We start from the raw sequence: 71,890 nt of genomic DNA on the forward strand, positions 1-71,890 counted from the left end.
CCTGTCACGGAAAGGCCCGGCGCCCTCCTCCTTCCCACGATGGGGAGGGGCCAAAGAACAGGAAGAAGAAGGGGGCGCCCTCCCCCTTCCTGCGGCCGCCGACGGTCACAACCCGCCCCCCTCCCGCGTCCGCCACGGCCCGGCGCTGTCGGCCTCGCGGGAGGAGAGCATTTCCCAGGTGGCCAGCCGCGGCCGCCGAGACTGCCGCGGGCACTGCCGGCCACGGCCCGGCCCCGTCCCACGGCCGCCAGCGGCCCCGGCCCGGCCCCCTCCCGCGGCCGCAGCAGCCTGGCCCTCTTCCAGCGCCGCCGGCTGCGCGGGAGGAGAAGAAAGGAGAACGGGGGAGAGGAAGGAAGGAGAAGAAGAGAAGAAAAAAAGAAAAGAAAAGGAAAAAGAAAAAAAAGAAGAAAGGGAAAGGAAAAAAGAGAAGAAAAGATAATTTTAAAAATAAAAAATAAATAAATAAATATTTATATAAATGAATGAATGAATGAATAAATAAGATAATAAATAAATATATTTCAATATTATTAATTATTTACACTAATAATTATAATATTTTATACCTTTATTATTGTATTATACTATAAATATTATATTATATTACATTACATTATAATACATTATTATGTTATTTTAAATAATTTAATATTATGTTATATTATGAGAAATTAATTTATACTAATAATTATAATATTTTATACCTTTATTATTGTATTATACTATAAATATAATATATATTACATTATATCATAATACATTAATATGTTATGTTAAATAATTTAATATTATGTTATATTACCAAATATTAATTTACTCTAATAATTATATTACTATTATGCTATATTATAATAATATTATTTTATATTACAAAAATATTATATTATATTGTATATTTATGTATTAATATATGTTATGTTTTATTACGTTTTGTTGTATAATACTATGCAATGTCCTTTATGGTAATTTTGTCAAACAAAAGTACTTTCTCAGTTTGTTTACCAAACACAAAACAAAGTACCACAGCACTTTACGAATGTAGTTACCAAACAGCAAACAGCTTTTTATAACAGCTCTACTTCAGACAGCTCTACTTCCAACAGCTCTACTTCCAACAACTCTACTGCCAACAGCTCGGGGAGCTTTTGGGTACTTTCTGGCCCTCCAAAAGTACTTTTAGATGAAAAACTGTGTTTGGTAAATTTTTCAAAAAGCTGTTTCAGCTTTTGCGGGAAGCTGAAAACAGCTTTTGGGAGGAAGCTCCAATTTGGAGCTTTTAGGAGGAAGCTGTTTCAGCTTTTTCGGAAAGCTGTATTTTTGACAAAAATGTCCATATTAAAATAACATAATTACATAGTTTATCTCTGTATAAACCTAAAAATCTGCTGGAGCCAAGAACCCAAGCCGTCAGACTCCCTTCCGTAAGAAAATGTATTTTTCTTTTCAATTTTTGTATGCATCTCTTGAACCACATTTTAGAAGAAAAAAATTTTATTCCTTTTCCATACCTTTCAAAATCAATCTATTGTTTTTTTTTTATCATCAACCTCGCGGCCCACGCTGAGGTCCTTCTCGAGCGTGGACCACAAAGAAGAGCCCCTGGACCGCGGAAAATTATTTTATGGAAAATTATGAGAAATTATTATGGAAAATTATTTTATACTAATAATTATAATATTTTATACCTTTATTTTTGTATTATACTATAATATCATATTATATTATATCATAATACATTAATATGTTATGTTAAATAATTTAATATTATGTTATATTATGACAAATTTAATTTATACTAATAATTATAATATTTTATGCCTTTATTTTTGTATTATACTATAAATATAATATCATATCATATTATATCATAATACATTAATATGTTATGTTAAATAATTTAATATTATGTTATATTATGGAAAATTAATTTATACTAATAATTATAATATTTTATACCTTTATTATTGTATTATACTATAAATATTATATTATATTACATTACATTATAATACATTAATATGTTATTTTAAATAATTTAATATTATGTTATATTATGAAAAATTAATTTATAATAATAATTATAATATTTTATACTTTTATTATTGTATTATACTATAAATATAATATATATTACATATATCATAATACATTAAAATGTTATGTTAAATAATTTAATATTATGTTATATTACCAAATATTAATTTACTCTAATAATTATATTACTATTATGCTATATTAACATAATATTATTTTATATTACAATAATATTATACTATATCGTATATTTATGTATTAATTTATGTTATGTTTTATTATGTTCTGTTGTATAATACTATGCAATGTCCTTTATGGTAATTTTGTCATATAAAAGTACTTTCTCAGTTTATTTACCCAACACAAAATAAAGTACCACAGCACTTTACGAATGTAGTTACCAAACAGCAAACAGCTTTTTATAACAGCTCTACTTCAGACAGCTCTGCTTCCAACAGCTCTACTTCCAACAGCTCTACTGCCAACAGCTCCCCCAAACAGGGCCTAAGTAGAGGACCACCCTAGTTGCGGATTTGTCAGCCGGAAGGAGCCCACTTAATATGGGCCGTGCCATGCTTGGCTTGCTAGAAACTCAACTGCACGGGGCCGGGTTTGGATCACGAAAACGGGCCCGATAACCGAACCCACGTGTGCCACACCCAAAGCACGGGTTTACACCAAGTTTGGTGACATTTTCGGGGAAACGTAGTCGGCTGGACCAGGGCTCCCGACCTCCCTCCCTCCGTCTTCTCCGTATGCGGCTGTAGCTCGTGGGCACGGGTCGTATCTTTCGCGCTTCCTTCGCTCGAATCCACCGTTGGATAACCTACCGTTCGATTTGAAAGCCGTGCAGCGGATGATTGACGGAGATCGCCGCGCTTTGAGAGCTGTGTGAGGAATGATCCAACGGTCGGTTCGTGAAGGAAGGTGAATCCTTCTTTTGGGCGAAAGATACAACCTTGTGTTGACCGTTCGTTACCGTGTCCTTCTCCCATCACGATTTGAAGAAACAGAGGTCCCTTCAAGAGGGCTTCTTCTCCGTGTTCTCCTCTACTAGGGTTTCCTCCGCAAATTCTTCTTCTCCGTCTTCGTAGAGGGATTGAGAGATGGTGGGGCACGCACATGAGATCCCGCTGGAGGTGGTGGGGACGATGATCGAGATGGCGGACGTCGCGTGGAGCGCCCTTGAGTACCGCCGCGAGCGCAAGGCTGAGGCGGCGGAGGAGGACGAGATCTCCCACCTCAAGGCCGAGAACCTCCGCCTCCGAACCGTGCTCGCCGACAATCTTGCCGTCCTCCAGGGCCTCTATAAATCCCCCTCTGTCTCCAACGATTGCCCTCCCGACGTGAGCCCCTCTCCTCCTCCTCCTCTATCCTTTTCTTTCCTTCAAATTATTGAAGTTAAACCTTTATAAGGCTAGAAAATAAGGGATCTTGATAGCTACGAGCTTAATGTCCCCCCTCAAAAAGGTTCTTGTATTTCCTCCGTTCCCTTTGCCTTCAATTACATATTTTTCAAAGAATTTGAGAGGATATATGCAGTATATTGATAGCTACGAGCTTATTTTCTCAAAAGATTTTTTTCCCCTTTTCCTTTTGCCCGCAATTATGATTTGGGTGAGAATTTGACATAAGAGAAAAAGAACAGAAAGAAAATGTTAAAAGAAGAAATTTGATAGTTACGAACATAACATGCTCAAGAATTATGAAGAGAGGTCCGGAAATTATGAGGAGGCCGGGGAAAGTTTTGACTCTGCAATATATTTTCCCGGACCTAAAAATGATGTTATAAATTGGTAGCATATCTCTCTGTTGCAGATATGGAAAATATGAAATTTCGCAGCACACAATTGAAAAAAATCAAATTCTATAGGTAATTGTGAAGATACTGACGTACATGTTTTAGAAACTCTTGCCCTCAAGGTGACAATTGATTTAAGTGAATGTGGAGATGAATTGTTAATGTGTTTATGATTCTGGGTTATACATAGTGAATCCGGGCATATTCCTTTTGATGTCATGATTTTTGGATCTGAGCTGCTTCAATCTGAAAAGGGTTGAGATCTCTATGTCAGCTGCACCATTACTTTGCTCACACTAACACCTGCTTTCTAGTGATTCCAGCTGACTGTTCAATCAAATAGTTACTGTTTCAATTTCAGAATATTGCATATATATAATCCACCCCCGAAAAGTGAATTTTGTTAGTTCATAATATCTGCTATTACAGTTTATTCAAATGCTATTATGTACTTAAGCTTTTCTTGAAAGTCTCTTTTTTTCCCACTCTTGCACCTGAATTTGCTCCTGCACCTTCCTTTTGGATTCAGTGACAGTATGCTATAAACTTCATGTGCTTAATGTTTGAGTTTTGTTATGGACAATTGTATCTAAAAGCTCATAATCTGTACCTATGAGATAAAGGTGGTTGTTTAGTGTCTTCTTGACCTCCCACTTGGGAAAAAAGAAATAAGTTTTGTATCTGACATGCAAAGCTAACCCCTTAGAGCTGGGATATAAAACTAGTTGATCGTGGTTATATCAATTTGAAGCTAAGTAATCTTATTTTGTCAATTTGCAGTTGTATACGCGCCTTGTTGCTGCGGTGGACAGCTCAAGCTTCCTGACCAAACTTGAATCACTTCATCAGGAGTCAACAGATTTACCAAATGACAAACTCCCATCCAGTGAACCCATAGGTTAGTCCCAGCGAACTCATGTCCTAAGTGGTTCAATTTGTGTCCCTGTTTCCAGTTCATCGTTAATTTGAATTTTTTGAATTAGGGGCAAATTTAAATGGTGTGGAAATTATGGTAGATGAAATTGTCCCAGATTGCTTGGAGGAAGTCAGTGGAATTGATAATGAAAGTTATGTCATCATTAGTGAAGAGAATGTGGTTGAAGGCATTGCCCACTTCATAGCCAGCTGCATCCTTGAAAACCCAAAATCTAAGGTATGAGTTATGAGACTTTTAGCATTATCTTCTGTTTGCTTTGCATAATCTAATAGCTTACTACCATGAAATATCAGGTTTTGACACCGGAGGAACTACAGAGAAGTAAGTTTGTACCAACCTTATTCTAAACTATAAAATGATACTGGTTCAGGAATCTCCCTCTAATCTGCCACATTGTCTTGATAATAGTTATTTATTGAGTTTATTTTTAATCATGAGTATATTTTTCTTATTTAAACAATTTGGATAGCTAATACAATTTTTATCAGCTGATATGAGATATTTTGTTCTATATGAACAGAGAGCATAATAGTAAATATGTTTATATTAATGCAATTACACTTTATGCTCCGTTACTTGTTAGGTTCTTAAAAGATCACTAATTTTCATGTTCAATGATACATGGTAAATAATAGTAATAATAATTAGACATAATAATATTAATGATAGTAACAATAATAGCAATAATAATAGCAATAATGATAGTAATAATAGTAATAGTAATAATAATAGTTATTACTACTAAAATAGTCATAGTAACAACAACAGTAATGGTAATCCTTGTAGCAGCAGCAGCAGCAGTGTATTTGTTTTGTAGACTTCATATTTTTACTGCCTTTGGGATTTTTTTGGGATCATAGAATGCTGATTGTAGATTTGGATCTCTTTATGCATAAGAGATTATTTTTATAACAAGTTTCTGTGTTGTAAAACCTATAAGTTTTCTCCTTTCGGAAGATTTTTTGGGTTCATATTGAACCAATAAGTTTTTTGGGATTATTAAACGAGGTGATCTTTTTCTCCTAACCTTTACCTGTTATCTTAATAACCATTTGTATAGTATATGCTTTTGTTTGTCTATAAGAATTCTTGATGGCTTGCTACACAGGGTAGCTATTCCCTTGTATCTTTCTTTAATTTTGTACTTTTATCCTTGGTAGCTGGAAGATTGCACTTAAGGTGCCGTATCTGCTTCAAGAACTCTTTCCTACACCCTCCTTTTAAGGATTTCCTTGTTCTATTTTTTTTAATGAGAGATCTGCTTCCCTATACCTCCATCAGGAACAGCCCCTACACAAGGTTCATTTACAGTTTTACCTGAAACAATATGGTCAGATGGAAAATTTTAAGTTGATGCCAGCTTGTAACTTTTTAATTCCTAATGCCCACGTTTGATACCAATGGAGGGAAGAGGGCTTTACGCAATCAGCTAAAGTGGTAGTGGAGGGCAATGTATTAAAAATGCCTTAATATATATATAATGTGTGATTTGTTCTTCTCTCACTTGTTCACTACTAAATGACCTTTCATTCTTTTAGGGAGAGACTGTAGGATAATTTCTTAGGCAATGTGTTACATCATTTTTTCCTCTATGTTCTGTAATGCTTCTTAATATTTTAACTTCTTATCATGTTTTCTGTACTAGAAGCATTTAGGATATAACATCCCACAATCCTGTTCAGCAATGGTTTCTTTTGGATATCTGGCGCATGCCATTCGGTTTTTAGGACTTGATCTTTTGTGTTAGGATTAGCCTATTTCACAAATAGGCAGATTTATATACACCTAAATTGGCATATGAGCTTGCAGCTGTGACAAGGGCTTTGGGTGGCATTAAAGATAGGAGTAAGTGGAGAAACGTTTGGGAGGCTGGAAGAATCATTTACACCTTATCAACCTGGGGTATTGCTCTGGCAGGGTAAGCCTTCGCATATTTTCTTCTCAATACTGTCTGGTGATCATGCTTCTCTATATTCCTGTAAAACACATTATTAAACAACAACGATTGTAAGACAATTATTAGGTTCATTCTGACAATTTTTATCTTTGTTACTTGCATAATCATATTTTGTGTCAGATCTAAATCTATAGTGATCATTGCACTTGTAATGCCATATTACAGGCTTTTGTATGGCTCATGTCAAGGCTTTTGTGTTGGATCTAAATCTGTAGTGATCATTTGTCCATGTATTCCTATACATGGACAAATGAAAAGGTTCAGTGGGGTGGTACTGTTAATGATTGATCTGCCACCCACATACAAATGTCTACTCCATCATGTGAAAACTTTGAGCCCCATGCATCTATTTGCCTGCTTTGTCACTGCTTGCTGCTTGTGCGCAATTCGGTGACCTGTTGTATGGCTTAGTTTGTCACGATTGGAGAATCTTTGCCAACTGAAATTCAACCTGTTCTTCTGCTATTTCCACTCTTTTTTAGTGTAATCCTTTAAGGGTAGGGACTTGATGAATAGGTGGCTCCTGAATCATTTGAGTTATTACTGACATTGAAACTATATTAGTTCAGTGGTTTGGTGTTGTATTTTTTGTTTCATCACTTCTTTCTCAAAGTAAAATTCCATGATGAATTCAAATGATTGATGGAACTTTAATTATTTGTATGTGCAGAGGTTTTAAGACCATAGTCAGCACGTCTTTACTGAGGTTGCACCATATAATTATGTCCAGTTTAAAAGAACTGGTTCAGCCATGCATCCCTGGCCATTATAATAGTATGAGCTGTGCATAAGGAAAGGTGTCAATACCGCTTAATGCATTAGTTGGTCACAACTTTTAGGGTATTAGAATTTCATATTTTTGTTACCTCCTACTAAATCACTTAATGTTGACAAGAACTGTGTATGAGTTGAGATAGTGCCACACATATGTGCAATGTTTTAAAAAGAGGCTGACTAGGCACTTAGGTGCCTGACTAGGTGCATGATATCCCCAAAGTGCCTAAGTGACGACAGCTTAGATCCTGCTAAGATGGGATACTTGTTAGGTATGATATACTTGCCCAGAAAGGAAGATTTTACACTGGAGGGTTTGGGGTTTCTCCTCCTTCTAAGATGGGATACATGTTAGTTACGGTATACTTCCTCAAGAAGGAAGATTTTACACATGGGAGTTTAGAGTTTGTTCTTCCCCCCACCCCCCTCCCCTTAAAAAGGAAACAAAAAAGGAAAAGGTAAGCAACAATTGAGCCTTGTTGTTCTTCTGTTCCCCTGTTTTCGATCTCCAGCAGTCCGGCCGCTTCTTCTAGTCAATTTTTTGTTGGTGTTTGTTAGTTTTAAATCTACATGTCTATATTACTATTAGCATTCTAGACATGTTTTGTCAATATGTTTAATGGTTTATTAATGTTTACTTCCCATGAAATGTGGTGATTTGTGGACTTATCTTTTTATGAAATATGTTTGATGATGGATAGAGAGAGAGAGAGAGAGATAAAATTTTCTCCTTTGAGAGGAGGGTGTCTACTCTTCTTAATTCGAAAATCAACAGTGGGGCATGCAAAATGAAAATCCACGTCCTTGATCATTATATATATATATATATATCACTAAAAATATCTAAAGATCAAAAATCATGTGTTCTGGGTCTCTAACCTATGCTTGAAGTAAGTATGGTAATTTATGGTTAAAATTATATGAGGCCATATTTTGCCATGATCTAAGCAATAAAATCTATTAATTTTCAATCTATACATATTTTAAGATGTGCTTATCATGATCAATTAAGTGGATTCTCAATTTACATGCTTTATCATGTATTTTAGCACTCTAGCACGATAGGTACGGTCCATTTTGTATCTACTTGATGCAGAGGTTAGAGACCATCAAAACACATGATTTTTGGTTCTAAAGCATTTTTAGTAGTATATATCATAATCAACCGTGTGAATTTGAGTGCTTATTGTTGATTTTGGACTTGAGAAGCATAGATATCCCCTCCTCTTGAGAAGAATGTAATTCATCCCACATATGTATCTGAGACATGCATGTGTGGATTATTAGAGTTTTTTTTTCTCATTCGTAGGTGTTTGTAGGTGGCTGCCTAATCGCCTAGGCCATCCCTAGCTCTGTCTAGTCCTTTTCATATATGTGTTAAAAAAGCAAATGAATTTGGCAAGAAGTTCTCTCATGTACTTTTGCAATCGATAGAACTCGAGTATTAATTTTGCCCTTACTCTCAACATTTATCTTTTAGCATAATATATGAAATTACCACTTGTTTTGCTACATTGATTCCTTCTATTGGAACAAATGTGAAAAATAGGAAGCTATAAAGTTTAAGGTTTAAAGTTGGCTTGAATACTTTTAGAGTCCAAAGTTCAAAGTACTTCCATTTAACTGGCTACATGGTGAAGATGCAACAAGATGCTTGCTACCCGGATGTAAAACTAGGCGCAATGAAGTTCACTGTGGAAATCGTAGCCAAAAATGAGGCACAAACAAGATGAAATCTGAGCTGGAATTTGAAGAGGGAGCTCAGCTCAGGAGACTGGGGTTATCAGTTGATCTGAGTGTCTTGAGCTTGATCGAGCTTGAATCAGTCATTGAGCTTGAACTAGGTTCATAGGTTTGAAAATTTCAAGCCGGTCAAGAAATCTTGGTCAGGCTCAGCTCAATATAGCTTGAAATGTATGAGATATATTAGAATGTATAGCATATTGTATAAAATAATCAACTTACTTTGTATCTAATCCAGTGGCTGGCCTCTTCAATGTTGGTTTGTTAAAGGAATAAAATAAGGAACTGGTGAGATTAATTGATTGGAACTGGTTTAAATTGCTTGAATTGGTTAAATTTGGACTCTAGTTTTAACCAAACTTCCCTCAAACCTGAATGAGACTGGTTTAACTTGATTCAAGCTTGAATTGATTTCATCTTGATTTGAAGTTATCAAGCTGATCAAAATAGGCTTTTGTCTAGCTCAGTTCAAAAATAAGCTCCGATACGTCTTGACCTAGGTTAGTCGAACCAGTACTGGAACCCATACTAGTCGGTTATCGATTTGGTACAGTATTGATTTGGTATGGGGTGAATTGGGTGGTTCATCCTGGTTCAGCAGACCATAAATTCAAGCCTTTTGGAAAGAGGGGGAGGTGGGCGAACCGGTTCAAACTGGGGTGAACCGAACAGTTCGGAGCGATTCACGGCATTGTTTGAAAATACCGGCCGAACTATATTGGTTTGGTTTGGTTCGGTACCGGGTGAACTGGGCGGTTCGGCTCGGTTTGGTAGATCATGGTCTTGACCAAATAATGAATGAGACAAGCTTGAATCTCAATCTGCAGGCTTGAAAATAATTTCAAACCAAGCTTGGTCAGATGTAGGAGAGATCCAGGTCGGCTCTTATACCCTTAGTGGAGACCAATGGCTCTAGAGCCAGTGCTTGTGATGATGCTATTCTGATTTCAAGTCAAGGCTTCACTTTTTTATAAGAAAAGGCAGTGACCAACTCGTCTTGCGTAACATTGAACCAAGTTTAAATAAGGGGTGAAATAGGCACCTGGATTTATTTACCAGGTAAAGTACTTCCAGCAAGATTTTTCTTTTGATTTGCTTTTGTTGAGTAGATGGTGCTTCAGAAATTCCTACTCCAGTAGTGTTTTTTTCTTCTTTTTTTATATGGCTAATAATTTGGGTCAAGGAATGTACATGGTACTATCCTATGGATATTTAAATTGGAAGACAGGTTTATTTTAAGGAAAATAAATTGATTGCTAACAATTGGCCAGCAATAGAAAATTGATTCTGGTTTTACGTAAGTTGCTAGCTAGACGAACATCGATAGTTTGTGGTTATTTCTTGCTATGATGAATCCCAAATAATACGAGGCAATTGAGCCAATCTACAGAATAATAAGGTTAGTTTTATCTTGCAGAAAGTAGTTACATTCTTTCTTTATGAAACAATAAAGGGCATCATGGAGCTCTCGGTTTAGGAAAATATGCTTCCATGGATAAGGAATTAGTTGGATGAAGAAAATCTTAACCGTTGTAATTATGTAAGATGGATGAATGAATGGTGGTTTTTGGGTTCTTATTACTGTTGATGGATTGCAGGATATATAGGCACCGGGCCATCTTGAAAGCTGCGGCAAAGGGCGTTAGTGCGTCCGCCAACCTTGCCCTGAAGGCTCTCTAAAAGTGCAACATTAAATCCATCCATGTAGACTTCATCATGGAGTAAGTCATTTCGTTTACAAAAATATTGCTTCTGTAGTTAAGAAATCAGTTGTGGGCAGAAAATCATACTGTTGTAGTTATATACAGAGGGATGCAATGATAAACTTTGGTTTTTCAGTACTTTATTTGCATCGCAGGTTATATGAGCACCTGGCCATCTTGAAAGCTGCTGCGAAGGAGTGTTCATGCATCCACCATTCTTGTCTGGAAAGACTCCCAATGATGCAGCACTAAAAAAATCGTGTTACGCTAAATCCATCATGTAATCATCAACTTCCTCATTCTTTGCTTCAAATTGTCATGCCTTCTGTACAGCCGCATGAATGTTCATTGTTACATTTGCAAGGTATTTCCTGTATATTATCCATTAACATAAAGCATAGTTTGGAACCCCCCTCTCTGGAGATGAAGGGATGGTAAAGATATCAAGCAGACCATTCTTTTATGCTTGCCTTATATGTGGAACATACATTTAGTTGATCTGTGGGGCACTTGATCTCTGTGATGCTTGCCTTCAAATTGTACGGCGAGCTTGTTGGAATTCTCAGGCTAAAGAATAAGACCTGTATACATCTAACATCGCATGTAGGTTAGGTATTAATTAGAATGCTTTCGATTAACAGGCTATAAGATAAGGATCTGGAGCATATATAATGACGAGAATATGTATCCATCTCTTTTCCTATGAAGGGATACTTACCAGTTTTAAGAAATAAAATATTCACCTGGGAAATTAGAAACGCTAAGGGGGCGTTTGGCAACTCCAACAGGATCACCACGGTGATCTAAGATCTTCGGTGATTCGGTTGTTGGGTAATTTGATTTCTAGTGATTTAAGATCAATGTGTTTGATAGATCATAGTTTAGTGATTAAAAATTTTCGGATATTTATGAGTAACTTGTTTGGTATGGTACGGGGATCCAAGATCATCGACCAGATAATACCACAAATATTTTTGATATATTTTAGATGGATTTTTTATGTGTTTTTAATTCTCATGAATAAAAAATGTAAGTCAATAAACTAATTTCTATAATAGCTCAATAATTTTATTGCATATTCTATTTTTAGTAGCCCTTATCATATATTTATTAATCATATAAAATATATTATAATAAAATATCAATATATTTATCAATATATTAATTATTATATATATTCTATAAAAATATATTTATTACTTCTATAAATTATTAATCTTATAAAAATATGTTATTTTTCATTATATAATTAATATTTTTATTTATACTTATAATAGATTTTTTAATACTAATAATTATTTTGATTAGAAAAATAAGGTAAATAGGAGTAATATGTTAAATATTTTTATTATATAAATATAAAATATAATAATATATTTCGACTATAATTTAAAATTATCCTTCGATAATAATAGGATAATATTATAATTAGTAATATATTATAATATTATATATATACATAATATCATTAATATAATATATAATATCAACATAATATTATATATATATATAATATATTGATGGATATTGATATATCAATTTTTCTGCTAAATTGAGGGTATTTTTGTCTTTAATTTTCAACCCAGGATCACTAATCTGGGATGATCTTGGATTTCCGATCTCAAGGGCAGGTATTCCATCACCGAGTTGGACGGTGATTTGAGGAGTGGAGGTGATTTAGGATCACCGCCACGTAGAATCACCGTGGTGCAACCAAATGCGGTGATCTCATCACTTCCATCCACATCATTCTTGATTCTGGGATGATCACCCCATACCAAACGCCTCGTAAAGGTGTGCATCTTATAGAGAAAATTAAAAGCCCCCATCACTATGCAAAGCTGAAGTCTCGATAGGACCGGTGCTTCCGCAAGAAAGGTGTAATTGATCTGTCTTCTATCAAGATAATGCATAAAATGAAAACAAAGAGATAACTGGATCAAATATATCAACTTGCATTCCTTGAAGATCTTGTCTACTTCATAAAAAGGTTATATTTATATAACTGCCTCCTCTTTCAGAAGAAACTCTTTGTCAACCAAAGAAATTTAGTTGCATGCGAAGAAAAGATGGTAGAATAATGCATGTAGAAGCATAGATTAACAAGGCGATTATATTTCGTATATTAGCAAACCTATGAAGAATCACTATAAAATATCATTTGATTATAAAATAAAAGATATTCTTGTGGGTCAGCAAATCATTCGAAATATGTCAAATCATTAATTATCAAACAAAAATATTATTATATTGATTTGTTATTGTATAAAAATATTATTATAATGATTGAATTTATACCAAATGATGATATAACTGCCGTAATCCCTTTTTTAAGATAGTGACTCTGCCATAATTCCTTCAATCCCTGAGCCTGTAAAACAAAATTTTGAACATGAGCACACGGAGAGCATGAATAACATTAACAATTTTAGCTTAAAAAAGATACAGTATCAACTTTCTCACATTTTATTCCTTCTTGCTCAACTGATCGCCACATCTAAACATTGAAAAATGTTCTTATCTTCGTCAATACTTATTGTAACAACATCTATTGGGATTTCAGATCCATCTGCTTAAATGCTTAGAAACAATACCGGTCGTAATGTCTCAAAGTCATATACTCCTATACTTTTCTCATCTCGTCTTTCTAAAAATATATTATCTCCGCCCATAACATTCGAATAAAAATATTAAATTGATATATTTTTTTCGTAAGAAAGGAATTAGGTTTAAATTGACATATTTGTGCCTACTAAAGTAATTTTTTTATATATATTTGCATCATGCCAGCCAACAATCAACACAGCATCCTCATCAAAAATTGGGAACATCAAGCCTCCTTGATCATTAAAGTCAATAAATTTCAAGTCCAGATGATTAATAAGTTATTATTTTTTGCATTGTATATACCAATCAATTTCATTGTGTTGATATATATCCTGATGTTTTACATTGAATATTTCCAAGTCATACTAAACATAAATATGTACCATCATCATTTGGATTAAACGTGAGGGAGAATAGGTGATAATGAAAGAAGAGAAGAAAAAATAAACATAAATAAACATTGAAGAGCAAAGACAAGGAAAGAACAAAGCATGAGAGCTGGATATGAGTAAGGATACAAAGAACAGAAGTAGTAAAAGTTATTTAAAACTAAAGAGAACGCCACTATTTTTTGGATGTAAGAAAAATTAGAGAAATCATAGAAGAAACAGAATATGGATAAAACATAAAAAAGAAGGAAAGCAAATGAAGCCTCATCAAAGAAAAAAGGGGACGACGATAAAGAGGAAGAGACTAAAAACTACTAGATACTAGTGTCTTGTCTAAAGAGACTTTCATAGGTCTATTATTGCAACTCTCGTATCATCCATCGTTCCAAGTGAACGAAAACAATCATAAAAAACCCTAAACTAAAGCATGATCAATACCATGTTTATGGAAATACAGGGAAAACAATAACAAAAGTGACACAAGGCCTACAAATAATAGATTTTTTGCTTGAATCATATTCACAAGCAACTTTGAGGCACAACGTTATGGTCACTACACCATTAGGATATGTCCCATGCCATCCGTACCTAGTAAAAGAATTATCAAGCTGCTCTAGTTTTCTATGCTACGATGATCACTTAAATTTGTAAGAAGGTGACTAGAGCAACTCAATCTTATCCCACCATTAGGTAGGATGGCATGAGACGCACCCTAAGGGTATTGAGAACGTAGGTTGATGCCATGGGCTAGGTGGTCACCATGGGAGCTAATATCACCAATACTACCCTTTTATAGGCACTTTGGATATCTTTAAACAGCTGATAATATTATACCAAAATCTTCTATAAAATACACAGAAGATATCCAAGAGCATTCTCATGCATGCATGGTTGCAAAATAGATTTGCTTTAGATATGCCTATTAAGTGACTGTATCTCGAGCATATATATTGTAATAGAAATGGAACCAAATATAGGTCTAAGGGCTAAAATCTTAGTGCATGAATCAGGATAAACTCACATTAGCATTTAATTGAAGATATGGAAGATGGTACAGAGCATGTTCATGCATTTGAAGGTAGAAGTTTCTAGATTCTTATAGATATATGTCAATTAAATAACTTTATCCCAAGTATGTAAACTAACTAGCAACAGAAACCAATTTTTCAGCAGGTATAGTGGCCATAATCCTAGTGAATGCATCGATCTATGTAAAAAATTTGCATCTCTACAAAACAGTAACAAATTTGTGCAATATTATAACCTAACCATATGGAAATGCAAAGCCATATAATAAGGGGATTACTTTTTCCTTCTTGTTTCAAGAAATGTAATCATATATTGACCTGCAGCAGGTGCTCCTATCAAAATTTACAGTATTTTGTAGCCATTTCTTGTCTAAATTTCTGTTAAGTACTGTCGGATAATGAAAAGAAAAATGGCAGTGGCAATACCAACTCCACAAAAATAAAGTAATTAGTAAATATATCAAAATTAGAGAATAATATGAGTGCTACCAACAAATAGTTGTATTATTAACGTGCTAGTATTATTTTCAATTTAGATATGGTGCAAACAAAATTTAAAAGGAAAAAAAGATTTGTTTATACTTTTAGAGAGAATATAAGGAGTGAGCAGCATGGGTGCATGCAATCTTTATATTTAGTTCTTGCATTTTTTGAAAGAAATATCTATATAATTCGAATAGAAGCAAGAATATCAAATTCTACAATTACCAAGAATATCTAACTTGGAAAGCGAAGAAGATTATTTACTCTTCCTAAAATTAATTTGATAATCAAAATATCAACTTATCATATTTTAGGATCTAGATTTTTTTTCTTTCAATTTTGCCCTTTTGAACAATTTCTTTTATTGCATTTTTTTCCTTAAGAAAGATGGGTAACAAAGTTTTTTCAGAGAAGGAGACAATACCGAAAAATATTGAGGGTACTAGAGGCCTAATTAATGCCCACTAACTTATCTAAAAGTTTATATGAAACTATCTTTATTGATTATCTTGCATATTTGCATTGGTACAATTTTAACACATCAAGTGTTATAATAATAACACATATAATATGTTAATAGCTATAAATCAAATTCTATTTCAAAATATGAATTGATATGAGGTCAATTGTCCTTACAAGGCCAGAGGTTAGGTATTGAATTTCAATATTAAGGAAAACATGATTACCAAAAAGAAAAAGAAAGGAAAAAATTAAAGGGCAAGTATAAGTAATAAGGGGTTTTTCTTAAAAAGGTAATCTAGATGAAAATTATTTAGTTTAAAAAAGGTTTTCTAAATCCTTAAATATGCTTTGTACATGCATCATGAATGCAATCTATAAATCCATTATCAAACATACCCACTTGATGTAACTATAATTCTATTACATTGATCAACTATTCTATTATGATTGGGTTTATGTAGTGACTTACCAAGTGTAAGGCCTTTGCTTGCACCAAGAATACTATCTTGTGAGATTTATCAGTTAAGATCCCATCTTGGATCCAAGAGGAGATTATGGTTGTTGGGGAAACCAAGGACATTGGTTGCTACTAGCATGGGGGTGTTCTGTCCGGGCTTTCCTACGGTATCTAATAACCTTACTTCTGCTCACCGCTGAATGACCATGGATTAAGTTCAAATTGAGACCAAATCTGATTACTGTCAAAACTAAAGTATATGTTGGCAGTGCAAACTTTGCCCTTACCGAGAAGAAGAATGGAGAGAGCAAAGGATTGTTGCAAGATTAAAAGAGTCCAATCCGATGTGATAATAGTAGTACAGCCAATTTGAGACAGTGACCTGGCCAGATGAAGAAGATCGCATAAGGTTCAATGACACCGTGGTCAACTAAGTTCATTTGGTAGTGGTGGCACAACTAATTATTTTCAATTGGAGGTCCGATCAATGATGGTTATAAGTCCTAATATAATATAATTTAATTAGAATAAAGGATAGAAATAGAAGAGGAATGTGGTAGATCTATGTTGATAGTAGCATGGTCAGCGAAATTCAATTGATAGCAATAACATGGGTATTGACTCAATTAGAGATTCCATCGATGGCAGTATTAATACAAGAGGCAGTAGGGTAGATCTGAATGAAATGGATGGAGAGAAAGAGAGAAAGGATGGATGAGATCGATATGAAAACTCAAGTTATTTTCATGGTTTATTTCTACTTGTATAAAATAAACTCATGGGGTTGGAGGAAGGATAGGTGACCCCACCTCTATTTATACTCGACACTTACTTTCCATAGTTGTCGTTTCTTACACTTATTTTTTTCCTCTATTTATACTCCGTCCTCAATTTCTATCCCACTCATGCTTTCCATAGTAGTCATTTCTTGCATGCAGTGCCTTATTTTTTTTACCAAATGGCATTGGAAATCTTAGTAGATCCTAATATTCTTCTCATTTACATCGCAGTAGGATAATTAATTAATTTTAGAGACAAGCGTAGATAATTTTCAATAATTCGTTAAAAATTGGTGATAGTTTTAAGACCCATACAATAATAGTTATTTTTTTGCTAAGTTTTTGTTTTTAAAAATAATGATTAAGACAATGAAGGGAGTTCTGATTAATTTATATTCCTCTTAAAAAATATCATTGGTTTAATTGATTATGGTTAGTTGGTCAATCAAGACTAATGACTGCAATTATTAATTATAATTAATTAGATATGATGAATAAGTCATGATTAATTTGATTAATTATTTTATTTATTTTGAGATTGTGACTGTCTATCAAATGCTAATTGCTCTTAAAAGCTAACATCCATTGCCCTCATGGAATAATAGTTGTTATAATTTTTGAACGTTCTTAACACTTAACACCCATAGTTGAGCTAGTTGATCCATGCTTGTATAATACTAATCCATGCATTGCACTGCATCTTTACTATCAAATCAAATTTTTTACTTATAGGTAGAATCTTTGTCCATATTTCATCTATAACATTGATGACAATGCAGAAGCTATATGAATTTTCATACCTAAAAGATCTCATTGCTAGGAAATCATCTTTTTTGTGCCATGCATTGTAGTTTACACCATGTAATGAGGTTTTAGTCTATTTAGGGCACAGAATTGCTACAAACTCCACATATATCAAGTATAAGGGTCAAATGAATTTCTTTTTTTGTTGGAAAGAGGCCATATGAATTTCATGCTATCACTCTTTTAGAAAATTAACATATTTGGGCGAAAATCAAGATTACCTTGCATTAGCAATGTGCAAAGTGTGGAGGCTGATGGAACATTCTAGGTTAAGGTTTAGTGTAAAAATTTTAGAATTTTACACCACAAATAAGCTGATTTTGATTGTATTAGGTGTTGAGAAAAGGATACTGCTCTAATATAAGCCTTGGCTGATATCCAACCTTGCACAACATGCAAGAGTTCCAACCTATGATTGTGCATCAATCTTAAACTAATTATATATTAAATTAAAGCTTTATATGCATCTTGCATGCCAAATACTGTGATACTAACCGATAAGTTCTACCAAGGGATGGGTAGTTGTTTTGAGTCTGTCTAGTTAGATTTTGAGGCTAAAAGCCATAAGACTCTGGTAGCAAATATTAATAATTATGTTGATCTCGATAGTCTTCAATTCCACATATAAGAGCGGGAAAGAGAAAGAGAGTGATTACCATATAATTATCATAATTTTATCATAAAAATTTAGTGTATATAATCTTATAATATTTGTAAACCTTTTTTAGAGCTCGTCATTGATAGTTCCTATATGGTACTTTGATTAAACAATCTTGATAAAACTCAAAATAGTAAAATATTTTAAAAGTTTCTTCTTTTTTTTCTTTCTTTTTGCCTTTAGCCTACAAGAAATTTTACAAGCCAACACAAAATCGTTGTATTAAGGATGTAACCATAAAAATCAAACTGTGTATTTAAAAAGGATATTTTTCATGTTTTATATAGGGATCATGAAGAGATTATGTTGTTGTTGTGTAGAAATACAAATTTTGGTTTTAATATAGTACGAACTATAGAGGATCTCATTAACTTTTACTTTTCTGCCTAATTCAATGAGCATAGAATGGCCCTATGGCCATTGTGCAGAATTGTAAAATTTGGAAATTAATTAGCCACAGAAGGACATACTATAAAAAAATAGGTTTTGTGATCACTATATTGAAATACAAAATTTATTGCTGTTATAATTAAAGGTTCTCATCGTTAAGTTTCATTTTCCATTTTTTGTACATTGATTATAGAATTATTTTGTGGTTACTATCAGAAAATTTTCACTTATCCTTAAATTGAATATTCCATGTTTCATATAGTGACCATATAATAATTTTGTGGTTACTATATGGAAATGTAAATTATAATATAAGAAATGAACTTTTGAGAAACTTATTAAATTTTATTAGTTAAATTGAATATTCCATGTTTCACATGGTGACCAAATAATAATCTTGTGGTTACTATATGGAAATGTGAACTATAATATAAGAAATGAACTTTTAATGAACTTATTAAATTTTGATTTTTTAGTACTTCATATAGTATAAAATTCGATCCTTATTATGATGAAATAAATCATTGAGCAACCTATTATCAAATTTTCATTTTATGCAATTCAAAATAGTGATTAAAGAATAGTGTTGTGGCCAATGAATATTAATCAGAATAAGGATCTTAATATGGAAATGGAAATTTGAATCTTAATATAGCCGATAAATCATGGAGGGGTTTGTCTCATGTCTCATATAGTTACCATAGAACTAAAGTATACGGAAATACAAAATTATGATTTTATTATTAACAAGGTACTTGTCATTAAATTTTTCTTTTTATGTTCCATATGGTGGCAATAAAACTATTATGTAGTCACTATATGCAAATGCTTTAAATATTAACCAATTTGATGACATGGATTACAATAAATTATAATTTTTGATAATATTTCTTCCTTCATGCACGAGCACATGCATTTTTCTTTCTACTTTATATAAATTTTACGGCGCATAATATATTACCTTTGAAGGATCCAAAATTGTAAGGTAAAAATCATACCTTATCTGAACCATCTTTAGAAAAAACTAAGACCTAGATCTTACTCAATTCGCACTGCACCAAGAAGCTAAAACTTGAATTTGGACTAGACCAAAATTCTTTTAAGTGTGCGGATTACACTGCAGAGTGCTGTGCAGTACTTGATGGACGCTATTAAGAGATGGGCAGCCATCAAGTGATGAGTAGCCATCACCCATCAGCAATGATGCAGCTATATATAGCATGTAAGGTTGTTTCATTTGATAACCATCGATCTCTTGATGGTGGCCATCAAGCACTATATTGCATTATAGGGTGTAATCAGTGCCACGGAGGATCCATGCTCTTCGGACTAGGTTAACTGGCTCCACAACCCGACCCAATGGAGCTTGTAAGCGACCGAACCTATCCGCGTTTTGAACCTGGGAACGGGTCTGGTCCAATTCAGCCGCGCTTTCACATCTCACAAGTTGTACGACCCACGACCACCTTCTGGAGTCCACCGCACCTCTTCGTTCTCTTTTTAGCCCCACGATCTCCACTCTCCAGGCTTCAGCCGCTGTCAGGAGCGAGAGGGAAGCGATGGAGGGAGAGGAGGAAGCGAAGAAGACGAAGGAGGAGGTGGAGGCGGAGATATCGCGGGCGATGCGCGCTCGCGTGAGGGATTTCAAGGAGCAGGCCGAGTGAGTATCCAAACCCTTCCTTACTTTCTTCCCCCTCTTCTTTTCTTCGGGCTATTTTTATCATCTCTCTTTTAGGGTTTTTGGAGAATAGCAAGGGTTTAGGAGATCTTCATTTTATCTATTTTTTGGGTTTTTTTTTATGGTGGAGAAGGATTGGGGTCTAATTCGCACTCCACAAGAGGGGAAGACGAGGAAAGATCGGGGTTTTCTTGCAATTTTTGGTATGTATCTTAAGGATTTAGGGTTTTTTTCCGGTATCTTGTGGGTAGGATGTATTGATTGGCTGAGAGGGTCTGCCTGGTGCCACTTTGGAAATTTCCGGGTTTACTATGTGAGATGAATAATGCCAAGGAAGTTGGCGATAGTAGGTTTGTTCTTTTGTGCTATGTCAGCTTATTGTTGAGATTTATGTTTTTTTTTGCCGTTTCTTTTATTTAAATATTTATACAAATCTTTCTCTGCATAAGAATTAGGGAAGGAATTTATTTACTACCGCTGTTAGATGGAATGTAATTACCATCAGAAACAGTTGCAACTGATAAATATTCGACAAAACAAATTGAATTGTGCAGCGGAAATATTGATCTTAAGGTCTTTAAGCTGCGGTCATTGTCCTTGAGTTCTGACAGATTCAGCTTAGTTTATTAGGCTCAAAAAGGATTACTTTCTTTATAAGTTTTACTGGGTTGGACAATGCCATATTGTTAGGCTTGTTTTTTAATGCAATCCTCAAGTTCATTTGTTAAAAAAGAATTGTTCTCTTCTAAAAGGTCTTAAAATGAACGAATTCTAGTCAATTTTCTGAATTTCACAAAAAACAAAATATCTCCTTTTTTTTTAAAAAAAAGGTCAACGTACATCCTGATAACAAGGGGATTTATTTCATATTTTAAGAGTCTTGAAGTCAACGAGAGATAAAAGAGGTTTTCTTATGGAAGGAAATGCTATAGGATTGGAATACTTTTGCAGGAGTCTTGAAGTGTGCATTAGCAGGAGGATGAATGCAGCATTCCATGGCGTAAGTCAACTAGGTGAATACAGCAAGGTATCTTCGAATTTTAGGAGGAAGCAGGAAATAGTGATACAGAATTAGAAACATATATGGTTCAATCTCAAGGCATCATGGAGGTGAAATTTAGCATGCAACAACAGAAGGTTGATTACTTTATTAGGAAAAATTCATGAGGAATCAGTACATGAAAACAACTGTTGCATTAGAGGAGTCATCAAAATAGCTTAATTATTTTAAAAGCATAGGGATCTGCATGTAAAAGTTTGATGGTCAATTTACTGAGAAGCAATTCTGCAGGAAAACAAGTTCCTCTTGAGTTATAAGGTTAGGGGCAGGATGGTGGTAGGAGAAGATAGCCAGAGATTTGTTGACTCATTGAGTAATAGCTGCCAAAGCTAAGGGTTATGACTCTGGATTTCACTTCCATTGTCTGAAGAGAATCATGACAAGTCATGTTCAAATTCTAATGATAATGTGCCACTTGAAGACTAAATTTGTTAAGAGTGGGGGCCAGGTTGCCACAGTGGTAGATGTGACTGATTAAGATGTCTATTATTAGGTGCATTGTTATTAGTTTATTTTATTGATGAATCTTCATGCTGTTAGCATCATCTTTGATACCATTCTAGGGAAAACTTCAAGAATTATTTGACTACAAATTTTCAGATTAACTGAAGTTTAGATCGTCTGTATCTGTAATTTTCAGCAATCCAACAATTATCCATATGGTTGGCTGTTTTATGTCACATTGGTCATGCCTTGTGTCTCCAATATGGTGTTCCTGAACTATTTGATTCTCGATTTTAATGGTCTGTAATATTATCCGCAAGTCCTTGATGGATTACATTGAGCGGGGCTTGACAGTGAGGGAATAGTTATTTACACAGATATTTACTTTACAAAGATTGTTTTACCAATACAGTGGGCTTACAACAAAATAAAAAAAAAATAGTTTTAATCTCTGATGCCACTGTTGCTATTATTTCTATTTCTGTTGTTAATAGGCAATCACCTACATGTTTTTCTTATTAATATTAATATCCTTGAATTATTTGGTTTATATGTCAATCTATTCTTTGGAATTCCACATACTCCATACACTCATATTTGCAGCTCAAATTGATCATGAAGTTCACTGTTTTTTTCCTTACCTTATGGTGTACACGTAGATGTTTAACACACAGTGTATAGAGGCTGTAAGGTTTGTAATACTTTTCTTGTTGTAGCTCCTTGACTCTTGAAGGTGTTAGACGAGCACTGGAGAAGGATTTAAGGATGAAGACATTATCACTGGATGTCCATAAGAGGTTTATAAAACAATGTTTGGAAGAGGTACTGCCATCACTCAAAAAACCTCGACTTAACCATACAGTAGGGTTTCAATCAGCTCTTCTTGTATTGGGGTACATTCATTAGTTTGCTTCCATTGTTACTTTATATGATTGGATTTCTCTCTTGGCTCTGTTTAGTGACTTCTAAGATGGCTTGCTTGTTGTTTCTGTATTTGTTAAACAATTGCTTTATATGCGATCATTTAACTTTTATCAGTACTCGTGTAGCAACCAACTCCTACAAAGCGAATCTATAGTAATTTTTAAAGTTGAACTATGTTAAAGTTGTACTCGTATAGCAACCAACTCTTGGCTCTTTTTTTAAACTATCTTATTATTAGTTTTCTTCACTCAATATCAAATCAATGCTTAGCAATCTCCCTTTTAATATATTTATTTTGACACATCAATTTTATTTACTGTTGAACTTGCTATTGGATTTCATTTTTTCTCATCATTCCGTGTTCCATACAACCCATCTATTTCAGAAATTTATTTTGCAACCTCCACATGTGTAGGCACAATGCAATTTACTAGTCGAATCAAAGAATACTAAGTTCTTTCGTATAACAATAGTTTGTAGAACAAGAACTTGTCTAAAATCTAAATAAAGAGATTGGATTGGATTCTGTTTTTTAGAAAGCGAAGTGATTTACAACTAAATGCTTCACAAGAGTCTTTTCATGAAAAAAGAAAAGAAGATCAAAGCACAGTGACTTGGAAGAAGAGGTTCAAGATGCAATTTATGCTTGGAAGAAAGATGCCCTCGATCTTGATGGATTCCCCTTGCTTTTTTTGTCAAATATACAAGAACAATATTAGTAGGGGGTTTTCCAGAAAGTCTTTTGAACTTTAATGAAAACCTATAAGGGATACAGATTTAATTTTTATTTTGGAGTGATGTAATGATTCTAAAGGATTTTAGATCTAGCAATCTATTGGATAACATGAAGAAAATATGAATAAAGCTTTGTCTTATGGGAGAAAGTAAATGCTGAGAAGTTTAAGATGGGTAGGCAGGCATAAGGGATCGCATAGTTCTATTTTGATGGATGATAGCTTTGTATGGAATGTCACTCTTCTGAACTTAAAAAAAATTCTCTTCTCACTATTCTGTTTTGAATATGTATTTATATTTGGTTTAGAAGTCAAGGTTCAGAGCACATTGATCGGGATTGATGAATGAGAACCAAGTTTGTTTAGGAGCTTATCATTAGGTATGACGAGAAAGAGTTGCCAGTTTGATATATAGGCCTCTAAAACATCAGTAGTATTAGGTCATATGATGGGATACTCTGTGAGGAGACTTATGTGTTGGAACCATGGAAGGTCATTACTTGTATTGTTGGTCAGACTACATTGTCTTTTGTTGGTTGGATTAGATTGGATCAGGTGATTCTGATTTTATTTGGGTTGCCTTGTCCCATCATCTCAGTGAACAAGTAGAGGCGACGAAGAAGAGGGAGAAGAGAAAGAAGTGGAAAAGTGTCTCGTAGGCCCCTCCTCTCAAATCTGGTCAACATTGCCTTTCCTTTGCAGATTTGATGACAAGAGATCTGGTGAACAATGCCCACGTGCTCCCCTAATATGGCAATGGGGCATCTCTTCCTTTGCGGATTTGGCTGGGCTTACCCTTTTCTTGCAGATTTGGTTGGTATCCTGCTCCTCCTAGATTCAAAGAAGGTGAAGAAGAAGAGCAAGCTCCTATTTCTTTCTTTCCAAATATAGCTATGGCTTCCTTGGATAACAAAAACACCCTGGGAAGGTAAGGCATGAGAGAGGAGAGAGCCAAATAGGATTCCGTCGGGTTTATAACAGTGTTTTTTTCCCTTTCTGATTTGGCCAGGTTGAAGAGCCATGATTTGGATGATTCAAATGGTCAAAATACATAGGTCAGTGTAAATCTGGACTTTAATTGGATCAAATTTATAATAACTAACAATTGACAGGTCGGACGAGTCAACTTGGACTAGTTGATTGGGTTTGAAAGTATCAGTCACACTATGCCTTGATTGTCATTAGGCCCGTAGTTTTCACCATTGACTATTCCTTGATAGTGAGTGCTTCATCATGCCTTGTCGATTATAGGACCAAGTATGAACTTCAATTTTTTAAGAGATGTGTCGCACTATCGTGTGATTTTTAGCAATTTATTGAAGTCTATTGAGGAAGTTTCACCATAATTAATTTTCCAAAAAAATTTAGACCATGCTTTAAGCTTATTACTTAGCTATGTCAAGTGCTAGTTTCAACCAGATGGTGTTCCTTAATCATATTTATATGCAAACCCATTACTTATGTCAAACTAATAGGATAGCTTGTAATCTTGTTCAACTTTTTTTTAAAGAATTAATGCATTATAAAATGGGACACATTCACCCTGCAATCTTTCTACCTTCTGTTCTATAATCTGATAATAGAGTCATTTGTTATTGACTTTTCTCCTTGGCTAGAACTTATCGTTGTTCGTTTTGCATGCAAATTGTGACTTTCTACTCCTATGATCAGGGCTATAATGTTAGCATTAATTACCATGTTGAATAATAACTAAGAATGTAAATCTTCTCAATTTATTTATTAAGATTGTGTACTTTTGTCGTTCCCTTTCTCTTCTTTGTGGTGTGCTTTTTTGCCAGAATCTGCTTTGGAATTTTCCCTGAATCTGGAATCAACTCTTATTTTCTAAGTAGTTCCTTACTGAAAATGTATCTAAAATATCCACTTCCCCACACCTACACCCACACCCGCACCTGCACCCACTCACACACCTCCCAACTTTGGCAACCAAGATTTTTGTGGCTTTGCCACCAAGACATGCCACAGAAGCCACTTTGCCCTTTTGCTGCTTTAGCTTTAGTGTACCATGTTGAAATTGACTGGATTTTTGTACTGCTTGTTTTTGTAGCTTCAGATGAACTATGTTTTGTTGATTTCCTTTAGGTATTTTTCCTAACCTGGAAACTTAGCACATTGATAATTTTTAATGCTCATTGCAAGCAGCACTTTTATGGTGCTGATGATGAGGATGCATCCAAAAGCTCGGGGAAAGTCAGAACAGAACTTGCTCAAACAGTGAAAGAAGAGAAGTCAGGTCAACCTGAAGATCTTCAGTCAACAATAGAACAAAAAAATAACAGTTCCAGCCCTGCTGAAGAAACAGAAGGATCTGCTTTGTTTGGAAAGAAATCAACTGATCGTGAGACTGAAAATAGCCAACGTGACAGTGATTTAAATGAAGACACAATCAAGGAGGCAATAAAAAAGAAGGCTTCCTATTTTAGAGCTAATTCTGAGTATGTTCACTTATTCAACATGTTAATATATTTTCACCTCTAAATTCACAATAATTGCAAGCAAGATTGTCCCGTATGTCAGCCAACTATTAACTATTGGCTTGCGTTACATTCAACCGTGTGTTTTCTCAGATATTGATGGAAAACATCATGCCGTCTGTTTGTAAATCTCTTTATGGCTTTCAAGCACATGATTTTTTTTTAATATCACAAAACTCAGGCATATTACTTTACAACAAGTTCGTCGATTGCTGGAGGAAGATCTTAAACTTGCAAAGAAAACTTTGGATGCTTACAAAAGTTTTATCAGCAAAGAACTAGATATGGTAAGGCTTACATTTAATGTAACTAGTTAACTACAAAAGCATTTTTGCTATCAGGCTGACTATTTCTGGAATCAGATAAAACATGGTTGTTTTTCGATCTTTTTAAATCAGGTCCTGCAATCACCTGAAATTCTTAAACCTGCAAATGGGGTTAAGAAGAAACCTAAGAAAGCTTCTCCAAATGTGGATGAGAGAAAGCTGAGCAAAGTCTCTAAAAAAGCCCACAGGAAATCAGATTCGTCAGATGGCAACAATATCCTCAGCGAGGATTATGAAGTTGATGAAGAAATAAGACCAAAAAAGAGGACAGTTGAAAAAATTAAAGCTACCTCAAAAAATCCGAAAAGGCAGAAAAAATCTACGGAAGATAATAAATCACCCAGTTCTAAGGAGAGAAAGCCTGTGGAAGCAGACTTAGACAAGAGTTCTGAAGATGAGGGTGCAAACAGCTCTGAGGATGGCGATTCTCATTCATCTGCTGAAGAGGAAGTCAAGGTTTTACCATTCATATTATTTCTTCAAGAAAATTATGGTTTAATAGGTAACTTATTATGTTCATTTTTTCAAAATGCAGAAGAAACAAGAGAAGCCAGCTCAAGTGTATGGAAAACGAGTAGAGCACCTCAAATCAATAATCAAATCCTGCGGGATGAGGTAATTTGCACTACTCTGACCAGCTATTCTATTTGTTATGCACGAACAAGTATAATTAACTTTATATATTTTTTGAAATAGCATTCCTCCAACAGTTTATAGGAGGGCCAAACAGGCTCCTGAAAGCAAACGTGAAGCCTTCTTAATAAAAGAGCTGGAGGAGATTCTTTCAAAGGAAGGGCTATCAACTAATCCTTCCGAAAAAGGTGAATGTTTATTACTGATTGTGACTGCTACATTTAGGCATATGCAGATCTTGATATTGCTCATGCTATGTTTATGTTGATTTTAGCATCTGTTTTATTTTGTTGTTTGAATAGTTTATTGCACTACCTTGGGAACATTTTGAAATAAGTTGAGTAATAGTAAAGACACATCATACAAACATAGCAGGAATCAGTGCCTAAATACAAATTGACTTTTAGAGTACGGGAAAAAATACATTGATTTCCTTGGTGATGATTTTTAGACTTTGGAATCTTTTGCTAGAAAATTTAAATTTGCCACCTAATTTTTGATTTTAATTCTGCAAACTTCATATTCAAATAATTTTATGCTGACCAGATATGTATTTATAAAGAGACTTACATAATCACTCAGGATCTTATTAAACATATATATACATATTGTTACAATCTAAATATGCATATTTTTGTAATCTGTTATAATCTATATGTTTGATGGGATATGATTTACTGATTATGTCTATTAAAAAGTTCCGCCAAGAGGTGTATAATCTATGTCAACTGCAAATAAGAATTTTCTTGAACAGGTCGTTTATAGAAACTTTGCCGGTGTGGTTGCTTCAGCAAATCCAACTTAATGTGCAATCTCATATGCCTGAGTATTGTAAATGCGTTTTCATATAGGTCATATTTTAAATTGAGGGTTTGGGGGTTGATCAGCATGGCGACAATGAGAAGTCCTAGATAGATTTTGCTGTATCATGTGATTTTCAATAGTTGCCTAGATAGCAAGATTCGCCGTACCGGTGCATACCGCCTTATACGAGGCATACGTTAATGTACCTATACCAAACTGAGACTCAGTATGAGGGCATGCCTAGTCTCGGTCCGCCGAACCTACCCCGTATTAAGCATACCGACATTGTACCAGCATGGTACCGGTATGGGGTCCGGTATCGAGACGACGAACCTTGCTAGGTAGCCTGGTGATATAATAATAAATTTTCTTCCATGCTCTCTCTCTTTAAGGTCTTTTCTTCTCCTTCTAATCTTATTTGTCTATGACTTTCAAATATCTATCTAGACTTTCAAACTATCAATTAACCCAGCCACTTTAATCACCAGTAACCCTTCACTCCCTAATCAATATCTATTTATATTAGTTTAGCTTTCATAATTTAAACTTGCTGGATCTTGAGACTGCTGCATTATTCAGCAAATCTGAAAATTTCTCGGAAACCCCTAAAATTCCAAATCAAACTCGAGATAGAAGTTATTAAAAAATATCAAATTTCTGTAGTTCAATTTACACCTAATGTAAAAAAAAACTGAAGCATTCTAACAAGTTGATCCTTAACTGCTTGCTATCTCAAATATAGCAACGGTTCATCCTCATCCTGGATCTTCGCACATCATTTTGGGTATCTAAGCTTCATCTCTTCGATAGTCCTTCATCTATTTCTTTATGCAGTGGCCTAACAATCCTTTCTTGTTGGTTTTATTCCTATTTTTATTTAGTGAAGATTTTAAAACCAATCCCGTCATTTTTCATCCAAAATAGCCAATTTATTCATTTAACCTTATTTCTTAGATCCATATGCTCTAAATTTCAAGCTTGCCTCTTCACCCCCAAATTCCACTCTTACAGATTATAATTACATACTCTTTGAAAATGCCAAACTGAACAGTGAGCCCCACCCTAGAAATCTACTAATTCTGCCATGCTACATTCTTAAAGTTGTATCTCATTATTAGAATACACCAGTACCTGTAAGTGCAAAAACATCATGACTTAGCGCAGATTCATGGCTTGATAGAGTGGGACAGGTGGGTAAGAAGATAGTGATTGCAGAAATATAAATGTTAAAGAAGCAGTTATTATCTTCCGCAGCAGGAAATGAATGTTTAGCATGAAGATTGCAAAGAAAACATGGTTCATGATGAGTGATCGTTGGGAACTTCTTCTGATCTTTTATTTGTAAAGAGGATTCATCTGATGGTGGAAAATATTTTATGACGAGATAATTGTCCATAAGATTTGTCATGGAAAAGTCAAATTGATGATGAGTTCAAAGTTGATTATGTTGTTGAAGAGTACTGTGATAGGATATTTGATATGTGGGTTTGACTTGGCTAAGTGCCTCAATGACCTGCCTGTAATTCTTAATGCTCTATAGTGCAGTAAACAATGCAGTCATATAACTCGAGACCTATTAATTTCGAATTGTTTGGTGTTTGCTGTCGTATATAAAGTGTCATAACCCATAAGGATTTAAAAACCATGCTTTAAATATGTAAGAGTTGCTACATATTTACTTGACTACTTCTGGTAGCATCTAACATCTATAACCACTATGTGAGGGTAGAGATTTTGTTGGAATTTTTAGGGTGCATTCTTTTTTAAAAAAAATATATTGAGAATTGATAATTCCTTTTTTTTTCTTTATTATGTTCTCTCTCTCTCTCTTTTTTTTTATTTGGGGGGGGGGGGTGAATGCTGATCTAAATTATTTCTGAAGAAACCCAGCTTGATAAATTACTTAGTTTCAATCAGATTTCTCTTTAGCAAAGTCTAATCTTCCAAATTCTCCATTCCCTTTTGATAAGACCTTGTATACTTGGAACACACAGGAGGGAAAACCCACAATTCTATTACATCAAATGATCATATCCTTCATGTATATCCTCTAATAGAGTCTAATAGTGACAAAAGGCATAAATATAATGCAACATTTGCGTTCAGGGATTGCAGGCTTTGCCTACAGTGTATACCCTTGGATTGCGTTCTTAGATACAGAAATTTGTTGTGACATATATCTACATTTAAAGAGTGATCATAGAAGTCTGGAATGGGAGTTCAAAAAGAGAGTTTGACTCTGATGTAGCATTCATGAATGAGTTCTGGAAGAAATTTTAGTTCACAAGAACAGATCTTTGGTTATTGGTCTAGATAAAACTCAAGGCTGATGGTACATCTTTACAAGGTGCTGGACTGTGTTATTGCCCATTGTAGTAGTAACAAGTTGTAATAGAAACCTTATCATGAGATGGGATAAGCAGCTGCATAAAGCATTAAATATTTGATATATTTTTATAATAATTTAGAAGTGTAATTTCTCACTCTAATATATCCAAGTTTGTTACGGGGTGCTGCCTGGGAACCTAATCAGGATGCAGCTGCACAGCGTTGGTGTATGGTGCTTTCCAAGCCTTAAGGTGGGGTGGTTGCCCAGGTGCCTAGTTGCCTAATGCTGCTTTTTGTACCAGGCGGGTGCTTGGATCTAAATTTATTACACTTTAAATTTCAAACCATCTCTTCATATATTTGCTGTGAAGTGCTTTACTATTTAGTAACTTTCTTTATGTGTTTTGTCAATTATGCTACCATCTTTGTGGACATGTATAATGTATTCTTTATCTATGTGACTGTGATACATTCTTTAGTTTTATTTTCAGTTTTCTATAGTTTGTTTCCAAATATATCAATTGGTGCTAGATTATGTATTGTTGCTTAAAAGCTTTAGATATTTTTATATCATTTCAAAATAAATAATTATTATGGAAGAAAACTTAAGTAGATAAAGTAGACCAAAGATAAAGATAACGGCATAGTTTAAGTAGTCAATGATCTTACAGTTTATGAGTAAAATATTTTTTTAATGTGTTTTTTGTGAGCCATTATGCATGTGTACACACACTTATGCATACATACAGACATATTTGTGTTAATTTGCTCATACAAGGCTGTTATTCAGTTGTTTTAGTTTGAGGGATTTTTTAACTTGGATGCCCCTACCTCAGCTTTCTGCTTAGGCATTTGAGGGGCCAATGCTTCCTAGGATCACCTAGCTGTTTTGACAACCTTGATTATGTCTCATTGCAGTCTTCAACCGTATATTCTTCTTTCACAATTTAAAGTACTTACATGAAATAGCATATTCAGTAAATTTCAATTTTGTATATTATTTGTCAAAGTTATGTAGTACATTTTGTCACAAAACATCCACTATGTCATTAAAGCAGTTTAAACAATTTTGATAATCATTTTCCTGTTTTAGTATCATTTCTATATATTCTCTTTTTTTGTTTTTTAGAATATGATTTGTTTTTCTCAAGGTTTCTAGTTTGGTTTCAGTACCATACTAGTACCATACTGATATAGTGTCGGTATGGTTTTGTTCGTGGTACTGACACTCGGTGGGCCCTTTATACCGAGTATCGGTTTGCTGCCAACTTGGTATGATACGCTCAATATGGGACGGTATAGTTTGGTATGTTAAAACATGGTTTGGAACTTGAGTCAACCTATTTTGGTTTGATTTGATTCATCTTGAGAGAGATCTTTAACTATATCATTAATATTGGGACAAGAGATGATCGATGGATGCAAATCATGATAAAGTTATGATTTAGATGGCCTATTTCCTTTATTGGGTTCTTTCCTGGATTCTCAACGAATTACATAGTTCTCCTTGATGTAATTATACGAATTTATACATGTTAGAAGAAATTAGAAACTACCCATGATGTGAAAAATAATTATTTTTTTTATTTTTATTTTTATGTTGGCACCTATCCCTGGTTAAATTTTCTTTGGTCAGATGGGCTGTGGGGTCAGTTTCAATTTCTTTAGTTAGCGCTAATAAGAAATAACATGTTTATTTGTTACACTCAGACATTAAAGCAGTTAGAAAAGAAAAGAAAGAGCAAAAGAGCTTGAAGGCATCGACTTGAGCAACATAATGTCAAGTTCTCGTCGAAGAAGTACATCCAGTTACATACCTCGACCAAGCCTAAAATAGAAGTCGAAAGTGATGAAGATGAAGAAAATGAGGAAGGTGAGGAAGATGAGGATGATGAGGAAAATGAGGAAGATTCAGATGATGGTGATAATGTTGGAGGCGATTCAGGCGAAGGATCTGATGAAGGTATGCTTGCAAAATTCATGCATAACAGCCAGTTATGTATCTATTAATTTGAATTTTCCTCCAATATGGTATCCATCTGCGGCAGTATGTGACCGTGTGTATGTTTATATCATGTTTAGATCTCTAGGCAGGCCTGGGATATTAGAATAACTGGGAAATATCTGCTCAGATGTTGATTTTTTTTCTTTTGTTTCATATGATGGAACACAATGGATCATTTCAGAAAAATAACTAGCTGTTCCATGTCATATAGGTTATGGTACAGTGCTAGAATTTGCACAATTATCTACACCTCAATATAGTGCACCTTTCTTTCATCTAAGGAGTTTGTCGTTCATTCCAATTAAGTTGATATGTTTTGCCACTACTCATGTTGGGTCAAATTGCCATGTAAGACTTACCTTTGATCATATGCATCTGTATCTCACCTTTGTTCACACTGTAAATGCCTTTTTCTTTTTGGTGATCGGTTTGATTGTTTTCTTATCAGAGATCTTTTAATTGTGGCCTTTGGACAGTTGAATTATGGCTTTATAATATTATCTAATACTTTTTTTTTTATAAAAAAAAACTCTTTTCTAGTAGGTAACGTTTCATTGTTTCCTTCATATCCATGGACGTGCAAGATCATTAATACCACACATACAGATGTTTATGATAGTGATATTTTCACAGTTCTTATCTGAGAGTTTTGTGGATTCAAATATTCAAATAGATCATGTTTAGCCCCAGGATGGATAATGTCTTTATGGACCTTTGATGGTTTTCTTGGATTGAGACAGACAGGCAGTTAGGTGGTCAATCAATCTTCCAAACACACTGCCCATTAATGAAATGAATATCTAATATAAATAGTTCTCTTTGGCATCCATTCAGCTGATGCTGCTTGAGCAAGCATCTGGCGATCAATTTGTCATGCATGACCACCTTTACCACATCCCCCCTCCCTCTGCTGCTATTTTTTGCCATCATTAATAATGACAGAATTCTTGTTTGTGATCGTTTGACATTAAATATTTTTGTATTACAGCATGTCTCAGGTTGATGGCTCATTCTCTTGTGGGTTTCCATCAGAAACTTCATCGAATTTACCACTCTTGTATATCTTTAATTCTTTCATATTATTATTTTTTATGTTGGAAAATAGACTGATTCACAGTTACATGTTCCATTTTCTGCAAGTTTACACTGTTAAAAAACTGATCTTGTTTTAGCAATTGAACACAGTTTGTCAAATGGTAATATTGGATAATTTTAAATATGAAGATGTTTTTTCATACAGCATGTTTATGGCACAGAGGGTTTTTATTTCGTACTTAATGAAGGACTAGCTGAACAGAATATTTTGCTTTTCTTTGCAGATGCTGAAGATGAAAGTGATTGAAGTGCTGCAACCTTGTCATATTCTTCACATGCTATTGCTCTAGTGAAGGACTGTATTGGAAACCATAGATCCCATCTGTTTCATCCTTTAGCTATGTAAATGTATATTTCTAGGGGGAATTGTGGTGTTGATTTATTAGAGCTGATATTTTATCTATGATCAATGAGTTGATTAGGTAAGCGACAATTCTTCAACTGAACTCGTGTCTGGTCAGCGTAGTCTACATTACAATTTTGTGTGGTTTAAGAGATTTTGGCTTTAAGGTTATTAGGATTCGTCAACAGAAAATACGGCAGGCCATCTCCATCCATTTTATCTTGTGATTTTTGCAGCTTGGTATTGCTCAAAAATAAATTTCAAACTATGCTCTCTAATCTATGATCTTGTGGGGCAAGGCTGCATGCCTCCTTTTCCCTACTTTCAGGCTACTGCAACTGCACATTTGATAATGCTGTAGAAATGTAAGCGTGTATCGGCGCAGGACCTGACTTACTTGCTGAGAGATTTCATACAGAGTTCTAGATCTGCTGGGGCAAAATTTTTATGGCATACTTGTCCTACTACATTTAGTTGGACAGGAATGCTGGTCTGAAAGGAGGTCGTCTCCGAGGATGGTGATGGATAGAGCGATACTACATACGACAAGGGCCATTGCGGCTGTCGTTGTGTTTTTTTCTAGGATGGCTAGAAATACTTGGGGGTACTTTTCATGATGTTTCAAGGCCTCGGTTTGCTTTTATTTCTTGGGTATCTTTACCTTTTGGCTATTTCAAAGGAAATTTCGACGGCAGTAGATCAGTGGATGGTACGAGTGGAGGGGGTAGATTTGTGATCAGAGATCATCTTGGTAGGATGATAGCAGCAGGAGGGTGGTGCACGCCAGGACTTACAATAGTCGGGGTAGAGCTGCGGGCAGCCTGGGAGAGTATATCCTATGCGAGACAGGTACTTGGTGTTGAATCGGTATAATCGAGAGACATTTATAGTGATCGATTGAATTCGAAGGGCGGATAGGTATGGTGATAGTGATCCTCTTATCCGAGAGACTCGAAGGATAGCTTAGATATGGGCGATTTTCAGGCAATACACGTGTTCAGGGAGGCAAACACGGCAACAAACTGGGTCACCTTCTTTGTCGCTCGCACTCCGAGGATTTTTTTTGGACATCCGCATAAGGCGTTCCTCCTCCTTTATATTTTTTACTTTTTCGTGATCTGGCAGGATGTACACATGTTATATGAAATGAGTAGCCGCTTTTACCAAAAAAAAAAAAAAAAAAAAAAAAAAGTGGGTGGTTCCATGACATACTAGCTAGTTAGCCATTGGAGGAAATCTCTCTATTTGCGGCGGCGCAATCTTTTCGTCAGATTTTGGCACAAGTGCAACGTATTGTAAAGTTGGGTACATGGGAGTATTTCTTCTCAGGGCCTCGATCACCGGTGATGTGGTAGAAAGTTTTAGTTTCAAACTTGTGATTGGATCATTATTTTATTTTGTTTTATTTTTCCATAGGTCGAGGGTTAAGGTTATTTTACTAGGTGATTTGTTGTTCAAAAGAGGTGGTTTGAAAACGCAAAAAAAAAGTGTAACGGTAGATGAGAAAAATATAAATTTGAAAATTCCTCGGAATTCAAATTTCATGGCCTTAAAGGTGGCGCTGGATATGAGCAGGCCAGCTTCGGGTGGGGTCTTGTACTGGGCCTGACATCGTTCCGGGCGGGCGTGGGCCTAAAATAGGGCTCAAGCTTGAGTCGATGCGCGGGTTGGTTTGGGTTCAGTCTTAACCCTGAGCCCTATGTTGGTCGAAAGGCTAGCTCAGAACCCGACACAATTCTGCTTTGATTTGCCAGGAGTCCTTCAGGTTGAGTTCGAAAATTTTGGGTTAATCGGGCTAAGAATTTCGGTCAAGGCGTAGTCAAATGGTCCGATCTTTCGGTCTAAATGGGATTATTCGGGTTGGTCCGATTAAACTTTGGACTGGCACAAGGTTAGAATTTCAGTTCGAAGTAGCTGAAAGCTCTAAAACAAATTTTCGGGCTGGGCTTGGAGAGTTGTATGGACCGGCCCAGTCTGATTCCTTAGATTTATTTATCTAATCTAGAAGGATATATATATATATATTTTTGGGTAAAACAGCTGCTCACACTACTCTAGCGTGAGTACAACTAGCAGAATCAAGGAAGAGAAGATGATGAAGCGGTAGAAGAGCATCTACCTTGTGTGTTCAAAGGATCTCTTTTCAAGTGTTGGGGCAGCAAAAAAGGCGATGCAGTCTGCGGCTCTGTTCGCCTCTTGGTATACATGCACGACTTGAAAGGCACTATAATCTCCCACCATCCAACAAATGTCGAAGAGGAAGATACACTCAGCCCCCAACGCCCATCTTGTATAGGTGAACCCTCTCATGCTGCCTTGAGTTTCACCTCTATGGTTGTCGTTCTAAAGGTGCGACATTCTCAAGTAGTAACCAGTCTAGAGTCATGACTCCTGTTCACAAAATTCATACATGCTTATATCAGAAGAAAAGAGCAACGCTGAGAGGAGCTCGATCTCTAGAAGAAAAGAGCAATGCTATGGATGACGAGAGGGAAGGGACCAAATGGCTTCGGAGTTAGTTTAGCACGAGTCATGCACGTGATAGAGCGTAGGGTAAGAGGACAATGGATGGATCTTACTTCAGCAACCAAAGTAGGGGCGCGGAGAGGCACCGGAAGTGGACCCTGAAGGTAGCCAGAACCTATCGACAGGGGAGGTCGGCAGAGAACATCAGGCGACAAGGTGCCGGAATCTGGCATCGTCTTGGTCCAAGAGGAAGGAGAGCACAAGAAGGAGGGAAAGGGTGTATCCGGCGATAGACGTCAAGGGCGACATCAACGCAGCCGGTGTCGCAGTGGGTATTGACGAGGATGTTGTAGGATACGACTGTCACGCCTCGGACCCGGATCCGTGACATGGCCGTGCCATTGCCAGCTATCGCCCACAATAGCACGCAGCCCCATACAGGAGTAACAGGTAGCCAATAGATTTCAAACTTTCATATATTAAAATATTTGCATTACAACCTTGAAGATTGATAGAAAAATACAGAACTTCTAAGCTGTTCAATGTACAAAAGTATATAGGCTTCTCCAAAAATAACGAAGCTCTGTAACAAAAGAAAAATGTATCTGATGGCGATCACTGATGATGATCTGGAAGAAAATGGAAAACAACAGGCATGAGCTACACGGCTCAGTAAGTAATCCTGCATAATCCTACCGGATCAACTAGTAGGCTAAACATGTTTATCAGGGTTTGAGAAGCTGACATGCATATATATATATATATATATATATATCTTACAATTATCATGGCATAATATGTATGCGAATTAAACAGAGCAGTATTGCAAGTCACAAGAATTTTCACAAAATATGCATATCTAACCGTGCCCCCAGCATGCCGTGGTCCATTCTCTCGGATGCTACTGCAAAGTCCATTCGGCCACTGGCGGGGCCAGTTAGTCATTTTCGCCACTAGCAAGGCCAGCTTAGTCATTCTCGGCCACTAGCAAGGCCAGCTCAGTTGCATTCGATCAGTAGCATCTTTGAGCCCATTATAGTATTTTGCTATACTAACTTGCATATATGATTAACGTAGCAGCAAAATCATGGTACGACGGGTCTTTGATTCCTAAATCACATTGCGAGACCCACATTATCCTCTAATTAACATAAATTTCGTTCATCTTACTATGGATTTGTTGTATCCCAACCAAGGATTTTAGCACAGTTCAATTCACCCAACTTGAAGCCTTTGGGTTTAATTAAAGCAATTTTGGGTTTACAAGGCCTAATTGGGCCTTTAATGAAAGGGGTGGGTCGGGTTTGTGGTTAGGTCCACCCTTTTTCTTGCCAATTTGGCTTTTTGCCAACATAATTGGGCTTAAATTGGGCCTGATCTATATTCAATTGGGTCTGTTGGAACTGACCAGCTTAATTGGGTTCGGACCCAAGTCTATCTGGGTTCGGATTTAGCCCATTTGGGTTCATTCAGGTTTGGTCGGGTTCAGACCCAACACCAATTAGGCTTAATTGACCCATTTAATTTGATTGGGCTTGGATCAACCTTTCATTGGACTCACCAAAACCGATTTGAATCATTTTGGGCCTAACGGGTTTCGGATCCGGACTCGGATCCGACCCGCTAGGCAGACCCGTTAAGGGCCCTCTCTCTCTCTCTCTTTTTTTTCCTTCTTCCGGGAGCTTCCAGAGGCTTCGGCCCCCCCTTCGCCCGTGTCTCTCCCTCTCCCTCTTCCTCCGATTCCCTTCCGCCTCCGTCTCCTCCCTCTTTTTCGCAGGCGGCTGGGGAGATGAAGCGCCCTCCAATCCGCCGGCCGGAGTGGTGCTTCCTTCTCGGGGCAGCGGTGGGGGAGGCCGGTCCCCTTTCTCCCCTTCTCCGAAGTGACGCCGAAGAAGAGGGGAAAAGCCGAGAGGGGGATCGACGCCGGATCTCCTCCAGGGGTCTTCATCGGCTCCGACCACAGCGAGGTAAGGCCGTGATCCGAGGTAAGTACTTATCCCTCTTCTTTTTTTTTGTGTGTGTGTGGGAGCCGTGCCGCCACCTCTTCGCCGGCGGAGAGGCGGAGGGGGGTGGGGGGGGCTTGGCTGAGGCTGGCGGCCTCGGGGCCGCGTCTGTCGCCGGAACGGCCAGACCCGGCAGCCCCTTTGGCTGCCCCTCAGCCCTAGGGCGGTGGCGGCCGAGGGCGGTCACCCGCAGGCCGAGTCCGGTTGGGCTCGGCCTGGGTGGCAGTTGGGCCTGGGCTTGGGCCGTCCTCAGGCCGGCCCGCGGCCTGTGGGTCCGGCCTGCAGCCCGTGAGTCTTCCTCCGGTTTTCCTGTCAAGATTAACCCTCACTGCCTCACTGTGCCGGTCTCCTCCTCTCTATTTTGTTGATGAAACAGGGAGGGGAACACCCAACAGAGGGGTTCCTCCACCCCTTTCTTGCCTAGACCTACCTACAGGGGTCCATACCTTGTTGTGGCTGGTTGAAGCTGTGCAGTATCGCCTCGGTACACTCCCTCCTTCCTCTCCTAAGGTTGCGGGGTCCCTTCTGCCTCCAGCTCCAGGGCTTGGCTCTCTGGTATAGCAATTTAGAGGGTTAGAGAGTTAGGGAGGGTATATCAAAAACCAGGGGGTTAGCAGGTTTTAGGGGTATAAAAACTTGGCTTAGGATTTGACCCTGAAGGAGAGGTGGCATCCTCTCCTTCCTCAGTGTTCCGGGAGCCACCAGCTGTCCCTCCCCTTCAGGCCAGCTACAGGTCGCCTGCCGAGGGGAAGAGGAGGTGGCGGGTTTTCGTTTTGCATGTTTGTGGAGGTCTTCTCCGTTGGCCACCTGGTGGTCCTGTCCTTTCAGCTCTCAGGCGGGAGATCACTGTCATCTTGGGCCAGTGTGGCCTGCTAACCCCCCCTTGGCTCAATACTCTCCAACTGGCCCTATAGTATTGGGCCCGGTCTGTATTGAGCCGGACATTACATCCTTCCCCTCTTAAATTAAATTTCGTCCTCGAAATTAAACATACCTCGGTTCTCGAAGAGCTGAGGGTAGCATTGTCGCATCTCTTCCTTCAATTCCCAGGTAGCTTCCCTTTCAGTGTGGTTGGTCCACTGGACTTTAACGTAGGAAATGGTGCGCCTTCGGAGGATTTGCTCTTTTCTGTCTATGATGCGCAGGGGAGCCTCCTCATAGGTTAAATCTTTATTTAATTGTAGAGGCTCATGTGGCACCACATGGCTGGAATCCGGGACGTACCTCCGTAATAGAGAGACATGGAAGACGTCGTGTACGCCTGATAATTCTGGAGGTAGAGCCAACTTGTAGGCAACCTTGCCTATTCTGGCAAGAACCTCAAATGGGCCGATGTAGCGAGGACTTAACTTGCCGTGTCTTCCGAATCGGGTAATACCCTTCGATGGAGAAATTTTTAGGAAGACAAGGTTTCCCTCCAAAAATTCCAAGGCCCTTCTTCCTCTGTCAGCCCATCTTTTCTGTCTGTTTGGGCAGCCTGAAGCCTTTGCTTAATCAGGAGTACTTTGTCTCTAGTGTGTTGGACCAGTTCGGGGCCCAACATTTTCCGCTCCCCGACATCATCCCAATATAAGGGGATTGGCATTTTCTCCCATAGAGAGCTTCGTATGGGGCCATCTGGATGCTGGAATGGTAACTATTGTTATAAGCAAATTCCACTAGAGATATATGACTATCCCAATTTCTACCTAGATCCACAGTACATGCCCTCAACATGTCTTCTAGAGTTTTGGATTGTCCGCTCTGACTGGCCGTCAGTCTGGGGGTGGTATGCTGTACTGAGCCTCAGTCCGGTACCCATAGCCTTCTGAAAGCTTCCCCAAAATCTGGATACGAATTGGGGGTCGCGATCAGAAATGATGCTTACTGGTACTCCGTGCAGGCGTACAATCTCGTCGATGTATAATTGGGCCAGCTTGTCCAAAGGGGATTCTGAAAGATAGGAAATGAGCCGATTTTGTGAGGCGATCAACAATCACCCACACTGCATCATTCTTTCTTACCGTTTTGGGGAGTCCTGTAACAAAATCCATCGTGATGTGCTCCCACTTTCATTCTGGGATTTCTATTGGTTCTAGTAACCCTGCCGGCCTCTGGTGCTCTGCTTTTACTAGCTGACAGGTCAAACATCGGGCCACAAACTCAGCTATCTCTTTCTTCATCCCCTTCCACCAGTAATGTTTCCGAAGGTCCCGGTACATTTTAGTACTGCCCGGGTGAATAGAGAAATGGGATTGGTGGGCCTCTTCCATGATTTCCCTCTTTAGGTCAACATCTGCCGGAACACACAATCGGTGGCCAAACCTCAGGGTGCCATCTAGGTGGATTTGGAGCTCGGGTCGTAACCCCTTCTCCACTTCATCCTTGAGCTGACAGGTATGCTCATCAAACTGCTCGACAACTTTTATTCTGTCGATCAATATTGGTTGTACACTCAAAGTGGCCAGCAGACTTCTTGCAATTCGGGTAACCACCTCAACCTGCAGTTTATCGAGATTCTTTTGAATCTGAGGTTGAGTGGTGAGCATTGCGGCGGAGCCTACTACTGACTTCCTGCTTAGGGCATCAGCCACCACGTTGGCCTTCCCTGGGTGGTACTTAATACTCAGGTCATAATCCTTCAGGAGTTCCAACCACCTCCTTTGCCTCATATTCAGTTCCTTCTGGGTGAATATATACTTTAGGCTCTTGTGGTCGGTGTACACCTCACAGTGTTCGCTATACAAATAATGTCTCCAAAGTTTCAAGGCGAACACCACTGCGGCCAGCTCCAGGTCATGTGTCGGGTAATTCTATTCATATGGTTTCAGCTGTCTCGAGGCATAGGCTACCACCTTGCCATCTTGCATCAGCACACAGCCTAGCCCGTTCTTGGAAGCATCACTATAGATAGTAAATTCTCCAGTTAAGGACGACAATGTTAAATTGGGGCAGATACTAACTTTTGTTTAAGCTCCTGAAAGCTTTTCTCACACTTGTTGTCCGAGACAAACTTGGCCCGTTTCTTAGTCAAATGGGTCAAGGGAGTAGCTATTTTGGAGAATCCTTCTACAAATTGCCGGTAATACCCGGTTAATCCCAAGAAGCTTCTAATTTCTTTGACGTTGGTAGGACGAGGCCAATCCACCACCGCTTCTATCTTCTTGGGGTCCACTGACACTCCTTCCTTGGAGACTACATGACCGAGAAATGCCACACTGTCCAGCCAGAACTCACATTTGTTCAACTTGGCGTACAGCCTTTTCTCTCGAAGGGTTTGTAGCACCACCCTCAAATGGTCTTCATGTTCCTTTTTTGCTCCTTGAGTAGATTAGAATGTCATCGATAAAAACTATCACAAACTGATCCAAATACTGCCTAAAGACTCTATTCATCAAGTCCATAAATGCAGCCGGAGCATTGGTCAGTCCAAAAGGCATAACCAGAAATTCATAATGCCCATACCTGGTTCGAAATGCAAGTCTTTGGCAACATCATCAGCTTTGATCCTCAACTGATGGTAACCGGACCGCAAATCTATCTTGGAGAAGACTTGGGCGCCCTGCAGCTGATCAAACAGGTCATCGATCCGGGGTAGGGGAATATTTATTCTTTATCGTTATCTTGTTCAATTCCCGGTAATCGATGCTCCCGTCTTTCTTTTTCACAAACAGGACAGGAGCTCCCCACGGCGACGCGCTGGGCTAGATAAACTTTTTGTCCAGGAGTTCTTGTAGTTGTATCTTCAATTCCCTTAACTCAGCAGGGGCTATCCGATAAGGAGCCTTGGAGACTGGCCCCTCTCCTGGTGCGAGGTCGATAGTGAATTCGATCTCTCGATCTGGGGGTAATCCCGGTAATTCCTCCGGAAGACATCCGGGTATTCTCTGACTACTGGAATGTCTTCCAGTTTGATCTCTTTTTGGGTATCCGTTACACAGGTCAGATAGGCCATACACCCTTTTCTCAGAGCCTTTCCAGCTTTCAAAGCAGAAATAAAGTGCAGTGTAGGAGTACCTCGAAGGGGTGGGTCGCCCTAAAAAAAGAATTCTTGTTCCCCAGGTATCCGAAATACCACTCTTTTATGGTAACAATCAATGTGGGCGTGGTACTGCGACATCCAGTCCATGCCCAAGATAATATCAAAGTCTTGCATGTCAAGCTGTAGAAGATTTGTCTCTAATTCTTTTTTCCCTATCTGAATTATGCAGCCTTTGTGTTTAGTGTCAACAATTACGGTTTTCTGAAGGGGTGTAGCAACATGCCATGGTTCTACTAATTTCTCAGATATGCTATGTAATTGCCTGAAAAAGCTAACTGACACGAAGAATGCGTAGAACCAGAATCAAATAGAATAAGGGCAGGGGCCGAGTTGACTGAAAGTGTACCTGTCACCACCTGATCGCTAGCACTGACATCCTGATGAGTCAGTGCGAAAACCCGAGGGCTACCCCTCGATCTCTGGTCCTCCGGTGCAGTACGCCTGGGCTCATCCCTTTTTCGGCTCGAGCAGTCGCGAGCGATGTGTCCTGTCTGCCCGCAAGAATAACGAGCCCCGGTCCTCCTCAAGTAGTTACCACCATGGTTTTTGCCACAGGTGGGATAGCTTCTGCTCTGTTTCTTCTTGGGCACAGACCCCTTGCTGCCCCCGAACCCACTACTCTGTGCTCCCGACGACCGGGTCCTTCAGGTCCTCCCCCTCTCTCTCTCGGACCGTATCAGGTCAGCCTCAACCTTCAAGGCTCGGTCCAGTACATCCCGGTAGCTCGAGAATAGATGGGAGGATATTCGGGACCGAATTCCGTACCTCAATCCCTGCTCAAACTTGTTTACCTTACTTCTCTCCTCCTCCATGAACTGGGGGCAAAAATCGTCCCAGCTCATTGAATTTATTGGCGTACTCCAGAACGGACATCTGGTCGTGTGGAGTGATTGATTAAAACCCTATTTGATTTTGATGAGCTCAAAGCATTTGAGTATATCTTTTGTTTACTAATAAATTCAATTGAGTGTTTCAGTGAAAATCTTGTCTAAGTGTTTCTAGACTTGGTTCAAGATATTTTGGATAAGTTAAGAAGTCAGTTTGAACCAAAGTCTGAGACTCGAGTCGACTCCGGGATATTACAAGTCGACTCCAAGCGTATCAGAATCACTGGCACGGGCTCGAGTCGACTCCGGATCATTTCGAGTCGACTTCGACTGAGAACTGACAGACGAACAGAAAGACTCAACTCAAAACCTGTCAGCGAGTCGACTCCTGAAGTGCGCGAGTCGACTCCGATGATTACCGAGTCGACTTCGGAGTAGTATGAGTCGACTCCAAGGAGTTACAGACAGAAAAGTCAGAGAGCGATTTTCGACCCTGAGATTCGAGTCGACTCCTGTGGAACGCGAGTCGACTCCGATGGTTGGCAGGTCGACTCTCAGTGGTACACAAGGCAAAAGTCAGAGAGCAGTTTTCGGACTCTGAGATCCGAGTCGACTCCCGCAATGCGCGAGTCGACTCCGAGACAGCGCGACCCCAAAAAGACAGAAGACCGAATTATTGTCTCTGGGAGCCGAGTCGACTCCCAGACAGCTCGAGTCGACTCCAAGGCAGCGCTACATCAAAAAGGCAGAAGGCTGTGTTTCGGAAACTGAGAGCCGAGTCGACTCCGGAACAGTTCGAGTCGACTCCAAGACTGGACGAGCCAAAAGACAGAAGATCGGGAGTTCGGGCTCTGAGCGCCGAGTCGACTCCCAGGATTGTCGAGTCGACTCGAGTGGGCCAAGTTGAAAAATTAGCTCCATGGACTTCATGGGATGAGCCGACTCCGAAAATGGCAAGTCAGCTCCAGAAGTTGGCGAGTCGACTCCGGGTTAAGTCGAGTCGACTCCCAGTCGCGGAGGTCACTTTAATTCAAATCCGGAACAGTTGCCGAGCCGACTCCAGAAAAGCATGAGTCGACTTCCGCTACAGCCGAGTCGACTCCAGATCGCGCGAGTCGACTCCGACCCCAATGGACATATTGTCAGGATGTGCAGAGTGTGCAGAACGGGCAGAAAAAGGTGTCTAACGGCTAGTTTCCGTGGAGGATGGCTTAAATAGCCACAGAGGACTGTAGCAAGGCAGAGAAGCACAATTCCACTCAAAGAAATCAAGCATCCTATCTCTGCCAACTGGTTTTCAACAGAAAAGAAGGAAGAGCGCCATTAACTCCATCCAGCTACCTCTTCCCAGCATTTAAAGAAGTCTCCTCCTGCCTTCAAGTCGACCAGACATTCAAGAGGAGACTCACAGTTCAAGAAGCCCTTCTCTACTCCAACTCAAAAGTGTTTGAGGGCTCTTAACTTCTCTCTAGTTTATATTGCTGTATATCTGCTTTTTAGAAGCTCTATTTTTCTGTTTGTCCTTGTTCTTTCCATCTTATCTTTGCTTGATTCAATCAGGGGATTGAATCAAGAGTGTAGAGGTTGGTTGGTGAGCCGAGGGTAAAACCAACGTGTAAGGGTTCGATTGTGATCCCGAGAAAACAATCGGGGTGGTTCTAGTCGGTGAGCCTGGGAAAACCGACCGAGTTCGTTGTGAGCTCGTAAAACAACAAGTTGGGGTTGTGAGCTTGTAAAACAACCGGCTGTAATCCAAGGGGTTATAGTGAATTCCCAAGTGAGACTTGGGGAGTGGACGTAGGAGCAAGGGTTAGCTCCGAACCACTATAAACATTGTGTTTGTGATTGCTTGTGTCTCTCTCTCTCACTCTCATTTCACTCACAGCACATAGCAACTAATTAATCATTTTGCAAAAGTATTAAGTAGTCATCCTCAAACGTTTCAATTGCAAAATTATTTTAAAACCCAATTCACCCCCCCTCTTGGGTTGTCTATCTGGGCAACAAGTGGTATCAGAGCCTAAACTCTTCTACCCTAAGAGTAAAAGATCAAAATGACAACCCCATTTGGATCTTTCCATATTGAGGGTCAGTCCACCCAAAGACCCCCATTCTTTAATGGATCCGACTACTCATATTGGAAGGCTAGGATGAGAATATTTATCCAAGCCCAAGACTATGAGATGTGGACCATTGTAGTAAATAGACCATACATCCCATCCATCTATGTAGAGGGTGTCACTGTACCCAAACTCGAAAAGGATTGGGATGACCATGACATGAGAAAGGCACAACTCAATTCCAAAGCAATGAATGTGCTTTACTGTGCATTAGATAGGAATGAATTCAATAGAGTCTCTACTTGCAATTCTGCAAAAGAGATTTGGGATAGACTTGAAGTGACCCATGAGGGCACGAATCAAGTCAAAGAATCCAAAATAAACATATTGGTTCATAAGTATGAACTATTTAAGATGGATTCTAATGAAACAATCACTTGCAATGTTCACTAGATTTACTGACATTGTCAATGGCCTAAAAAGCCTTGGCAAAAACTATACTAACAGTGATCTTGTCAGGAAGATTCTTCGCTGTCTACCAAGGTCATGGGAAGCCAAGGTGACGGCAATCCAAGAAGCCAAGGACTTGAACAAGCTACCACTTGAGGAGCTTCTTGGATCCCTAATGACGCACGAGCTAACAATGAAGCAACACAGCGAAGAAGAGTCCTCCCATAAGAAAAAGGTAATAGCTCTCAAATCTACATCATCTAACAAAGACTTGTCTTGCAGTAGCAGCAGTGAAGAAGAAGATCACGAGGGAGAGGATGATGAGGCTCTTCTCGTACGTAAGTTCAGAAGATTCATCAACCAAAAGAAGTCTTTTCATCAAAGAAGAGGCCCCTCAAATTTCTATCGAAAGGATAAAGGTAAGAAAAGGGAAAAATGAGGGGATTGGATGTTATGAGTGCAAGAAGCCGGGACACATCAGAGCTGAGTGTCCTTTACTGAAGAAGGGGAGCAAGTACAAGAAGAAGAAAGCCCTTGTCACCACCCTATCGGACTCCGACACATCATCATCATCATCGGATGAGGAACAAGGAGAAAAGGCCAATTTCTGCTTCATGGCCAATGAAAATGAGGTAACATCCGCACCACATTTAGATTTTACTTTCGATGAATTATATGATGCTTTCAATGAATTAATGGATGAATACAAAACAATAAACGTTAAAAACAAAGAACTAAAAGTAACTAACCAAACTCATCTCCGTAAGTATGATTCATTAGTTAAGGATAAAGATGTTCTTATTAAAGAAAATGCAGAACTTAAAACAAGCAACCAAATCTTGATACAAAAGAATAATACCTTAACTAAAGAAAATGAAAGGCTGAACAAAGAAACATTAGAACCCAAAAACAATAAACATATAAATGAGAGTCTCACAAAAGAACTAAATGATCTAAAAGCAGAAAAACAAACACTAACTAAAGAACTTGAAAAATACAAACCCTTGGTTGAAAAATTTACATATAGTTCTGAAAAATTGAATATGATACTTAATAGTCAATGGTGTGCTGTCGTAGGCAACCAAAAATAAAACCTATACTTCTAAAAATATATATGTAGTAGTGCGAGTAAGGATCGTTCCCACGGAGAGTATCTAGCCTAGTTTTATGCAACTTGAACAAGGACGGAGGGGGGTTTGAGTATAATGAAAATAATAAAACAACTAAAGAAGAATTCAGATTTAAGTATTGAAATCAATCAAAAGAACAAATCTTGGTCTAAGTCAACATCCACCATCGGAATTTTACAACTGATCATTGATGCAAAGATATCAATTTGCACTTTGAATGTCCACCGATAGAAATATTTTTCTATCTCTTCTTAGTTGTAGTTAATTAAAAACAAGCGATCTAATTAACCCTAACTACTAAACAACCCAAGACAAGCGCTAAAGGTTTAATCTAGTAGCAGCCTTAAGAATTAGAGAGATCGATGAAACTAAACAACACAAACACAAGCGGTTGCATTTGATTTAGCCGAGTATTCTTCCTAAGATCTGAAAATTTCTAATGCAGCAAATTATTAGATCTTAGTTGCTTCACAGATTAGAGGAATCAAACAATTACGGATTTGATATCTAACCTAGCAGTAGATTGCAACGAATAATAAACTAGTAGGCCTCCTAGTCATTAAACGAAAATAATCATGAAAATATGCACAGAAGGACATTCGACATCAAAGCATGAATTGAACAATGAAAACAAATTCAGATCTCACAGTTTTATTGATTCCGAGGCTTCTGTTTTCTTAGACCAATAAAAGCTTTAGCCACGCAGAGCCATGGATGCAAACTTCCAAGGAGAAAAGAGAAAGAGGAGTCCTCCAAGAGAAAAGAGAAAGAGCCCCCTTTTCAGCCCCCTTTCTTTCACCTTTATCCCTTCCAAAAAAATCTCCTAACAAATATTCAAATCTGACTAATTACGAAAAATAAAATAAAGTCCTAATATAACTGGGAAAGTGGTGTTTCCAGCTAGGATTTTCGTGCATCAAATCTGGAAACTTCTGAAAATTGACCGAGTCAAATCCACGTATTGCAGGCTAAGGACGTGCAGCAACTTCGAGATCAATTTTGACCTTGATAAAGTCAGTATCTATCAAAACTCAAAACATGAAAGTTGTAGAGCGTTTTCTTGGCTTTCCACAGCATCTTGAATCATCTCAATCAGAGCTCGGATGAAAAAGTTATGCTTAAATTACGAAGCAATATCGAAACTGTCCAAAATCATCCAATTAGCTTCGTTTTGTACTTAACGCTTCCATTTGCATCCTAAATCAAAATATAAGAATAATGAGCATATTTAGGCACAAAATAAGTATAAAAGACTAAACATTAAGAAAGAAAAATATGACATTTTGCATTCTCATCAAATTTCCCCACACTTAACTTTTGCTCGTCCTCGGGCAAAACTCAAATTCACTTTTCCGAAAACACCAAGGTTGCAATGCCATCAACAAAGAACAACCAAGCTCTTCAAAACTCATAACAACTATTCTTGAACAACTTATAATTACTTAGTAAGCATTTTCACTCAAAAATGGAATGCTAAATACAGAGACCCTTACGGAAATAAACACTCGACTCTCATATATTTGAAGGGTATGTGTTTCGCTCAAATTCATTCCAATGGAAATAATCTACCATAGGCTTGCATATCTTCTCATTCTCCACCACTGGGATCACATGCATAACACGAATCATAAGGACTTTTCAAGGGTTGTAATGGGGCTTAGGATCAAGGTGGGAAATATTTGGGAATGTAGTTTAAAAGCCATCAAAACTAGTGGAGCAAAAATGAATCAACTCAAGCTAGCATATATGACATGTAAAACCAATCACTCCATTCAGCAGCTTCTTCAATTTGGCTTCAAAGCATTTAAACCATGTGAAACTTTTGTATTGAAAAAGAGATCGTCGGAGGGCCCCCACTACCCCAGTGGTGGTGCGAGGCTTGCTTGCAGGTTTCCCGGTGGAAGGTGGAGCGCAATCAACACCAACCAAGGCAACTCAAACGGAACCCCGTTCACACCGCTGTGCCAATCGTTCTCGGTTTGGACCACCAGCAACAGTTGGCGCTAGAGGAAGGGCCCGAATCTCAGAGCGATCGTAATGGCACGGCGAGGTGGTCGTGGAGCTTCCAATGCCTCCGGTCGCGGGGCCTCTCGCGCCTCCGGCCGGGAGGCCGCTGCGTCTCCAACACATTCTCAGCAACACTCCACCACTCCACCTCCCATTCAGATGGTCGAAGCCGCTCAGTTCGACCAGTTAGCCCAGCAGGTTCGCACCCTCGCGGAGGCAGTGCAGAACCTGCAGGGTGTGATGTCTCGGGCGCCGCAGCGGGCCCAGGAGCCGCTGCTCCCTGAGCGCTCACCTGTCCTCCTCAACCCGCGCTCCTTCCTCTCCCATGGGGAGGAGCGCCGGCGCGAGGAAGATCCTCGAGCACGGTCCATTCTGCCGGGACCTTCCCATCGGAGCTGTGCGGGGTACGAGAGGCGGGCCCGGGCGCGTTCCCAGACCCCCCAGTCCTCAAGGAACCCGCGCTCCAGTCGGTCCCCCTCTCGGTGCTCCTTGTCTCCCACCCATCGGTCGCGCTCTCTGGACCGGCGGGTGGACGATCTCCACCGACAACTCCAGGTCCTGAAGGGCCACTCCAAAGATCCCTTCGCCGACTTGGAGATCTCCTCCCAGCCGGCGCTTGCCTCGAGGATCCTGCGGACCCCGAATCCACCGGGGTTTAAAATGCCGGCGATCGAGCCCTATGACGGGGCGGCGGACCCGCGGGATCACGTCGAGAGTTTCAGGACCCTTATGCTCCTCCACGGAGCATCAGATCCTCTCCTCTGCAAGGCCTTCCCGGCGACCCTCCGTGGCCCGGCAAGGGCGTGGTTCGCCGGCTCGGAGGCTAACTCAATCCAGTCCTTCGACCAGTTTACTCGCCTCTTCATCACCCATTTCGCCGTCAGTAGCCGGCGGCGACTGGTCTCCAACTCCCTCTTTGATGTCCGGCAAAACGAGGGAGAAAGCTTGCGGGATTATCTTACCCGCTTCAACAAGGCTACGCTGGAAGTCCGGAACCTGAGCCAGGAGGTGGCTCTTTCAGCCCTGAAGCGTGGCTTCCGAAAGGGCAGACTCACCTTCTCCCTGGACAAACGCCTGCCGCGGAGCTTCCCGGAGCTGTTGTCCCGGGCGAACCAGTATGCGGACGCCGAGGAGGCGGCCGCCCACCGGAGCAAGGAGGCCGCCGAGATCCCTCCAAAGCTCGGGAAGAAAAGGCGAAAAGAGGCACGCCAGAGGAGGAGCCCGACGCCTCAACGTCGGCGCAGAAGCCAGTCGCCGGCGAGGAACCACGGCGCCCTACGCCCTCGTTCTCCGCCCCGACGTTTCAACCGGTACACTCCTCTCCTGACTCCCCGGGCCCAGATCCTCATGGAAATCAAGGGGCGGGAGGACCTCCCGGTCCCGAGACAGATGAAGAAGATTCCTGGGAGGAGGCCCTCTCGGGCGTACTGTGAGTACCACCGGGACCACGGCCACGACACCGAAGACTGCTTCCAGCTTCGGGACGAGATCGAGGCTCTCATCCGCCGAGGGCGTCTCGGTCGATATGTGAACGACCGACGTCCCCCCGCAGACCCGCGTCCGGCCGACCCGGCCCCTCAGGAGCCTCGGGAGCAGAATCGACCCGTCGCGGGCGTGATCCACACTATCACTGGGGGCTGCCCCCGGCCCGAGAGGAACGCAGGGGGCTCGACTGAAGCGTCAGGGGCAGCCGTCGCAAAGAGGCAGAGGGTCGGTAATGTAATCACTTTTTGTGATGAAGATGTAAAGGGGGTTCAGACCCCCCACGATGATGCCATGGTGATCTCCCTCACTATGGCAAACTATGATGTAAGGCGTGTTCTTGTGGATAGTGGAAGCTCAGCTGATATTTTGTTTTACGAGGCCTTCCAAAAGATGAGCTTGTCCAGGCAATTGTTGCACAAAACATCCACCCCCCTCATAGGATTCACTGGTGACGCTATCTCGGCCGAAGGTGTCGTTGAGCTGCCTGTGACTGCGGGCGTTGCACCCGCAGAAGCCACGGTGCGGCTCGGGTTCTTGGTCGTCCGTGTTCCCTCGGCCTACAACGCTATCCTCGGACGATCCGGACTGAACGCCCTTCGCGCGGTGGTCTCTACGTACCACTTGCTCATGCGGTTCCCCACGGCGGCCGGGATTGGAGAGGTCCGAGGTGACCAACCGACCGCAAGGCAATGTTTCCTAGCAACTCTCAAAGGGAAGAAGCCCGTAGAAGTCTTAAGCGTCGAGTCCCTCGACGCCAGAGACGAGGTGGCCTTGCGGCACGGGGAGCCGGCCGAGGGTGTGATCGAAGTTCCCCTCGAGGAAGGTCGCCCGGACAGGACGATCCGGGTCGGCGCCAATCTCGACCTGGGAGCTCGGGCCCGGTTGGTGGAATTCCTCCGAGCCAATGTCGATGTGTTTGCCTGGTCGGCGGCCGATGTACCTGGGATCGACCCGGAGGTCATTTCTCATGCCCTCAACGTCGACCCGACCCACCGACCGGTAAAACAGAAGAAGAGACACTGTGCCCCGGATCGGATCCGAGTGGTCGACCAGGAGGTAGACAAGCTCTTGGAGGCAGGATTCATAAGGGAGGTCAGCTACCCCGAATGGCTGGCAAATGTCGTACTTGTCCGGAATGCGAGCGGAAAGTGGAGGATGTGCGTCGACTACACCGACCTGAACAAGGCATGCCCCAAGGATAGCTTTCCGCTTCCGCGGATAGACCAACTGCTCGACGCGACTTCCGGATATCAGCTGCTGTCTTTCATGGACGCCTTCTCCGGCTACAACCAGATAATGATGGCTCCACAGGACGAGGAGAAAACTGCCTTTATAACAGACCGGGGGCTGTACTGTTACAAGGTAATGCCCTTCGGTCTGAAGAATGCTGGCGCCACTTACCAGCGCCTCGTCAACAAAATCTTCAAAGAACAAATCGGCCGGAACATGGAGGTGTACGTGGACGATATGCTGGTGAAGAGCCGCCATGCAGACCAGCACATCGCGGATCTGGAGGAGACTTTCGCCACCTTGCGGAAGTTTCACATGAAGCTGAACCCAGCGAAGTGCGCCTTTGGCGCTTCGGCCGGGAGGTACCTCGGTTTCATTGTCAACCAGCGGGGGATCGAAGCCAACCCGGATAAAATCAAGGCCATCCAAGATATGTCCCCTCCGACCAAAGTGAAGGAGGTTCAGGAGCTCGCTGGGAGGGTCGCCGCGCTCGGACGATTTGTGGCAAAATCGGCCGAACGCTGCCAACCTTTCTTCAAGGTGTTGAAACGCCCGAAAAACTTCCTCTGGACGGCCGAATGTCAAGCAGCATTCGACCAGCTCAAGGAATACTTGGCGTCTCCTCCCCTGCTGTCCAAGCCGCAAGAAGGGGAGATGCTCTACCTCTATCTGGCGGTCTCCCCAACCGCAGTCAGTGCGGTACTGGTTCGGGAAGAGGCAAAGCTCCAGAAGCCTGTGTACTACATCAGTCGGGTCCTACGGGATGCCGAGACGCGGTATACGAAGGCTGAAAAGATCGCCTTCGCGCTGCTGACCGCGACCAGGAGGCTTCGCCCCTATTTCCAGGCCCATTCTGTCACCCTCTTGACCGATCAACCGCTGCGGCAGATCCTCAGCAATCCTGAGAATGCGAGACGGCTGGTGAAGTGGGCAGTAGAACTTGGTGAGTTCGACATCCGCTACCAGCCCCGACCCGCCATCAAGGCCCAGGCGCTCGCGGATTTCCTCGCTGAGTGCACGGTGCAGGAGGCGGAACCTAGGTCGCCGGAAACACCCAGCCTCGACCTCCCGATTTGGACGCTTCACATCGATGGGTCGTCGAACCCCGAAGGTGGAGGGGCCGGGCTGGTCCTTACCAGTCCTGATGGAGTGATAGCCGAGTATGCCTTGAGGTTCGGATTTCCAGTGACCAACAACGAGGCGGAGTACGAGGCCCTAGTCACGGGACTCAAACTCACCAAGGAGCTCGGCATCCGGTGCCTGAAGGTCTTCACCGACTCCCAGCTGGTGGTCGGGCAGGTCCGTGGGGAGTTTGAAGCCCGGAACCCGACCATGCAGAATTACGTCCGGAAGGTGCAAGCACTCATTCCCGACCTCGGCAGTGTCGACATCCAGCAGGTCCCAAGAAGTGAAAATGCCAGGGCCGACAGGTTGTCCCGCTTAGTGGGCGCAGACGCGCACAACTTGTCGAGGGCGATCTACCTGGAGACCCTGGATGCCCCGAGCATCGGCGAGGCTGGAGCGGTGATGGCGATTGATCCGGAGCCGTCTTGGATGGACCCGCTTGTCGCCTACCTCGCCGAAGGGATCCTTCCTGAAGACGAAGATCAAGCTCGGCGACTTGTTATGAAGTCCGCCCACTACGTACTCTATGAAGGGAGGCTGTATCGGACCTCGTTCACCGCCCCCCTCTTAAAGTGCCTCCGCCCCTCGGAAGCGGCCTACGTCCTCGGCGAAGTCCACGAAGGCGTTTGCGGATCACACTTGGGGGCTAGGTCCTTGGCGCACAAGATCATGAGGCAAGGCTATTATTGGCCTACCTTGTTGGAGGACTCAAAGGATCATGTACGGAAATGCGACGCCTGCCAGCGCCACGCCAACGTCCAGAGAGTCCCTTCTGTCCCCTTGGCACCAATCACTGCACCCTGGCCCTTCGCCCAGTGGGGAATGGATATCCTCGGACCATTCTCCGTCGCTTCAGCTCAGCGGAAATTTTTGATTGTTGCAATTGACTACTTCACCAAGTGGGTGGAGGCAGAGCCGCTGGCCACTATCACGGAGGCGCAAGTCCGGAAGTTCGTGAAGAAGAACATCATTGTTCGATTTGGGGTACCTCGGGTCCTCATCTCGGATAATGGCCGACAGTTCGACAACAAGCATTTCCGTGACTTCTGCGAGGAGTTCGGGATCGAGCATCGGTTCACATCTGTGTCGCATCCCCAAACCAACGGCGAGGCCGAGGTCACAAATCGGACAATCCTCCAAGGAATCAAAGCGCGAATCGGTCGGACGGGGCAAGCTTGGGTCGAAGAACTCGAGAATGTCCTTTGGGCGTATCGGACCACGCATCGGACCCCTACCGGGGAGACGCCTTTCAGCCTAACCTATGGCACGGAAGCCGTTGTCCCCGTGGAGCTCGGACTCCCCTCACCTCGGGTGGCCGCGCACCGACCCGAGGCCAATTCGGAGCAACTCCGAGGGAACCTGGATCTCTTGGAAGAAGCGAGGAAAATGGCGCAGGTTCGGATGGCGATGTATCAGCGGAGGGTGGCCCGATATTACAACTCCAAGGTCCGACCGAAGCTTTTCAGAATCGGAGATCTGGTGCTAAGGCGAGCTAAAGCATCTCAACCTGCGGAAGGTGGAAAGCTAGCGCCAAATTGGGAAGGCCCGTATAGGGTTCGCTGGGTAAACCGACCTGGCTCCTACCAGTTGGAGGCCCTAGATGGTCGAGAAATTCCAAGGAGTTGGAATTCCGCTAACCTGCGGATGTATTACCAGTAGAACGACAATGCCAGAAAGACAGTTCAAAAATGTATAACACTTTTCATTTCAATAATTTCTGGTTACAACGGCGTGCTCGTGTGATTACAAGGACTTTCCAGAGGGGAATTAGGGTGTAAAGAAAGTAAAGAAGAGGTGGAGACTCCGAGGAGCTGGAGATCTGGGATCCCGAAACCTCCATCCAAAGCGGCTGCAATCCCACCGGAAGTGGGTGCCTCCAACCGGAGGCGCCATCGACGTCTCACGAAAAAGACGAAGAGCCAGCGCGGATGAAGAAGAAGTGGACGAAGGAGAAGTCCACACTGCTCCTACCCAGAGGCGCCATCCACGCCTCACGAAAAAGACGAGGAGCCGCCGCAGACGAAGCTCCCGCTGCCTCCAGGGGAACGCCACCTCCAAGGGATATTCCGGTCCTCCCCAGTGTTAGGGGAGAGAAGGAATACAAGGGAGAAGAGCATATGGAGGCGCGGTCCCGGATCAAGCGCCTGGTGCGGAGCTCAATCGGGAGGCCGAACTTCAAGGAGGGGAGACGTGATCCCGGATGAAACGCCTAGAGCGGAGTTCCGCCGGGGAGAACCTCCTTGTTGATCCCAGATGAAACGGCTAGTTGGCGGAAGTCGCGAAGGGCGCACCTCCCGTTCCTTCGGTAGGGGTCTCTCAACCATGCGCCGGAGAGGAGGCCCACGATCCATGGCAACCTGAACAGCTCCGGCTTGGCAGGCTCCATCGCACCTGCACCTATATTTATAGCCAAACTGCGGCCCCCCGGTCGTTCCGATGCGGGTGGCTCCAATAAATGCGGGCGCATCGAATCCGGAGCCGATCCGGCTCTCGAGGCGTATCTTCCCGCGATTTCCTAAGCGTTATTCTCCTTAATCGCATTCTTTGTGCAGGACACTCCGGGTGGCCTGTACCCCTAGGTCCACATATCTCCGCTCGCGCCCAGGCCGCATACGCCTCGAAGAACGCGCGTATCGCGGCCGCTTAACTGACACTCCTCGCAAGCAGCAACTGGCGATCCGATTTCCCAGGTAACCCCTCAATTAGCATTTAATGCCCATCTGGTGTTCCCTAGGCGACGCTTGGAGAGGAGGAGAAACACGATCGCAGCTGGCCACGGAGAAATCCCGTCGGGCGGCAAGCGACAGGCGCACGACCAGCGAGCGGAATTTCCCGAGGCTCGGCCCTCGGATGCCAGGCTAACCCGATGATCATCCCGGGAGCAGACTAGCCTGAAGCCCCGACCGGTCGCCTCGGCTTGCGCCAGCCTTGGCCGACCAACGAGCGGAATTTCCCGAGGCTCGGCCCTCGGATGCCAGGCTAACCCGATGATCATCCCGGGAGTAGACTAGCCTGAAGCCCCGACCGGTCGCCTCGGCTTGCGCCAGCCTTGGCCGACCAACGAGCGGAATTTCCTGAGGCCTGACAACCCTCGGATGCCAGGCTAACCCGATGATCATCCCGGGAGCAGACTAGCCTGAAGCCCCGACCGGTCGCCTCGGCTTGCGCCAGCCTTGGCCGACCAACGAGCGGAATTTCCCGAGGCTCGGCCCTCGGATGCCAGGCTAACCCGATGATCATCTCGGGAGCAGACTAGCCTGAAGCCCCGACCGGTCGCCTCGGCTTGCGCCAGCCTTGGCCGACCAACGAGCGGAATTTCCTGAGGCCTGACAACCCTCGGATGCCAGGCTAACCCGATGATCATCCCGGGAGCAGACTAGCCTGAAGCCCCGACCGGTCGCCTCGGCTTGCGCCAGCCTTGGCCGACCAACGAGCGGAATTTTCTGAGGCTCGGCCCTCGGATGCCAGGCTAACCCGATGATCATCCCGGGAGCAGACTAGCCTGAAGCCCCGACCGGTCGCCTCGGCTTGCGCCAGCCTTGGCCGACCAACGAGCGGAATTTTCCGAGGCTCGGCCCTCGGATGCCAGGCTAACCCGATGATCATCCCGGGAGCAGACTAGCCTGAAGCCCCGACCGGTCGCCTTGGCTTGCGCCAGCCTTGGCCGACCAACGAGCGGAATTTTCCGAGGCTCGGCCCTCGGATGCCAGGCTAACCCGATGATCATCCCGGGAGCAGACTAGCCTGAAGCCCCGACCGGTCGCCTCGGCTTGCGCCAGCCTTGGCCGACCAACGAGCGGAATTTCCCGAGGCTCGGCCCTCGGATGCCAGGCTACCCGATGATCATCCCGGGAGCAGACTAGCCTGAAGCCCCGACCGGTCGCCTCGGCTTGCGCCAGCCTTGGCCGACCAACGAGCGGAATTTCCCGAGGCTCGGCCCTCGGATGCCAGGCTAACCCGATGATCATCCCGGGAGCAGACTAGCCTGAAGCCCCGACCGGTCGCCTCGGCTTGCGCCAGCCTTGGCCGACCAACGGGCGGAATCTCCCGAGGCTCGGCCCTCGGATGCCAGGCTAACCCGATGGTCATCCCGGGAGCAGACTAGCCTGAAGCCCCGACCGGTCGCCTCGGCTTGCGCCAGCCTTGGCCGACCAACGAGCGGAATCTCCCAAGGCTCGGCCCTCGGATGCCAGGCTAACCCGATGATCATCCCGGGAGCAAACTAGCCTGAAGCCCCGACCGGTCGCCTCGGCTTGCGCCAGCCTTGGCCGACCAACGAGCGGAATTTCCTGAGGCCTAACCCTCGGATGCCTGGCTTAGCGCCGGAAGAATTTCCTGAGGCCTAACCCTCGGATGCCTGGCCTAGTGCCGGAAGAATTTCCTGAGGCCTAACCCTCGGATGCCTGGCCTAGTGCCGGAAGAATTTCCTGAGGCCTAACCCTCGGATGCCTGGCTTAGCGCCGGAAGAAGTTCCTGAGGCCTAACCCTCGGATGCCTGGCTTAGCGCCGGAAGAAGTTCCTGAGGCCTAACCCTCGGATGCCTGGCCTAGCGCCGGAAGAATTTCCTGAGGCCTAACCCTCGGATGCTTGGCTTAGTGCCGGAAGAATTTCCTGAGGCCTAACCCTCGGATGCCTGGCCTAGTGCCGGAAGAATTTCCTGAGGCCTAACCCTCGGATGCCTGGCCTAGTGCCGGAAGAATTTCCTGAGGCCTAACCCTCGGATGCCCGGCTTAGCGCCGGAAGAATTCCCTGAGGCCTAACCCTCAGATACCTGGCCTAGCGCCAGAAGAATTTCAAGAGTCGGGAGTCAGCGAGACGCTACCAAGAGTTAAAAAGAGGAAGGATGTCCGCCGAAATCCTCAGACTGCCAGGTCAGCAACAACCGCCATACGCCATAAAGAAGGCGGGGAGCTCGAAGCGCGCGCGCCTCTCCGAGGGATGGCGGCAATCTCGAAGCATCACTCCCTTCACCCGTTCCCCTTCTGGTTCCGGGCTCGGAAGTGGGGGGCTACTGTTACGGGAGAACTTAGCCACCATGCCCCACGTGACCGGCACGCGCGCCCAGGAAGACTACGGCAGCCCCTTGATCCAGCAATCCGACCCCGAGTCGGACATCTTCGGCTCCGCAGCCCGACCCCGAGTCGGCAGCCCCTTGATCCAGCAATCCGACCCCGAGTCGGACATCTTCGTCTCCGCAGCCCGACCCCGAGTCGGACATCTCTCGATAACGACAGGCTATTCCCCAGAGGCACGCCGCAGCCTCCTGCTCCACTACTCCCTGCAACGGTTGTATCTGGCGCTGCTCCACGATCCCCTGTAACAGCCGTACAAGGCGGAGCTCCACTACGCCCTGTCATGGCCGTACCCAGTGCTGCCCCACGACGCCCTGTAACGGCCGTGTCAGTGGCAGCTCCATCGTGCCCCACGATGACGAACCCCCCTGAAAGACCCCCCAGCCTGGTATATATGCGGCTGGGGGGAGGAGGGGGGGGTAAGCAAGAACTTCCAGAGCATTCTCTTACTTGCTACTATTATCTCTCCTTCTCCTCCAATCTCCTCTGACTTGATCGTCGGAGGGCCCCCACTACCCCAGTGGTGGTGCGAGGCTTGCTTGCAGGTTTTCCGGTGGAAGGTGGAGCGCAATCAACACCAACCAAGGCAACTCAAACGGAACCTCGTTCACACCGCTGTGCCAATCGTTCTCGGTTTGGACCACCAGCAACAGTACCGAATTTGAAAATTATTTATTTGATGAGTTTTGTAGTAAAAAGGGGATAACACACAATTTTTCTGCACCTAGGATACCACAACAAAATGGAGTTGTGGAGAGGAAAAATAGAACTCTAGAGGAAATGGCTAGAACTATGTTGTGTGAAAGTAACCTCCCTAAGTACTTTTGGGGAGAAGCCGTCAATACTTCTTGTCATATATTAAATAGAGTTTTATTAAGACCCATCATAAAGAAAACACCTTATGAACTTTGGAAAAACAGAAAACCAAAAGTGAACTATTTTCATATTTTTGGATGTAGGTGTTTTGTTCATAATAATGGAAAAGATAATCTAGAAAAGTTTGACTCTAAATCTGATGGGGGTATATTCTTGGGGTACTCCACAACTAGTAAAGCCTATAGAATCTTTAATAAAAGAACCCTAGTTATAGAAGAATCCATACATATTGTTTTTGATGATTTTAGTGATATCTCGTCTAGCAAGAGAGTTAATTTTGATGATGATGGTGAAATTCTTGAAGAGAAGATAGATGAGATGACATTACAAGATGATAATCAAAAATTAATTGGAAATGCATCATCAAGCCAAGAGGCTATTATAGATCATGGGCTGACTAAGGCTTGGAGGTTTGCTCACGGGCATCCTAAGGAATTAATTCTAGATGATTCATCTCAACCTGTTAGGACTAGAGCATCTCTTAGGAACTTAAACAATCATCTAGCTTTCGTTTCACATTTTGAGCCCAAACACATAGAAGAAGCTGAAAAAGATGTAAATTGGATAAATACAATGCAAGAAGAATTAAACCAATTTACTAGAAACAAAGTATGGAATCTAGTTGAAAGACCTACTGAATATTCAATTATAGGTACTGTTATGGGGGAATTGAGCCGCCATGCCCCACGTGATCGGCACGCGTATCCAGGAAAGCTACAGCTGCCCTATGATCCAGCACTCCGACCCCGAGTCGGACCTCCTCGGCTCCGCAGCCCGACCCCGGGTCGGCTGCCCTATGATCCAGCACTCCGACCCCGAGTCGGACCTCCTCGGCTCCGCAGCCCGACCCCGGGTCGGCTGCCCTATGATCCAGCACTCCGACCCCGAGTCGGACCTCCTCGGCTCCGCAGCCCGACCCCGGGTCGGCTGCCCTATGATCCAGCATTCCGACCCCGAATCGGAGATCTTTTGATAACGACAGGCTATTCTCCAGAGGCACGCCGCGGCCTCCTGCTCCACTACTCCCTGCAACGGCTGTACCCGATGCTGCCCACGATCTCCTGTATCGACCGTACAAAGCGGAGCTCCACTACGCCCTGCCATGACCGTACCCGGCGCTGCTCCACGACGCCCCGTAACGGCCATGTCAGTGGCCATTCTATCGTGCCCCACGACGACAAACCCCCCTGAGAGACCTCCCAGCCAGGCATATATGCGGCTGGGGGGAGAAGGGGGGGGGTAAGCAATACCTCCCAGAGCACTCTCTCCCACTTGTGATTATCATCTCTCCTCCTCCAATCTCCTCTGACTTGACCGTCGGAGGGCCATCACCACCCTGGTGGTGGTGCAAGGCTTGTTTGCAGGTTCCTTGGCGGAAGGTGGAGCGCAACCAGCACCAACCAAGACAACTCAGGCGGAACCCCGTTCAGACCGTCGTGTCAATCGTTCTCGGTTTGGACCACCAGCAACAGTTGGCGCTAGAGGAAGGGCACGAATCTCAGAACGATCGTAATGGCACGGCGAGGTGGTCGCGGAGCTTCCAATGCTTCCGGTCGCGGAGCCTCTCGCGCCTCTGGCCGGGAGGCTGCTGCGTCCCCAACACACTCTCAGCAGCATTCCACCGCTTCTCCTCCCATTCAGACGGTCGAACCTGCTCAGTTCGACCAGCTAGCCCAGCAGGTTCGCACCCTCGCGGAGGCAGTGCAGAATCTGCAGGGTGTGATCTCTCGGGTGCCGCAGCGAGCTCAGGAGCCGCTGCTCCCCGAGCACTCGCCTCTTCCTCACAACCCGCGCTCCTTCCTCTCCCATGGAGAGGAGCGCCGGCGCGGGGAGGATTCTCGAGTGCGGTCCATTCTGCCAGGACCTTCTCATCGGAGCTGCGCGGGGTACGAGAGGCGGACCCGGGCGCGTTCTCAGACACCCCAGTCCTCGAGGGGCCCGCACTCCAGTCGGTCCCCCTCGCGCCGCTCCTTGTCTCCCACCCACCGGTCGCGCTCCCTGGACCGGCGGGTGGACGATCTCCACAGACAGCTCCAGGTCCTGAAGGGCCACTCCAAAGATCCCTTCGCCGACTTGGAAATCTCCTCCCAGCCGGCGCTTGCCTCAAGGATCCTGCGAACCCTAAACCCGCCGGGGTTCAAAATGCCGGCGATCGAACCCTACGACGGGGCGGCGGACCCACGGGACCACGTGGAGAGTTTCAGGACTCTTATGCTCCTCCATGGAGCATCGGATCCTCTCCTCTGCAAGGCCTTCCCGGCGACCCTCCGCGGCCCGGCAAGGGCGTGGTTCGCCGGCCTGGAGGCTAATTCCATCCAGTCCTTCCACCAGTTCACCCGTCTCTTCATCAGCCATTTCGCCGTCAGTAGCCGGCGAAGACTGGTCTCCGACTCCCTCTTCGATGTCCGGCAGAACGAGGGAGAGAGCCTGCGGGATTATCTCACCCGCTTCAACAAGGCAACACTGGAGGTCCGGAATTTGAGCCAGGAGGTGGCTCTCTCAGCCCTGAAGCGAGGCTTCCGGAAGGGCAGCCTCACCTTCTCCCTGGACAAACGTCTGCCGCGGAGCTTCCCGGAGCTGTTGTCTCGGGTAAACCAGTATGCAGACGCCGAGGAGGCAGCCTCCCACCGGAACAAGGAGGCCGCCGAAGCCCCTCTAAAGCCCGGGAAGAAAAGGCGAAAAGAGGCACCCCAGAGGAGGAGCCCGACGCCTCAACGCCGGCGCAGAAGCCCGTCACCAGCAAGGAACCACGGCGCCACACGCCCTCGTTCTCCGCACCGACGCTTCAACCGGTACACCCCACTCCTGGCCCCCCGGGCCCAGATCCTCATGGAGGTCAAGGGGCGGGAGGACCTCCCGGTTCCGAGGCAGATGAAGAAGATCCCTGGGAGGAAGCCTTCTCGGGCGTACTGTGAGTACCACCGAGACCACGGCCACGATACCGAAGACTGCTTCCAGCTTCGGGACGAGATCGAGGCTCTCATTCGCCGAGGACGTCTCGGTCGATATGTAAACGACCGACGTCCCCCCGCAGACCCGCGTCCAGCCAACCCGGCCCCTCAGGAGCCTCGGGAGCAGAATCGACCCGTTGCGGGAGTGATCCACACCATCACTGGGGGCTGCTCTCGGCCCGTGAGGAATGCAGGGGGCTCGGCGGAAGTATCAGGAGTGGCCGTCGCGAAGAGGCAGCGGGTCGGAAATGTAATCACTTTTTGTGATGAAGATGTAAAGGGGGTTCAGACTCCCCACGATGACGCCATGGTGATCTCTCTCACTATGGCGGACTATGATGTAAGGCGTGTTCTTGTGGATAGTGGAAGCTCAGCTGATATTTTGTATTACGAGGCCTTCCAAAAGATGGGCTTTTCCCGACAATTGTTGCACAAAACATCCACCCCCCTCATAGGATTCACTGGAGACGCTATCTCGGCCGAAGGTGTCATCGAGCTGCCTGTGACTGCGGGCATTGCACCCGCAGAAGCCATGGTGCGGCTCGGGTTCTTGGTCGTCCGTGTCCCCTCGGCCTACAACGCTATCCTCGGACGACCCGGACTGAACGCCCTTCGCGCGGTGGTTTCTACCTACCATTTGCTCATGCGGTTCCCCACAGCGGCCGGGATTGGAGAGGTCCGAGGTGACCAGCCGACCGCACGGCAGTGTTTCCTAGCAACTCTCAAAGGGAAGAAGCCCATGGAGGCCCTAAGCGTCGAGTCACTTGACGCCAGAGACGAAGTGGCCTTGCGGCACGGGGAGCCGGCCGAGGGCGTAATCGAAGTTCCCCTCGAAGAAGGCCGCCCGGACCGCACGGTCCGGGTCGGTGCCAACCTCGACTTGGAAGCTCGGCTCCGGTTAGTGGAATTCCTCCGAGCCAATGCAGATGTGTTTGCCTGGTCGGCGACCGATGTACCTGGGATCGACCCGGAGGTCGTTTCTCACGCCCTCAACGTCGACCCGACCCACCGACCGGTAAAGCAAAAGAAGAGACACTGTGCCCCGGATCGGATCAGGGTGGTCGACCAGGAGGTAGACAAACTCTTGGAGGCAGGTTTCATAAGAGAGGTGAGCTACCCCGAGTGGCTGGCAAACGTCGTACTTGTCCGGAAGGCGAGCGGGAAGTGGAGGATGTGCGTCGACTACACCGACCTGAACAAGGCGTGCCCCAAGGATAGCTTTCCGCTTCCACGGATAGACCAACTGGTCGACGCGACTTCCGGATATCAGCTACTGTCTTTTATGGACGCCTTCTCCGGCTACAACCAAATAATGATGGCTCCACAGGACGAGGAAAAAACTGCCTTCATAACAGATCGGGGGCTGTACTGTTACAAGGTAATGCCCTTCGGTCTGAAGAACGCTGGCGCCACTTACCAGCGCCTCGTCAATAAAATCTTCAAGGAGCAGATCGGCCGGAATATGGAGGTGTACGTGGACGATATGCTGGTAAAAAGCCGCCATGCAGACCAGCACATTGCAGATCTGGAGGAGACTTTCACCACCTTGCGAAAGTTTCGCATGAAGCTAAACCCAGCGAAGTGCGCTTTTGGTGCTTCGGCCGGGAGGTTCCTCGGTTTCATTGTCAACCAGCGCGGGATCGAGGCCAACCCGGACAAGATCAAAGCCATCCAAGATATGTCCCCTCCGACCAAAGTGAAGGAGGTTCAGGAGCTCGCTGGAAGGGTCGCCGCGCTCGGACGATTTGTGGCAAAGTCGGCCGAACGCTGCCAACCATTCTTCAAGGTGTTGAAGCGCCCAAAAGACTTCCTCTGGACGGCCGAATGCCATGCGGCGTTCGACCAGCTCAAGGAGTACATGGCGTCTCCTCCCCTGCTGTCCAAGCCGCAAGAGGGGGAGATGCTCTACCTTTACCTGGCGGTCTCCCCAACCGCAGTCAGCGCAGTACTGGTTCGGGAAGAGGCAAGACTTCAGAAGCCTGTATACTACATCAGCCGAGTCCTCCGGGATGCCGAGACGCGGTACACGAAGGCTGAGAAGATCGCCTTCGCGCTGCTGACTGCGACCAGGAGGCTTCGCCCCTATTTCCAGGCCGCATCCTCCTCGAAGAACCCGCGTATCGCGGCCGCTCAACTAACACTCCTCACCAGCAGCAACTGGCGATCCGATTTCCCAGGTAACGCATTAATTAGCGTTTAATACCCTTCTCGTGTTCCCCCCAGGCAACGCTTGGAGGAGAGGAGAAACACGGTCGCGGCTGGGCACAGAGAAACCCCGATGGGCGGCGAGCGACAGGTGGCCGACCAACGAGTGGAATGTCCCGAGGCTCGGCCCTCGGATGCCTGGCTAACCCGATGATCATCCCGGGAGCAGACTAGCCGGAAGCCCCGACCGGTCGCCTCGGCTTGCGCCAGCCTAGGCCGACCAACGAGTGGAATCTCCCGAGGCTCGGCCCTCGGATGCCTGGCTAACCCGATGATCATCCCGGGAGCAGACTAGCCGGAAGCCCCGACCGGTCGCTTCGGCTTGCGCCAGCCTTGGCCGACCAACGAGCGGAATTTCCCTGAGGCTTGACAACCCTCAGATGCCTGGCTAACCCGATGATCATCCCGGGAGCAGACTAGCCGGAAGCCCCGACCGGTCGCCTCGGCTTGCGCCAGCCTAGGCCGATCAACGAGTGGAATCTCCCGAGGCTCGGCCCTCGGATGCCTGGCTAACCCGATGATCATCCCGGGAGCAGACTAGCCGGAAGCCCCGACCGGTCGCCTCGGCTTGCGCCAGCCTAGGCCGACCAACGAGTGGAATCTCCCGAGGCTCGGCCCTCGGATGCCTGGCTAACCCGATGATCATCCCGGGAGCAGACTAGCCGGAAGCCCCGACCGGTCGCCTCGGCTTGCGCCAGCCTAGGCCGACCAACGAGTGGAATCTCCCGAGGCTCGGCCCTCGGATGCCTGGCTAACCCGATGATCATCCCGGGAGCAGACTAGCCGGAAGCCCCGACCGGTCGCTTCGGCTTGCGCCAGCCTTGGCCGACCAACGAGCGGAATTTTCCTGAGGCTTGACAACCCTCAGATGCCTGGCTAACCCGATGATCATCCCGGGAGCAGACTAGCCGGAAGCCCCGACCGGTCGCCTCGGCTTGCGCCAGCCTAGGCCGACCAACGAGTGGAATCTCCCGAGGCTCGGCCCTCGGATGCCTGGCTAACCCGATGATCATCCCGGGAGCAGACTAGCCGGAAGCCCCGACCGGTCGCCTCGGCTTGCGCCAGCCTTGGCCGACCAACGAGCGGAATTTTCCTGAGGCTTGACAACCCTCAGATGCCTGGCTAACCCGATGATCATCCCGGGAGCAGACTAGCCGGAAGCCCCGACCGGTCGCCTCGGCTTGCGCCAGCCTAGGCCGACCAACGAGTGGAATCTCCCGAGGCTCGGCCCTCGGATGCCTGGCTAACCCGATGATCATCCCGGGAGCAGACTAGCCGGAAGCCCCGACCGGTCGCCTCGGCTTGCGCCAGCCTTGGCCGACCAACGAGCGGAATTTTCCTGAGGCTTGACAACCCTCAGATGCCTGGCTAACCCGATGATCATCCCGGGAGCAGACTAGCCGGAAGCCCCGACCGGTCGCTTCGGCTTGCGCCAGCCTTGGCCGACCAGTGAGCGGAAGAATTTCCTGAGGCCTAACCCTCGGATGCCTGGCTTAGCGCCGGAAGAATGTCCTGAGGCCTAACCCTCGGATGCCTGGCTTAGCGCCGGAAGAGTTTCCTGAGGCCTAACCCTCGGATGCCTGGCTTAGCGCCGGAAGAATGTCCTGAGGCCTAACCCTCGGATGCCTGGCTTAGCGCCGGAAGAGTTTCCTGAGGCCTAACCCTCGGATGCCTGGCTCAGCGCCGGAAGAGTTTCCTGAGGCCTAACCCTCGGATGCCTAGCTCAGCGCCGGAAGAGTTTCCTGAGGCCTAACCCTCGGGTGCCTGGCTTAGCGCCGGAAGAATTTCCTGAGGCCTAACCCTCAGATGCCTGGCTTAGCGCCGGAAGAATGTCCTGAGGCCTAACCCTCGGATGCCTGGCTTAGCGCCGGAAGAGTTTCCTGAGGCCTAACCCTCGGATGCCTGGCTTAGCGCCGGAAGAGTTTCCTGAGGCCTAACCCTCGGATGCCTGGCCTAGCGCCGGAAGAGTTTCCTGAGGCCTAACCCTCGGATGCCTGGCTCAGCGCCGGAAGAGTTTCCTGAGGCCTAACCCTCGGATGCCTGGCTCAGCGCCGGAAGAGTTTCCTGAGGCCTAACCCTCGGATGCCTGGCTTAGCGCCGGAAGAATTTCCTGAGGCCTAACCCTCGGATGCCTGGCTTAGCGCCGGAAGAATTTCCTGAGGCCTAACCCTCGGATGCCTGGCTTAGCGCCGGAAGAATTTCCTGAGGCCTAACCCTCGGATGCCTGGCTTAGCGCCGGAAGAGTTTCCTGAGGCCTAACCCTCGGATGCCTGGCCTAGCGCCGGAAGAGTTTCCTGAGGCCTAACCCTCGGATGCCTGGCTCAGCGCCGGAAGAGTTTCCTGAGGCCTAACCCTCGGATGCCTGGCTCAGCGCCGGAAGAGTTTCCTGAGGCCTAACCCTCGGATGCCTGGCTTAGCGCCGGAAGAATTTCCTGAGGCCTAACCCTCGGATGCCTGGCTTAGCGCCGGAAGAATTTCCTGAGGCCTAACCCTCGGATGCCTGGCTTAGCGCCGGAAGAATTTCCTGAGGCCTAACCCTCGGATGCCTGGCTTAGCGCCGGAAAAGTTTCCTGAGGTTTAACCCTCGGATGCCTGGCCTAGCGCCGGAAGAACTTCGGGAATCAAAAGCCAGCGAACGTTTCGGCGGCAACAATGGTAGCGCAAAGGAGAAACTCGAAAATGTCCGTAAAGAAGAAGACGGACGGGGGAGGGCCCCCGATTAAATAGGCGAAAGGGCAAGTGACACCTCGATGACGCCAGAAGACGCCTGGCCGCCGAAGGGTCGCTCGCACCCCAAAGGCGAATCGACACCATTAAGGAAGGATGTCCGCCGAAATCCTCAGGTTGCCAGGTCAGCAGCAACCGCCATACGCCATAAAGAAGGCGGGAAGCTTGAAGCGCGCGCGCCTCTCCGAAGGATGGCGGCAATCTCGAAACATCACTCCCTTCACCTGTTCCCCTTCTGGTTCCAGGCTCGGAAGTGGGGGGCTACTGTTATGGGGGAATTGAGCCGCCATGCCCCACGTGATCGGCACGCGTATCCAGGAAAGCTACAGCTGCCCTATGATCCAGCACTCCGACCCCGAGTCGGACCTCCTCGGCTCCGCAGCCCGACCCCGGGTCGGCTGCCCTATGATCCAGCACTCCGACCCCGAGTCGGACCTCCTCGGCTCCGCAGCCCGACCCCGGGTCGGCTGCCCTATGATCCAGCATTCCGACCCCGAATCGGAGATCTTTTGATAACGACAGGCTATTCTCCAGAGGCACGCCGCGGCCTCCTGCTCCACTACTCCCTGCAACGGCTGTACCCGATGCTGCCCACGATCTCCTGTATCGACCGTACAAAGCGGAGCTCCACTACGCCCTGCCATGACCGTACCCGGCGCTGCTCCACGACGCCCCGTAACGGCCATGTCAGTGGCCATTCTATCGTGCCCCACGACGACAAACCCCCCTGAGAGACCTCCCAGCCAGGCATATATGCGGCTGGGGGGAGAAGGGGGGGGGGTAAGCAATACCTCCCAGAGCACTCTCTCCCACTTGTGATTATCATCTCTCCTCCTCCAATCTCCTCTGACTTGACCGTCGGAGGGCCATCACCACCCTGGTGGTGGTGCAAGGCTTGTTTGCAGGTTCCTTGGCGGAAGGTGGAGCGCAACCAGCACCAACCAAGACAACTCAGGCGGAACCCCGTTCACACCGTCGTGTCAATCGTTCTCGGTTTGGACCACCAGCAACAGGTACCAAATAGATTTATAAAAATAAACTTGATGAAAATGAAATTGTAATAAGGAATAAGGCTAGACTAGTAGCAAAGGGTTATAATCAAGAAAAAGGTATAGATTTTGATGAAACCTTTGCTCCTGTAGCTAGACTTGAGGCAATTAGACTTTTACTAGCATTTGCATGCTCTAAGGACTTCAAATTATTTCAAATGGATGTAAAAAGTGCATTCTTAAATGGGTATATTAATGAGGAGGTATATGTAGAACAACCTCCTGGTTTTGAAAATCATCAATACCCTAATCATGTATATAAATTGAACAAGGCACTTTATGGTTTGAAACAAGCACCTAGAGCATGGTATGAGAGGCTTAGCAAATTCCTATTAGAACATGAGTTTTCTAGGGGTAATGTAGATACAATATTGTTTCTAAAGAAGAAAAACAAAGATATGTTGTTAGTGCAGATTTATTTTGATGATATTATTTTCGGTGCTACTAACAATCGCCTCTGCGAAGAATTTGCTGACTTGATGCAGAGTGAATTTGAAATGAGCATGATGGGAGAGCTGAATTATTTCCTCGGGCTTCAAATCAAACAATCTGAAGAAGGCATCTTCATCAATCAAGCTAAATACATCAAGGAGATGCTTAAGAAGTTTGATATGGATGGGAACAAGTCAATCAGCACCCCCATGAGCTCATCATACAAATTAGACCAAGATGAATCAGGTAAATCTGTAGATCAGAAACTATATACAGGTATGATAGGATCTTTATTGTATCTTACTGCAAGTACACCTGATATCATGTTTAGTGTTTGCATGTGTGCTAGATATCAGTCTAATCCTAAGGAATCTCATCTAATTGCAGTCAAGAGAATCTTTAAATACCTAATAGGAACAAAGAATATAGGGTTATGGTATTCTAAAGAATCTAGCCTAAACTTAATAAGATACACAGATTCAGACTTTGCTGGATGTAAACTTGATAGAAAAAGCACCAGCAGGTCATGTCAATTCCTAGGAGAAAACTTAATCTCATGGTTTAGCAAGAAACAAAACTCGGTTGCATTATCTACTGCTGAAGCTGAATATGTTGCAGCCGGGAGTTGTTGTGCTCAAATCTTGTGGATCAAACAACAATTGGAAGATTATGGCATTAAACAAGATAAAATTTCCATTAATTGTGATAATACAAGTGCCATTAATCTAACTAAAAATCCAATTCAGCATTCAAGAACTAAACATATTGAGATAAGACATCACTTCATAAGAGATCATGTACTGAATGGTGATGTGACACTTCAATTTGTTTGCACTGATGATCAATTAGCTGACATTTTTACAAAACCCTTAAGTGAAGAGAGATTTAGTGTGCTTAGGAGGGGATTGGGAGTGATTGATCCATCCTAGTGGTATTTTCCACTAGTTCATTGATTTTGATGATTAGATTATGGCTAATTTAGAGTTTCTTTACAATGATCATCAAATCAGATCATAACTTAGTGATTTTCCCTCATTCGGCACGAACATAGCATGATTTTTAGGTGCGTGCCAGAGTTCGAGACGACTCGAGCAAGTTTCAGAGTCGGCTCGTAACGGGGAGTCGACTCGCACATTTACGGGAGTCGACTCGAGATCGATGGCAGCAGAGGGGGAGTCGACTCGCATTCAGTCGGGAGTCGACTCGAGGTTAATAGGCGCATAAGGAGAGTCGACTCGCGCATACTTTGGAGTCGACTCGACCTCGAGTCGACTCGCGACTCAGAGGAGTCGACTCGCAGTCGGGATCCGATTTTTTAACCCTAACTTCATCGTTTACTCAACACTTCTATTCACCGCCGCCACTGTTCACAAGCCCTAGAGCCGACTCCTAGAGCGTCTCCGGCCGACCTTAAGGTTTTTCCCGTCCATCTTCCTCGCTTCTTTAGGTTCCTTCCTCTTCCCTAGGTCAAAATGCCTCGTAAAGCCGTCGTCCGGAAGAGACCCCAACCCGCGACCGGTGCCGAGCGGCGTTCCAAGGCTCGGAACGATCCCGCGAGGCCACAACCTCTGGCTCGTTCCCCGCCGAGGGAGGTTCCCTCGAGGCCGTGCGCCGGGAAGGCGGTCTCCACCGGGAGATACGTCGATTTCGACTATCTCTCCCGGGAGGGCTTTACTATAGGAGAGAGACTGCGGGCCCAGGGCTTAGAGTATTTTTGTTTCCTAAATCTCCCCACATACCCTGGCCTAGTTAGGGAGTTCTACGGTACTGTACATAGGGGCGATGGGGGTATCGAGGGCACGGTAGCCGGTGTCCCATTGTTCATTTCGGAGGATATCATTGCTCAGGTCCTCCATCTTCCACAAGTAGAGGTGGCTCCCACACACCCCGAGGATAGGACTGAGGCCCTTACGGCCATTCTAGGACATCCACCTCAGTCCCTCTTAGATGAGGTGTCCGCTAGCTCACTTTCAGTTGAGATGCGGCTCCTCTTAAGTATCATCTCTAGGTCCCTCTTCCCGAAGACTGGCCGCTTTGATTTTGTATCTGAGAGAGACCTAGCTCTTATGTTCTACATCCTCCAGGACACCCCAATCAACTTTTCCAAGATGATGTATAGATACCTATGTGAGCCACTCGATAGACCTAGGCTCACCCTCCCCTATGGCATGATGTTCACTCTTCTATTTAGGGAGGCCGAGATTCCCATTTCTGAGGGGGAACCCTCTCGCGCATTGCGATGGACAGATTGCATGCGTCCGGGAACCCTACACAGGATGGGGTTTCGAAAGGTCGAGGGAACCTGGGTTAGGAAATCATCCACCTCCACACATACCACCAGACCTTTCCCCAGTCCTGACCCAGACTCAGACTATCCTACCTTTCCCTCCACTTCTGCTCCCACCACCTCAGCCGGACCCTCCTCCTCAGCTCCACCTACTCAGCCCATGGAGGTCCGGATCGCTCCTGAGCAGCTCCGGGAGTTGCGGCAGGAGATAGTTAGAGATCTCCGGGACGACCTACTTAGGGAGCTCCGGGGTTCAGTGCCTGCTCCTTCTCCTGCACCTTCTTCAGCGTTGGTCCCTTCCCTGTCAGCCGTGGCTGAGATGACGGCCCATGTGCGGGAAGAGATCTACAATGTAAGGTTCCTGATCCAAGCCCAGTTCCACAGCATGAGCAAAGTCACGAGCACCACTCGGAAGATGCGCGATGACATGCGACACGACATGGGCACCACTACCCAGGGGGCCGAGCGCTTGGCGAATGTGCGCATCGCCAAGCTTGACACACTTCAGCAGTCGGTGACCGAGCTCGATACGACACATAGCAGGGCCACCTCGGCCATTATCCGACAGCTCGAGCACGTCACCAATGCAGTCACACTACTTGCAGAGCGCATGCCCCGGGGAGCCGCATCCTCCTCGAGGAAGCCTTAGATATCTTTTTGTATTTTGAAATGTATTCTTTTTGCTTTACTTATTGTATTCACAAATGTATTTACATACGCATCAATACAATGAGTAGACATATTCTCTTCAATTTTGTGCAATTTGCTCTCTAAATGATTGCGTGTTATACTCACTTCCTTTTTGATACGATGACAAAAAGGGGGAGAAATATTTAATAGATATGTAAATGGAATCAACATAAAAGAAATCAAAAATTAAAACATAATTTGTTCTTAGTGGATTTGGTACCTCGAGGCTCATTATCTCTCTGTTGGGGCTCCTAGTGGAGTAATCTCCAGAATCTATTCAAGGGATATTTGGAGATTAGTTGAATCCTACTCAAGAACAAATTGACAGATTTTCTCTCTAAAAACCAAAAATTTCAGTTCAAAAACTTCAATGCATTAAAAGGAAATTCAGAGAATCAAAACAAAGTAGAATGCATATATTGAGGGGGAGAATCTGAATTTTTAAGAAAGTCAAATCATTAAATATATATAAGCCAAACAATTGAGTGCATGACATGAAGGCTTATATAATTCCAAATGAAAGGGGAAGCTTTAACTCCAAAATTTATTGTTTCACACCTTTCAAGTTTGGATAAATTAAAAAACCAGACACTTGAATTCATTTATAGATTTCATTTCCTTGTTTATTGAGCAATTCACTTTACATATACTCAATGTTTTGTCATCATCAAAAAGGGGGAGATTGTGGAGTGATTGATTAAAACCCTATTTGATTTTGATGAGCTCAAAGCATTTGAGTATATCTTTTGTTTACTAATGAATTCAATTGAGTGTTTCAGTGAAAATCTTGTCTAAGTGTTTCTAGACTTGGTTCAAGATATTTTGGATAAGTTAAGAAGTCAGTTTGAACCAAAGTCTGAGACTCGAGTCGACTCCGGGATATTACGAGTCGACTCCAAGCGTATCAGAATCACTGGCATGG

The 71,890-nt window shown here is 43.8% G+C and overlaps 2 protein-coding genes across 8 annotated transcripts; both read left to right on the forward strand.

The window, feature by feature from the left end:
* The first annotated feature begins 3,026 nt into the window (after positions 1-3,026).
* On the forward strand, positions 3,027-11,432 carry LOC113463307. Of its 5 annotated transcripts, none has more exons than XM_039128831.1 (7): positions 3,027-3,380; positions 4,616-4,733; positions 4,852-4,988; positions 5,066-5,093; positions 6,582-6,690; positions 10,845-10,967; positions 11,086-11,432. In XM_039128831.1, exons 1-6 carry the CDS (start codon positions 3,141-3,143, stop codon positions 10,924-10,926), a joined length of 714 nt encoding a protein of 237 aa, XP_038984759.1. In that variant the 5' UTR covers positions 3,027-3,140; the 3' UTR covers positions 10,927-10,967; positions 11,086-11,432. The 5 variants fall into 5 exon arrangements, with proteins under 5 accessions (XP_038984759.1, XP_026663878.2, XP_026663875.2 ...); XM_026808077.2 differs by having other exon boundaries at positions 4,867-4,988; positions 11,105-11,432; XM_026808074.2 differs by having other exon boundaries at positions 3,028-3,380; positions 4,819-4,988.
* A 9,041-nt stretch (positions 11,433-20,473) lies between these two features.
* On the forward strand, positions 20,474-34,067 carry LOC103716017 (coiled-coil domain-containing protein 82). Of its 3 annotated transcripts, XR_005512757.1 has the most exons (9): positions 20,482-20,666; positions 22,905-23,010; positions 26,010-26,302; positions 26,523-26,628; positions 26,740-27,123; positions 27,203-27,282; positions 27,364-27,488; positions 32,143-32,395; positions 33,757-34,067. XR_005512757.1 is itself a non-coding variant. In XM_017844925.3 (8 exons), the coding sequence occupies exons 1-8, from the start codon at positions 20,566-20,568 to the stop codon at positions 30,706-30,708; spliced, it is 1,266 nt and encodes a 421-aa protein (XP_017700414.1). In that variant the 5' UTR covers positions 20,474-20,565; the 3' UTR covers positions 30,709-30,723. The 3 variants fall into 3 exon arrangements, 2 of the variants coding, with proteins under 2 accessions (XP_017700414.1, XP_038984760.1); XM_017844925.3 differs by lacking the exons at positions 32,143-32,395; positions 33,757-34,067 and adding an exon at positions 30,638-30,723 and having other exon boundaries at positions 20,474-20,666; XM_039128832.1 differs by lacking the exon at positions 33,757-34,067 and having other exon boundaries at positions 20,480-20,666; positions 32,143-32,258.
* Positions 34,068-71,890: the final 37,823 nt, after the last annotated feature.

Source organism: Phoenix dactylifera, chromosome 8 (assembly GCF_009389715.1).
Source record: "Phoenix dactylifera cultivar Barhee BC4 chromosome 8, palm_55x_up_171113_PBpolish2nd_filt_p, whole genome shotgun sequence".
In the NCBI taxonomy this organism is placed as follows: domain Eukaryota; kingdom Viridiplantae; phylum Streptophyta; class Magnoliopsida; order Arecales; family Arecaceae; genus Phoenix; species Phoenix dactylifera.

What these genes read in the sequence shown, in the direction of transcription:
- LOC113463307 (XM_026808074.2), top strand. Translation starts at nt 3,141, where the DNA reads ATGGTGGGGCACGCACATGAGATCCCGCTGGAGGTGGTGGGGACGATG. An exon ending in CCCATCCAGTGAACCCATAG is followed by an intron (nt 4,734 to 4,818) that starts GTTAGTCCCAGC and finishes TTTTTGAATTAG; the next exon opens with GGGCAAATTTAAATGGTGTG. An exon ending in TGGGGTATTGCTCTGGCAGG is followed by an intron (nt 6,691 to 10,844) that starts GTAAGCCTTCGC and finishes GATGGATTGCAG; the next exon opens with GATATATAGGCACCGGGCCA.
- LOC103716017 (XM_017844925.3), top strand. Translation starts at nt 20,566, where the DNA reads ATGGAGGGAGAGGAGGAAGCGAAGAAGACGAAGGAGGAGGTGGAGGCG. An exon ending in TATTTTAGAGCTAATTCTGA is followed by an intron (nt 26,303 to 26,522) that starts GTATGTTCACTT and finishes CACAAAACTCAG; the next exon opens with GCATATTACTTTACAACAAG. An exon ending in CTGCTGAAGAGGAAGTCAAG is followed by an intron (nt 27,124 to 27,202) that starts GTTTTACCATTC and finishes TTCAAAATGCAG; the next exon opens with AAGAAACAAGAGAAGCCAGC.